Source organism: Pan paniscus, chromosome 17 (assembly GCF_029289425.2).
Source record: "Pan paniscus chromosome 17, NHGRI_mPanPan1-v2.0_pri, whole genome shotgun sequence".
In the NCBI taxonomy this organism is placed as follows: Eukaryota; Metazoa; Chordata; class Mammalia; order Primates; family Hominidae; genus Pan; species Pan paniscus.
The window spans coordinates 94,160,074-94,232,162 of record NC_073266.2 but is presented as its reverse complement, the minus strand read 5'-3'; the positions used below and the strand labels follow the sequence as shown (position 1 = coordinate 94,232,162).

The 72,089-nt window shown below is 45.0% G+C and overlaps 1 long non-coding RNA gene across 1 annotated transcript; it reads right to left on the bottom strand.

Moving 5' to 3' along the window:
* Positions 1-49,459: 49,459 nt before the first annotated feature.
* LOC117976868 (uncharacterized) lies at positions 49,460-70,548 on the bottom strand. Its single transcript, XR_010110176.1, has 3 exons — positions 67,794-70,548; positions 61,019-66,229; positions 49,460-51,112 (listed from the first exon to the last, which is right to left on the bottom strand). It is a non-coding gene; the product is annotated as an uncharacterized LOC117976868 (long non-coding RNA).
* Between the last annotated feature and the right edge of the window lie 1,541 nt (positions 70,549-72,089).

Genomic DNA, 72,089 nt, shown 5'->3' with positions numbered 1-72,089 from the left:
CACTTCCTCACGACTGCTGGTGTTACAGTCTGTGTACAGGCGGTTGAAATTTTTAAAAAATCACTCAGGAAATATGCTTTGTGTTCTATCATGTCTTGATATCATCAGTGTAGGTAAAAGTACGCTTTTGAGCTGGGCACAGTGACATGCATCTATGTCTCAGCTAGTCTGGAGGCTGAGGCAGGAGGATTGCTTGAGCCCAGGAGTTCAAGTCCAGCCTGGGCAACACGAGACACCGTCTCAAAAAAAAAAAAAAAAAAAAGAGTACGCGTTTGAAGAAGTCAAATTGTTAGCATAAGTGAGAAAATTACTCTTGCTGAGAAGTCTGTGCCCAGGGCTGTGACGACTGATTGAACGTAGCTGCTTATGAGGCTGTGGCTGACCTAAGGAATGAGTAGATACGCTAAGCCCAGATCAGGTTAGAAGTAAACGACACAAGGTCATCTTTTGAGGGCAAACTGCTGAAAATAACTTGTCAATCAAATGTTTAAAATTGAAGCACTGGTTCCAGTCATTCAGGGCCAGCAGTAGGGCTGGCAAGACGTACTACTTCCCAATGTTTTGTTATTTGTGCCACAGCATCAGGGGCCCTTCATTCAGGAAACGTCTCTTGTGTGTTACATGCACAGAGTGAAGAAAGAATGACAAAAGCTCTGAGCTCCTGGAGTCAGGAAACTAGTGGAACAGGCCAACTTCACCCGGTGCAAATAATCCCACAAATCCGTGTCTCGCTGGAATGTGTGATGGGCACCATGACGGAAAAGCCAAGGATGCTATAGAAGAGTAGGACAAGGGCACCCACGTCCAACTGGGTGAGGGGAGCCAGGGAGGCCGCCCTGAGTCAGGAGCACCCCAGACATCACACTCTACCTGCCCATCCTTTCTTACTAGAGGTAACATCTGGTTCACTTGACGGCTGTCATCAAACAGGTGAAGTTTCCCCTGGAGTTAAACCTGCAGATCAGAGCACTGCCCAGGTGTAACTGGAGTGGAGGCAGCCAATGATTAAAGACAGAAATGAGAGACGAGATATTCCATTTGCGTTGTTCATGTATTCCAACACCTCGTACAACGGGCTGATCACAGAGAGCGCTGTTGACATTAGGGACAAACAGTGTCACAGGCTGTGTTTTACTTGCTCTGAACAGAAATTCACTCATGGAAGAAAAACCTACTAAGGCCAACTTACATGAGCGGAGTGTCCTTGCGGTGCCTGAGCTGTGCTCAACTGAAGGTGTCCACGACGTACTGAAGGAGCTCTCGTTGGTTTCTAAGGAAATGGAATTCAGAGCACCCTCCTTCCATCCCTTTGTTTTATTTTCTGCTTTTTCCAACCTCTGTTTCCACCAAGCTTCGAGTGATCCAGTGTGGATATTCCAGGTAGCGGCAGCAGGTGGTGCTTTATGTGAATGAGCAGCTTTATCCAGCGTTTGGTCTGATGCATCCGAAGCTGCAGTTAAGTCATCGTTTCCATCTGCATTCAGAGAGCATCCCATCAGGGTGGTGGTTGGGTAATTCCAACTTCTACCTTGAGAACTCCTGCTTAGCAGCTAGTTTTTGGAAGAGATTTGAGAGTCATTTTAACACACCCTTTCAAAATATTCCACTTTAAAGGTAGATTTTGTGGCACTAAACATGAATCAGCACTTTTGCATAATGACAGGATAAAAGTATGACTTCTGCAAGAAATACAAAACATTGACTTCCAGATTTAGCTGTTTATAACAAAACAGGCTCTTTGCTGTATGTCTTAGCTCCACTGCCGTTCCCACTTCTTCACAGGTGCCCATGTTCAATCCAGATTTCCTGAATTAGGTATTAGCACATTGCTAGATGCCCTCGGGTACAACATGCAGATCAGTGAAATAACACAGGGATTCCTAGATAGAACACGTTTCCTTTTCATGCGTGTTACTGCGAAGTGTGTTCTGGTTGAGATACATTTGGAATGCAATTCATCTCATTAGCATAAATCATAGCAGTTTTCGTTTCCTCAACTAGGTCTTTGTGCAATGTGAGCAAATGTGAAAATGACACGTGCACCTTAAAAAGTCTTTCAAAGATGAGCCCTTGGGGAGTGGCTTCACGTGAGGAGGAGGCAACCTGGAGAGGGTGGGCACGAAGGCATTATTCAGCGTGTCAGTGGCGAGGGCTAATCTCCACACTGGGAAAACCATGAGGAGAGAGGGTTGGGTGGTGAGGAGCTCCGGAGTGCACACACATGAATGGACAAGGCACCCAGGGAAGGGAACTATACCCTTGCTCATCATACCAGCCTGGGGCCCCAGCTGTCTCTGCTCACAGGGGCTAAGAGGTGGAACGGAGAGAAAGGAAGCAGACAGACAGGGACAGGAGCCTCAAGAAACCTTGACACCTTTGATTCCCAAATACGCCAGCCTCTCTCATTCACCCTCCGACCCACAGGCTTCACTCTCAGTCTCTTTTGGGAATTGTATTCCTCCCAGACATTGACCCCCTCCCTGAATATGGCTTCCCCTGGGCTTTGACAGGACCTTGCTGAATCTTTATGAAATGTCGGGTTTTCCATGCCATCCCTGCTGCAGGTGGACGGGTGCGGGGAGGTGGGGAGGAGTTGGGGCTCAGCAGCACCCCCGGCTGCTTCTGCTCCTCCTGCTGCCATGAGTGCAGCAGACACACTGGGAGGATGGCATTCTGGTTTTGGGGTGAGGGGAAGGCAGACAGACATTTCTATTCCCTGCTCTCTGTGAATGCAAACACAACACTGCATGGTTTTTCTCTCAGACCTCTAGGAGCTCAGGGAGCAGAATCCCCTCAGTAATGCCCCTTAAAACAGGGACTCAAGTAGATTATTCTCCCGGGGCTGCGGGACACTCCCACTCTTCACTTGACAAGAACACCAGCATTGGGCTGTGCCATGTGAGTCTTCCCTGAGAAATGTGCTGGACAGCTGGGGACTTCCAGTCCAGTCCTTCTTCACGCCCATCAGCTCCTTCCTGCTTTGTTCAGCCATGGCTGCCCCAATTGAGTGCAGTGGCAGGCAGTATTTTCCTCCTGGGAATTGGCCAGTTCCCTTCTTAGGTAGCTGGTCTCTGGCACCTTCTAACCACTGAAAAGTCAGGAACGAAAGAGTTTCCGGACCTTGGTCATTTAGATAATGGTATGCTGTGCCCTCGGACAGGTCAGGGTACTGCTCATGATAAATCCCACCATGCTCACCCTGTCACCTGCTGGGCTGCTTTTTTTTGAGACAGGGTCTTGCTCTGTTGCCCAGGCTAGAGTGCAGTGGCACGATCTTGGCTCACTGCAGCCTCAACCTCCCGGGCTCAGGTGATCCTCCCACCTTAGCCTCCCAAGCAGCTGAGACTACAGGCACACATCCCCACACCTGGCTAATTTTTGTATTTTTTATAGAGACGGTGTTTTGCTATGTTGCCCAGGCTCAGGTCTTCCGCCCCCCATGGCCTCCCAAAGTGCTGGGATTACAGGCGTGAGCCACCGCGCCCGGCCTGTTGGGCCGTTTGTGTAATGCCATCCGTGCCTCCTCCTGTGTGTCATGCAGGAACACCAATCATATTTTCTGATTGTATCTCTGAGCAGACATGGTATCAATGGCCAATAAAATAGGGCCTCCTGGAGACAGCCCCGGAGAGCTGTGCGAAGACAGCCAGCCACGCACCACGGTGGATGGAAGCTAATTAAAAATGACTTATTAAACACTGCAGACACCACAGCCCAAGGCTGCAGATGAACAAACACTCATGTTTCAACACTGGCTTTTCACAGGGAAGGCAGCCATGCTGTCGTTCTGGTAAGTCATTATTTACCTCCCTGAAACTCACCAAAGGGTCTTCAGTCCTCCCCCAGGCCCCACCCCCTGCCCCTTCTGTGTGCCTCTTACAAACCCTGATATTGAAGTCATTCTGCTTCCCTTAAACTGAGGTGTTTAGAAAGGCAACAGATTGTACAATTTGATGTCAAGGACTTATTCTCAGAAAAATGACTCATCTTTATTTAAAGGGTCTATTCAAGTGAGAAATGAATCATTCTCACCTGATGGCCCTCACTGGGTGGGAGAGGGGGCGGAGGTTCCGGGAGAACCAAGTCTCTGGGCACTCTTTGCTGACTCTCCAGCTTAGAATCTCAAGCTTTGGGGCCTGAAAGGAAAGCTGTTTTTTAAGGCATTTGACCTAAACCAAGTTTTAAAAGTATCTTTAAGTATTTCCTTTTTTTTTTTTTTTTTTAGGATAATGAAACCATAGTTGCAACACCCAGAGCTTGGGCTTAGAAGCAACTTTGACAGGATCTGTAGCTGTGAAATTTGCATCCCTGTAACACAATAACTTATCATGACAAAGATCTGTTGACGTCAATTCCTTTATTACTCTTATTTGTAGGCCAAGGGAGGGACCCAGGGCCCTGATATTGTTGCCTTGGTGCTGTAAGGATTGGGTCTGGGTCACTCTGACCTACAAAATTGATACATGGCCCTGGAATAACCTGCACATTTTGAAGAGGAAGAAACAAAACAATCGGTTACTAAAGGCTTGGCTGACTCCAGATCGTGCAATTTCACGGGCTCCCAGGAGATGGCAGCCACTTTTTGGAAAACAGTCTTTAAAGGTACACAGAGCAACAGCATGCTCACCCCTGGGGCCAGCCGTGGAAAAGTAGGAAGGGCCGGGTGCAGTGGCTCATGCGTGGAATCCCAGCACTTTGGGTGGCTGGGGCAGGAGGATCGCCTGAGGCCAGGCGTTTGAGACCAGCCTTGGTAATATAGCAAGACCCTGTCTCTACAAAAAAATACAATTAACCGGCTGCGGCGGTGTGCGCCTGTGGTCCCAGCTACTGGAAGGCTGAGGTGGGAAGATCACTCGAGGCTCCAGCCTGGGTGCAGAGCAACACCCTCTCTCAAAAAAAAATAAATGAAAGAAAGAAAGAAAAAGAAGAAAGAAAAGTAGGAAGAAGGCAACACTTTGATTAATCTTCGTCTTTTTTTTTTTTGACAACAGAGCATTGCTGGGTGACCGGTCGAGGGGCAGGACACGCAGGATGATAGTCGCCTGCTGAAAAGGCACTTCTGACAGGCCAGGGTGCAGCACAGAGTCTGCCCAGAGAACCACGTGTGAGTCCTTAAAATGGTCATAAATATGTGTAGGGATCATCACCTTATTTTTAGGGATTGCATCCATCTTAGGGGACCATCTGAACTCTGGAGATCATAGCCAATGCTTGCTTGACATCCCAAAAGCAAAACAAAACCCAGCAACCCCAAGGACCAGATTCCAAAACTAAAAGCAAAAGGACAACAGCGGGATGGCTGAGAGGCCTGTGCAGCACTGGTGGCCACGCCTGCGGGGGCAGAGGGAAGGAAGGGCCACACATTCCCCAGCACCTTGAGCCTGGGTGCCGGCGGGCAGTGTGGATGAGGACTGTGTCCCTGGAGTGGTCCCCATTCACAGGCAGAGAAACCAAGCCTCACACAGTTTGTCTGCTGCGGGTGGAGGGGGTGAGTGGAGCTGGGTAGGGACCCCCCTGGCTCTTGGACACCAGCCCTCTGACAGGTGCCCCAAGCGCCTCCACCAGTCTGCATGGGGACTCCCAGAGAGCAAGGGCACGGCTGTGCCCGTTTCTCCTTAAAGGTGATGCAGGTGTGCTCTTCTTCGCTGGCAAGAAAGCTCCATTTTGCTGTTTGCTGTCTCAGCACAAACATTTTCAAAATGAGATTGAAATCTCATTTTCTCCAGTTTTATTTTAAATACAGAAAATGACCCCATGATGAATTTCAAAGCCATAGTTGGGCTTGTCGGGCTCTCAGACTCATACAGGGGGTCTAACCCTGGAAAACCAAGGGTGCGCCACCGTTTGCAACTCTCCCACAGGGGCCTGGAGCCACTGCCTTCCTGGGAATGCTGATGCCTGGAAGGTCAAAGGCAGCACAGTCAGGCGATCTCAGCGTGGTGCTTTGTGGATACAGATCTGGAGAGGGGATATGGGGACTTGAGTGATGGGGGTGGGGTCTGTAAATGCAGGGCTAAGGGATGTGTTCATTTATTCCAAACTGATGGGATGTCCTGGCAGAAAACCACAAACTCATAGAAAAAGAAAAGCTGGCCGGGCGCGGTGGCTCACGCCTGTAATCCCAGCACTTTGGGAGGCCGAGGCAGGCGGATCATGAGGTCAGGAGATTGAGACCATCCTGACTAGCACAGTGAAATCCCGTCTCTACTAAAAATACACACACACGAAAAAAATTGGCTGGGCATGGTGGTGGGCACCTGTAGTCCCAGCTACTCGGGAGGCTGAGGCAGAAGAATTGCTTGAACCCGGGAGGCAGAGGTTGCAGTGAGCCAAGATCGTGCCACTGCACTCCAGCCTGGGCGACAGAGCGATACTCCATCTCAAAATAAATAAATAAATAAATAAATAATAAAAAAGAAAAAGAAAAGCCTACCAGTTTGGCACACTTTCATGATTTGCTCACCTGTAGATTATTTTTAAAAGGACGACACCAGGAGGAATGATGAATACAGGACTCTGCCAATCACTGCTGAGTTGATGCAGCACAAATGCCTTGTGTTGATATAAGTGGTTCAACAACATGCTGGGACTTGGCACTGATGGGGTCAAGGCTTTCTGTGAATTAATACGCAGATGTGTAGCCTCCTCTCCCTCCTAACCTCTGTAAGGTTGAGTTGCTGGGCTGTGAATGACAACACAGCCAAGTGCAGAGAGAAGGGGAGCTTGGAGGATCCACACATTCAGGGCCCCTCTTGAACCACTAGAAACATTTGAAGCTTCATTTAAAGCACTCCTTATCTATCTCCCAGGTGTTAGGAAGAGTGATGTCCAACCTTGGCAGCTGCTGTGTTCCCAGGAGTAAAACAGAGATTGTTGGCATCATCCTCAAAAGGACCCATGGAGATCGCTGCACGAAGTCAATCACCTGACAAGTGCACCAGGAATGCCCTGTGCCTGGAACTGGCTGCCGTGGAACCCACAGACGCGCAGCACGGGGGCCCTGCCAGGAGGAGCCGTGGGGCTGCCCAGCTCATCCCCACCCTCCAAGAGCCCACAGACGCGCAGCACGGGGGCCCTGCCAGGAGGAGCCGTGGGGCTGCCCAGCTCATCCCCACCCTCCAAGAGCCCACAGACGCGCAGCACGGGGGCCCTGCCAGGAGGAGCCGTGGGGCTGCCCAGCTCATCCCCACCCTCCAGGAGCCCACAGACGCGCAGCACGGGGGCCCTGCCAGGAGGAGCCGTGCGGCTGCCCAGCTCATCCCCACCCTCCAAGAGCCCACATGCCTCTGCGCATCAGCCACAGTCTGAGCTGGGCACAGAATCGACTCGTGGCCTCTTCAGTTTCCTCGGTGGCTCTTTCTCGACCCCGCTTCTTAGAGCCAGGGTGGCAATTGAGAGCAATGGCGAAACAGGTGATAATGGGGAGAAAGGGCAGCCAGCGCTGAGATCCACACCCACTGGGAGCCTCCCCTGCTCTCCAGGTCCTGATAATTCAGATCACAAAGCACTCAGCCAGTCAGCTCTAATCCTGTAGCTGCACTGACTCTCTGTTTGTGACTTTAAAATGAAAGCGATCCTGTGTGTATTGATAACACCAGTGAGCCACTTTCAGATTCTGAATCAAAATTGTCAGCTGTTTCTCATCAGACTGTCGATGGCACCTGCCGGTGATGACACTGGTCGGGGGCAGCCGCAACCTGGGTGAGAACAAGCTCCTGGGGGATCCTCACGTGCAGCCCGGGATGGGGACCACTACCATACGGGAAAACAAAGCTCGATTAGTGCATATTCGACTTTACTTACATTTTGATTTATTGTATTTATAATTATAGAGACAGTTATCTGCTCCTTGGGAAGTAGATTGAAGGAGAAAGAAGTAGAAAAATAGTTACGCACAATCTCATTACCCAGATATGCCCACTGTTGATATTTTGTCATATTTCCTCCTGTGTTTTTATTACTGGTTTTTTTAAAAGCATAATTGAAATCATACAGTATATATGATTTTGGAAACTTGAAAAAATTTAACAACATAAAAATTTCCTCATGCATTAAACAATTTTGTAAACACAAAATGTAAACACCATTTTAAATAGCTGCATAAAACTGAAATATAGGCATGGACCACACTTTGAATTTTTTCCTCTTAAATTATGATGTTAATAATATTAATATTGGCTCCTTCTTACTGAGCCCTTGCTAACTGTAGACACTGTGTTTAAGCACCATACATAAATTATCTGGTTTTAGCTCTCAAATCAATGCTATGCAGTAGATACTGTTATTTTTCCAACGTTATAAATGAGGAAACCAGGGCTCACTAGGGGCTCCTTTTCCTGATTAAGGTGCCAGGGCAAAGGACCTGCACCGTGATCTGTGTGAAAAGCCACTGGATTTTTCTCAGTATGTCTCCTTGGTCAAACGGAAACACTGAGGCCTCTCGCAACTATCCTTGAGAATTGTGAGAATTAAAAACGAGGCCGGGTGCGGTGGCTCAGGCCTGTAATCCCAGCACTTTGGGAGGCCAAGACAGGCGGATCGCTTGAGTCCAGGAGTTCAAGACCAGCCTGGGAAACATGATGAAACCCCATCTCTACTAAAAATAGAAAAAGAAAAATTAGTCGGGAGTGCTGGTGCCCGCCTGTAGTCCTAGCTACTTGGGAGGCTGAGGTGGGAGGATCGCTTGAGCCTAGGAGGTTGAGGCTGCAGTGAGCCAAGATCTAGACAGGACACTCCAGCCTGGGCGACAGAAGGAGATCCTGTCTCAAAAAAATGGGCTGGGTGCAGTGGCTCAAGCCTGTAATCCCAACACTTTGGGAGGCTGAGGCAGGCGGATCACTTGAGGTCAGGAGTTCAAGACCAGCCTGCCCAACATAGCAAAACCCCATCTCTACTAAAAATACAAAAGTTAGCTGGGTATGGTGGTGTGTGCCTGTAATCCCAGCTATTAGAGTGGCTGAGGCATAAGAATTGCTTGAATCTGGGAGGCGGTGGTTGCAGTGAGCTGAGATCACGCCACTGCACTCCACACTCCAGCCTGGGTGACAGAGTGAGACTGTCTCAAAAAAAAAAAAACAAAAAACAAAGGCACCCAGGTGCTTCTTCCCTCTCCATACCCTGTGCGGTAGCCTGGCAGCTGCTCCCAGGTATGGAGAAGGAGAAGTAGGGAATGGGAGCAGCAGTTGAGGCCAGCTCTGTGCAGGGCTGGGACACAGGGCTTCAGGGTCATGGCCAGCAGCAGTAGCCCTGTCCTCAGTGGTTTGCACACTTTGCTGTGTAAAAAAAACCTGAACGATGGCATCAAATTCAGCCTTGAAAGGAAGGAAATTTTGCTCCATGCTATGACACGGATGCACTGGAGGACACTGTGTTAAGTGCAGTGAGCCAGTCTCAGAGGGACACGTGCTGCTGAGCCACACAGGTGAGGAACATGGAGGAGTCAGGGCCAAGGAGATGGAAAGTGGAAGGGGCGCCAGGGGCTGGGGGAGGAGGAGTGAGGCCTCTGTGTTTCGTGGGGACAGGGTTTAAGTCTGGGAAGATGGAAAAGTTCTGGAGCTGGAGAGTGGTGATGGCTGCACAGCAGTGTGAACGTGTGTAGTGCCACAGAACTGCACACTTAAAAATGATGAAATGGCCGGGCACGGTGGTTCACACCCGTAATCCCAGCACTTTGGGAGGCTGGGAGAATTGCGTGAGTCCAGGGGTTCAAGACTAGCCTGGGCAAGATTGTGAGACCCCCATCTCTACAGAAAAAAAAATAGTGGGGCATGGTGGTGCACACCTATAGTCCTAGTTCCCCAGGCGGCTGATGGGGAAGGGTCGCATGAGCCCGGGAGGTCAAGGGTGCAGTTACCTGTGTTCACGACGCTGCACTCCAGCCTGGGTGGCAGAAGGAGACCCTGTCTCAAAAAACAAAACAAAACAAAACAAAAACGGTTAAAGGATAAATTTTACGTTATGTGTTTTACCACATTAAAAAAAATAAAAGCAGCAAAGTTACTCCCTATTGACTTGGGCTGTAGACCCTCCTTTGAAGAACTTGAAGCCGGGCCTCATTGCTAACCTGTCACAGCAGGTGGAGACTTAGATGGCTGCTCAGCCGGACGCAGTGGCTCACGCCTGTAATTTCAGCACTTTGGGAGGCTGAGGCAGGTGGATCACGAGGTCAGGAGATCGAGACCATCCTGGCTAACACGGTGAACCCCCGTCTCTATTAAAAATACAAAAAAGGCCAGGCGCGGTGGCTCACACCTGTAATCCCAGCACTTTGGGAGGCTGAGGTGGGCGGATCACGAGGTCAGGAGATCAAGACCAGCCTGGCTAACACGGTGAAACCCCATCTCTACTAAAAAGTACAAAAACTTAGCCGGGCGTGGTGGCAGGCGCCTGTAGTCCCAGCTACTCGGGAGGCTGAGGCAGGAGAATGGCGTGAACCCGGGAGGCGGAACTTGCAGTGAGCCGAGACTGTGCCACCGCACTCCAGCCTGGGCGACAGAGCAAGACTCCAGCTCAAAAACATAAAAAAATAGATGCCTGCTCAAGGAGAGGAAATGGGGGAAAGGGGGGGGGGGCAAGACAAGACCCGGGATCAATAAAAAATCACTTGGGAGTAACATGACCTCTTTCACAGGCCAAGCAGCAGAAGGTAGGCACTGCCACCTCAGGTGTATTCTCAACATGTGGGCTGACCCCCGGAATCTGCCTCCTGCACTGGGCAGGTGCAGAGCCTGGGCTGCCCCCGCCTCTGTGACTCTGTGAGCCAGACCCTTAAGGACCTTTGAAGACCAGCAGCTGGCACAGCTCATGCTCCACCCTCCGGCTTCATCTCAATACGGGATTCCAGAAATTTATGCTGATTGAAAACCACCGGCCCAAAGGAACCTGCAGAATGCCAGGGAGACCCTTGGGAAAGGTGTGCAAGCTCTCACCCAGGCTTAGCTCCCTAGCGGGAGGGAAGAGTGGAGGGGAAGGCTGTGAGCTCCATGGCCCCAGAGCAGCTGGGGTGTGAGAGGTGAAACCAACCCAGCAGTCCCATAGACAGTTTTTTGGGATAAACATAGAAATTGACCCTTTTTGTCTTAAAGCTTGAAGCTTTCCCAGCAGTCCCATCGACAGTTGTTGTTTTTTTGGGGGAGGCGGGGATACACATAGAAATTGACCCTTTTTGTCTGAAAGCTTGAAACTTACATTTGTTTTATCTAAGTTCCTTCCTGGGAAAGGACTCCCCGAGGCCTCTGAAAAAGTATCAAAGAATTGAAACTCACCAGATCACTGCATCCACACAGTGAGAAGCCAGGCCCCTCATGCATCATGCTTGCTTCCTTACCCCTCCCGAGTTCCTGTTTTCCCATACATTGTTACATTTCTTCCTTGCGATACAAACCCCTAAATTTAGTCGGCCAGCAAGATGGCTTTGAGACTGATCTCCTGTCTCATCCACTGCAGCCGCCGCCCGATGAAAACCTTCTTCCTTGGCAAGCCTCATTGTCTCAGTCACTGGCTTTCTTTGCAGTGAACAGCAGGACTTAAACTGAACCCCTGGTGTTTCCATAACAGAGGAAGGGCTGAGCTTCAGCACTTCACAGCCTCTGCAGCTGGGGCTGGAGTCAGGAATCAGCCCAGGCAGGTGCAGGGACAGCTCTCTGCACCAGGGGCAACAGGACCCAGAATCAGGAAGCAAATTCTAAAGACCTCTGAAGAGTCCATTTAAATATTAGAAAGTTCAGGTACTAAATCTTAACGCCTGTTGCTGATAATAGAGCCCTCAGGCTGTCACTTCCAACCTACTTACACCCAAAGACAATTCACACAAGCTTGGTTACATGAATTTTCAGCTTACAGTGTATTAGAAAGAGTATCTGGGGGAGGAACTGAGGGTGCTGCCCCAGCCAGGCAGGTGGAGAGGGCTCCGAGTCCCTCCCTGACTACAGAGCACCAGGTTTTATTTCTGCAAGGAGGAAAATATCAGCTCTGTGGCCTCAGCCATTCACAGAGGATAAACAATGTCAAGTACTGGGAATGGGGGCTCCAAGAGGAAATTTCAGGCCCCATGGTGGAATAAATTTTCTTTGTTATTAGAACCATTGTGACAATAGGTTAAGGACATTTGTTGCTGTGGGGAGCATTCCAGCAGAGCTGTGCCTTCCCTGGAAGGCGGTGGAGGGCGCCTGAGCACTGAGAGGTAGCGAGCTTGCAGCCCTCGGCTGTCACTGTCTGCTGGGAGCCCATGTGGCTGCTTCTCCACTTGCGAGTGTCATGGGACTACCAGAACAAGTTACACAAACTAGAGGGCTGAAAGCAACAGGATTTGATTCTCCCACAGTTCTAGAGGCCAGAAGTCTGACATCAACGTGTGGGAAGGCTGTGCTCCCTCTGAAATCTTTAGGGGAGGGTCATTCCCTGTTTCCTCCAGCTCCTGGTGGCTCCCACAACCTCGGCGCTCCTCGGTTGGTGGATGTATCACTCCACTCTCCCCATGGTGTTCTCTCGTCTCCACATTTCCCTCTTCTTTTAAGGCCACCAGCCGTCAGATTCAGGGCCCACTCTAATCCAGTGTGACCGCCTCTTAACTTGATTATGTCTGCAAAGACCCTATTCCAAATAAGGTCACAGTCTCAGATGTTAGTGAGGTGGCCATGAACTGGGGTGGATGTTATTGAACCCAGCGCACTCATTCTTACCCCTTTCCACTCCCTTCCCACCTTCTCCAGCATTCTCCTGGCTTCTGAGACTTGATGTGGTTCAGCCAGCCAGAGCCCAGCCACTGCGGGAAGGAACGTTCCCTGTCCTGGGCTGAGGATGAGGAGCAGGCAACACCGTGGAAGCCAGCCTGAGGACGGCAGGCACTGGTGGGAACAGAGCCACTGGGCTCCCAGAAACACCCTCAGAGCTGCCTTCAGTTTGTACCCGGCACCCATGTTATTGCTGCATTTATTGACGTAGCCAAAAAAAGTCCCCTTCCCTGTGTTAGCTGGTCTGATTGGGATACCCCTTACAACCCAAAGTGTCTCGAGGGATGTCTCCCCAGGCACACTGCGGAGAAGCTGCCCCCTTTTTTTTTCCCAAATGAGACAAAAGGAACTTTTCTGCTTTGGGAAAAAGTAACTGAAAAGGGACTTGGTTTTGTGGCCGGTCTATCTGCCATTGGTCCCCTCGCTCCATGGCACAGGGCCAACTCTGGAACCGAGGACCTTTTGGACAATTGAGGAGCTGTAGCCCCACGCAGTGAACTGAAAGCAGTATTGGTCATAAACCAATTCTGGCGGGGACGGGAGACATGTGACACCTCTTGGCAGGTCCCAGTCCTGGAGTCTTGGAATAGACACCAAAATGAGAAGAATCCAAATAAGGTCTGATGTAGACAGAGGAGACATTGCTAACTTGGGCAGATCCTAAAGCAAGTCTTCAGTAGTTCCTGTGATCGTGTGTGGAAATCACATGGTAATAGACATTAGCAATTGTAACAAATCGTTAGAAATCACTAGAGGTAATGTGCCTCTCGAAGACAAATGTCTATTTGTCATTTTAATGAAAAAATGGTAAATATTTTAAAAGATGAAGACTTCAACTACCTGATAAACGTATTCTTAGGACACTCTTGACTATGTCAGATAAAATATAAGTCTCTCTGTGGCACTGCTATAAATGCATACATTTGCTCAGAGCGAGGAAGGACCCATTTGTGCTGTTTATAATAAAGGAAAACACATGAACTGAGATCTTTATTCAATACTTGCTGGGCACGGTGCCTCACGCCTGTAATCCCGGCACTTTGGGAGGCTGAGGCAGGCAGATCACTTGAGGTCAGGAGTTTGACAACAGCCTGGTCAACATGGTGAAACCCTGTCTCTACTTAAAAAAAAAAAAAAAAAAAAAAAATTAGCCAGGCATGGTGGTAGACACCTGTAATGCCAGCTACTTGGAGGCTGAGGCAGGAGAATCGCTTGAGCCCAGGAAGCGGAGCTTGCAGTGAGCCGAGATGGTGTCACTGCACTCCAGCCTGGGTGTCGCTGCGAGACTCTGACTCAAAAGCAAACACACAAAAAACTCAAGTGCCAATTTATTTTTCTCCTTTTATAAAGAATCAAGAATTATATGAAAAATGAAATGTCACTTACTGCTAATATGCAAGTTTGCATGGCTGATTAGATGAAGATTTTTCTCAGTAAATATAAATCTTTACTGCTAGGTATATATGCAAGAAAAATGAAAACACGTTTCCACAAAAACCTGTACATGAATGTTCATAACAGGATTAATCAAAATAGCCAAAATGTAGAAACAACCCAACTGTCAACTGATGAAGAGATAAACATAATTGTGGTATATTTGTAAAATGGAATATTACCCAGCAATAAAAAGGAATGAGGTACTGACATGCTGCAACATGGATGAACTCTGAAATACTGAGCCACATGAGAGGAGCCAGTCACAAGCCACCACATGCTGCATGAGCCCATTCACCCAGAAGGCACAGAACAGGCAAATCCATAGCGGCAGAAAGTGGAGTGGTGGGGATGGGGGTGGGTTAGGGACTGCAGCATGGCTGCTAATGTGTACAGGATTTCTTTTAGGAGGTCAAAAATGTTCTTTTTAAAATGGTTTGTTCTTATTTATTTATTTATTTATTTATTCATTTATTTATTGAGATGGAGTCTCGCTCTGTCGCCCAGGCTGGAGTGCAGTGGCCCGATCTCGGCTCACTGCAAGCTCCGCCTCCCAGGTTTATGCCATTGTCCTGCCTCAGCCTCCCAAATAGCTGGGACTACAGGCGCCCGCCACCACGCCTGGCTAATTTTTTCGTATTTTTAGTAGAGATGGGGTTTCACTGTGTTAGCCAGGATGGTCTCAATCTCCTGACCTCATGATCCGCCTGCCTCAGCCTCCCAAAGTGCTGGGATTACAGGCGTGAGCCACCGTGCCTGGCCGACAATTTAGGATTTGTTTTTCGTTTTTGACAAATTTGGACAGCAACTTCTGCTGTTAAATTGAAAAACAATCTTGCTTAATGTCTTCTTGAGATATGAAACCTTAAATGGCAGCTTGCTTCATTCTCTTTCACTTCTTTCTCCAGATTTCTAATCCCTACCCACAGTTACAAAAATTATGCTACTACACGGACAACTCTTTTTTTTTTTTTTTTTTTTTGAGTTGGAGTCTTGCTCTTGTTGCCCAGGCTGGAGTGCAATGGCGCGATCTTGGCTCACTGCAACCTCTGCCTCCCAGGTTCAAGCAATTCTCCTGCCTCAGCTTCCAGAGTAGCTGTGCCACCACGCCCGGCTAATTTTGTTTTTTTTTTTTTTTTAGTAGAGATGGGGCTTCTTCACGTTGGTCAGGCTGGTCTTGAACTCTTGACCTCAGGTGATCCGCCTTCCTCGACCTCCCAAAGTGCTGGGATTACAGGTGTGAGCCACTGCGCCCAGCCAACAACTCTTTTTAAAAATCTCCCATGTTAGGAAAATTACGTATGGCACTGCGGGAGTATGATGTTGACATTGTTAAATGGATGTTGATGGGTAGGTGAAGATGGGAATTGTGAAAAGTTTAGATGTCAGGTTAGAAACCCTTTGCTTTTAAACTTCATAAATGCAAAATTTGCTTTATCTTTGAGCAATTTGGACACTAATTATAAAAATAAGGGTGGAAAATATCTCCATTATGTTGAAAGTCACCTTACCACATCAGGACAATTGCTTCTTTGAACTATTTATGGGGGAAAAAAAATCCCACATTTTGTTGCATTGAACGCAGAAATGAGCTGTCCAAGAAGACAAAAGTATAGGGTGCCCAGTTCCGGTCACAGAGCTCTCGGGCACAAGAGTCAAACGCTTGTTTCAGAGCAACCCCTGCAATCTCCACCGCCACACCCAGAGACGAGGCAGCCTGCTTTACGGGGCCGTTTAGAGAAATAAGGGAGCTAATATCCGTGAGTGGCTCAGGACAGTGGGTGGGACCCAAAAACACTTAGTATACACCAGCTATCACTGTTGCTGTTGTCATGAGGACTGTCACCTGCTCGGGGTAGCTCTTAGCAGCGTCCTGGGACTGAGCTTCCGGGGCTGTAACTGGCTTGGCCTGCATGGGAAAGGAATCGTCTCCTTTGCTAGCTGGGGTTCCATGCCCCACTGGAGCCTGGGGAGCCAGTTGTACAGGGGCCAGGAGGCAGAGTGGGGAAGATATGGCCCCAGGTGGAGCGGGACAGTGATCAGGATTGGGCAAATGATGCTGGAGGGTCCATTCAAAGAACACCTGCAGGATGGGCGTAGGGGCAGCAGTGTGGGGCGGGGGCTGGCACTGGGACACTGTATCCCGGGAGAGCAGGCCCGAGGCAGCACAGGCTGGGAGCTGAGTGTCACATGGCAGCTGGGATGATGGAGCAGAAGACGTTGCTGCGTGGGCTGCTCTGCCGGTCCTGTCTGAGGCCATCTCTGCGTGCCCTGAGCCCTCCTGCATTCAGACACCTTTCCAGGCTCTGGGGACACTGTGGGGAATCCCACGAGGCTCTGCTTTTATTAGGCAAGAAACCAACAGGGAAGCTGTGTAGACTTCCCAGGAAGGAAAGACATCCAGGAAAGGAAGCAGACAAGGCTGGGGAGTGAGGAAGGGAGGGCCTTTAGACAGAGTGGTTGGGGGCTCATGAAGGAGAACATTGGAGCTGAGACCTGAAGCAGGAGATGAAGACAGCCCTGAGCAGTTCTCATGGGAAAGAGTTCCAGACAGTGACACTCAGGGTCAAAGATCCTAAGACAGGACCAGGAGCAACCTCATTAGGGAAAACAGAGACCAGTGGGGGACACACGTGCTGTGAGAGGCTCAGGTCCACAGGTACGGGGTCCCAGCGACCTTGAGAGCCTGTGGCTCCTCCTGCCTGGAGCCCCAGGAGGGACCCTGTGATGGCCTCCTGCAGGGGTCCTGCACCCAGGGCCCACTTCCCCTCCAGCCTGCAGATGCAGCCAGCAGGGATTCAGACCTGGTGTGGGGACCCGCGACCCTGCTCTCAGCACTCCCTTCCTTTTCGCCCCAGGAAGAAATGCTGTTCCTCCCAAGCCGTTTACACCCTGGTCGGGTGGGGTCATTTGTGATAGAAGGAAAGTCACAAGTTGGTTGCTTGGGAGCTGTATTAGTCCGTTTTCACACTGCTATAAGGAACTGCCAAAGACCGGGTAATTTATAAAGGAAAGAGGTTTAATTGACTCACAGTTCACCATGGCTGGGGAGGTCTCAGGAAACTTACACCATGGTTGAAGGGGAAGCAAGGCATCTTCTTCACAAGGCAGCAGTAAGGAAAACGAACGCAGGAGAAACAACCAAACACTTAAAAACCATCAGATCTCGTGAGAACTCGCTCACTGTCATGAGAACAGCGTGGGGGAAACCGCCCCTATGATTCAATTACCTGCACCTGGTCTCTCCCTTGACCCATGTGGATTATGGGGACTACAAGACGAGATTTTGGGTGGGGATACAGCCAAATCACATCAGGAGTGAACTGGGGCTTCTCAGCTTCTCCTTTAGGTTCACAAAAGCGGGGTCCGTTGTGAAGTGGGGAACTTGGCATCTCTCACACTACTCAGAAGGCAACCCTTAAGGAAAACGCAGCTGTAAATCCATCACCCAATTACATTTCAATCAGTTACATTTTTTTTCTGGTGTCCTTAGGCTCTCACGGTGCCCTTTAGCCCTTGGCAATTTGCTTTGCCTGGTCTGCCTGGTTTTCTGTAATAAATGAGCTGAGAACACACAACACTTCCTCTCTTGGTGCAAGGACGGTTGCCACCAGCAAGTCAAGCCGTGTGATGATACATGGGGCGGGCAGTGACCGGGGTGGGTGGTGACTGGGGCGGGCTTCCTTTGGATTTGCTTTCTGCTTTAGGAAAGTCTGATGGATCTTTCGGGAGCCTCCTGTTAGCTTCTGACAAATGGCTGCCCGCCCATCACCTCCACACTGAGGCGACTACAGGACACTATTGTGGGGTGAGTGGGATCCCCCCAAAAGACACATTTAAGTCTTAACCCCTGACCCTGTGAATGTGACCATATTTGGAAATAGAGTGTCTGCAAACGAAATCGAGTTAAGATGAGGCTGTCCTACAGTAGGAGGCCCTGACCCAGGGACATACAGGGAGGACAGCACGTGACGCCAGCAGCAGAGAGCATGATGACAAGTTCACAGCCAGGGAACGTGAACACCGAGGATTTCTGGGGCCACCAGACCCAGAAGGATCCTCCCCGGAACCTTCAGAAGGAGCATGGGCCTGCTGACACCTTGACTTCAGACTGGCAGCCTCCAAAACTGGAAGGGAATACATTTCTGTCATTCTCGGCCACCCAGTGTGTGGTGATTTTTTATGGTAACCTGGGAAATGAATACAGGCAGCGTTGACGGTTGTTCCTCCAACTCATCATGGTGAGACTGTAAAATATTGATGCATCTGCACAGATTAGACAATAAAATGCAAAACGGTAAGAAAAACTTCTAGATTTGTAGAATTATTAATGCTCTTAAACTTGTCTTTTCAGTAAATGTTTATACATTGTCATAAAATTTAAAAAGAAAAGCAGCTACTAATCAGAAAGTAGAGTCACAGTTGGGGTAAAAACCCACATAGGAAGGCTGAGCAGCACCAGGTTATGGTAAGATTAGGGAGCAGGGGTGATGCCCATGTTATGGTTTTCTGGATAAGTGAGTTGCATATCTCTTGCTAGAAGAGGGAGTCTTGCTCCATTTTCTGCTGCTGAAACAGAATACCACAGACTGGGTCACCTATAGAAAAAAATTAGTTTATTTGCTCATGGTTCTGGAGGCTGGGAAGTCTGAGATCCAGAGGCCACATCTGGTGAGGGCCTTCATGCTGCGTCAGCACATGGTGGAAGGACTAGTGAGCACGGTGAGATAAAGAGAGGCACGTGGCCCAGTGTATCCTCTTATGCTGGCATTTGCCCATGCACAAGGACACAGCCCTGTGGCCTGATCGCCTGCTAAAGGCCTCACCTCTAATACTCTTACAATGGCAATTACATTTCAACATGAGTTTGGGGAGGGACATTTAAATAACAACAAGGGGACAGAACTTGATTTCAAGTTCAACAGATTCTGAGGTCATAACTTGCTTAAAAGTAACTCACCGCCATATTGTTACAGGAAAGGGGTCCCAATCCAGACCCCAAGAGAGGGTTCTTGGATCTGGCGCAAGAAAGAATTCAGGGCAAGTCCATACAGTAAAGTGAAAGCAAGTTTATTAAGAAAGTAAAGGAATAAAAGACAAAAAAAGATACACACACAAAAAAAAAGACAGGGAGAGGTGGGACCCCTTAGGTGCAGGTAACCCTTTTTTTTGTCCTTTATCTCCATAGACAAAGGAGACCCAAGGGCTTCTAGTTGCCAATTGTTATGATTATTTCTGGATGACATGCTAAACAAGGGTTGGATTATTCATGCCTTCCCCTTTTAGACCATATCGGGGAACTTCCTGATGCTGCCATGGCATTCGTAAACTGTCATGGCATGGGAGTGTAGCAGTGAGGACGATGACCAGCGGTCCCTCTCGTCGCCATCTTGGTTTCGTGGGTTTTAGCTTCTTTACTGCAAACTGTTTTTATCAGTAAGGTCTTTATGACCTGTATCTTGTGCTGACCTCCTATCTCATCCTGTGACTTAGAATGCCTTAACCATCTGGGAATGCCGCCCAGTAGGGCTCAGCCTCATTTTACCCAGCTCCTATTCAAGATGGAGTTGCTCTGGTTCACACACCTCTGACAATATGAGGATTCGAGACAAGACAGGAACAGCCCAGAGAGACGCATCTGAAAAGACCTGGGTTCTGCGTTCCCTGAGCCCGAGCCCGGGCAGATCTCTTGCCCTGAGCTTCAGCTCTTCCTGTCCTCAGTGGAGCTCTTTGTAGCACTTTGCCAACCTCCCAGGACTGTTGCAATGGGGAGTGAAATGAAGTATGGAGATTCTTTGAAGACCAAAAAAGACAACTCAAAAAATTCACATGTCATTTACAACATTAACAAGGAGGGGAGCCACAGGACATGAGAAACTTATTTACCTTAAAACAGTAAAAACAAAGAAAAGTGCTTTTTAGGATTTATAATTAGTGTGGTTTTACTATCTGTCTTGCAGCACACATTTTAATTGAATCTAAGTGTGTCATCAGCTGTTTGAAACCTACAGACTCTCCAAGTATGGATACATCCTACACAGGATCACAGTTTCACCTGTTCTGGCATTCAATTGTAAATTTAATCACAAACCGAGAACGGGACGACCAGGGCCTGTTTTTGGACTGATCATCCCTGTAGCACATATGGTTAATTGTAGTCATCGGTAGGAGGATTGTTTTTCTTTCAACTTGGATTACTTGGATCTTTAAAATTTAAGTACATATGTTTTCAAAGTTAACAAAAAGATTTTACATTTCAGTTGAGAGCTTAGTGATACCAAGAGCAGGTCCAAGCTGAAGGGAATTTCAATGAGATGTTCCCTCCCCTCCCTGGGGGGTAGGATGGGAAGGAAACTGTGGAAACCCCATCTCAGCTCCAGAACCACTCCAAGTCATGAGGAGAGGCCAAGGAATCCGAGGGAATTTTGGCAAAACGAGTGGGAAACATTCCTTTGAACACACAGCCTTTCCAAAGAGTGTGGTTTCCTCCCTGTTGCCACCCGCTCTGCTTTTGGCATTAACCTTTTTGTAATTGGAAATTCTGATAATGAACAACACTTATAATGACATTCAAAGGCTAGAAAAATTTATCATTCAGATGAAGCCATGGACAGATAAATTATAATGCCTCTCCGTGTTTCCTAATTGCGTTTCATCAAAGTTTAGACAAGAGGGCCTCAGAGAAAACATCAAAAGAAGATTGTTTTGTCTGGAGAGGACAGCGGCTTAGGAAATGACCGCTATTTTCTAGAATGTGAAGCGCTATTATTAGGGCAGAGGCCGTCTATGATTTCCTCATCTATCCCATGGGCAGAACAGGAGAGCAGTTGTTTGGGCTGGTTTCTGGTTACCTGCCCCTAAGGGGTCCCACCTCTCCCTGTCTCTTTTTTTTTTTTTGAGACAGGATCTTGCTCTGTAGCCCAGGCTAGAGTGCAGTAGCAAGATCTCACCTCAGTGTAGCCTCCACCTCCCAGGTTTAAGCGAGTCTCCTGCCTCAGCCTCCTTAGTAACTGGGATTACAGGCACCTGCCACCACGCCCAGCTAATTTTTGTATTTTTAGTAGAGATGGGGTTTCACCACGTTGGCCAGGATGGTCTTAATCTCCTGACCTCATGATCCGCCCACCTCGGTCTCCCAAAGTGTTGGGATTACAGGTGTGAGCCACCGCACCCGGCCCCTGAGGGAATTTTAAAAGTTATATAATCATTTTTGCATGGTATGTCATGAAGAAGTAATTTTTTAAAGAGGTGTTTTTTGGTCAGTAAGTCATTGAAGATTGTACTATACCTTCCATCTTAACACAAACACTGATAATTTGTATAATCTATAGAGACACATTTTGACTTTTCCCATGGAAACAGTGATGTTCTCCATTTAATTATTTTTTATTGTTCTACTTATTTTAAAATTATGTGATAAAAGCATGAATTGTTGACAAATAATGTTTTAATGTAAGATACTGCTTGGTTTTGACACATTACCTACACTAAAATGTGGCAGGACATTTAGCTTCACGCAGTGTTAAAAGCAGGCAAAAGTGTGGTTATAGTCTATTTGGAGTTCTTGCATTTTGTTCTTTAAAAGCCAACAGACTTGTGTTTGTATTTCTATATGACCATAAGTGTTGCGTATGTTTAGTTAATATCGCTCGTCTAAAATTTAGAAAAACTCTGTCTTAAATTAATGATTTAAATCATATCTAACTTTTATGAAAAATGAGATGTTATCACTTTAACAATATGAACGCCCTTGAATACTTTTTTTTTTTTAAATAGAGTCTTGCTCTGTCACCCAGGACGGAGTGCAGTGCTGCGATCTCAGCTCACTGTAACCTCTGCCTCCTGGATTCAAGCAATTCTTGTGCCTCAGCCTCCTGAGTAGCTGAGATTACAGGCATGCACTACCATGCCTGGCTGATTTTTGTATTTTTAGTAGAGATGGGGTTTCACCATATTTCCCAGGCTGGTCTTGAACTCCTGGCCTTAAGTGATCCACCTGTCCCGGCCCCTCAACGTGCTAGCATTACGGGCGTGAGCCACCATCTTGGCCTTGAATACTTTCATATTCTGATGAATTGCTAAGCCATAGGAAACTACAACTAAAAAGGATCTCGGGATATTACCAGGACTAGCTTCTTGTCCTTAGGTAAATTTCTAGCTTGTACGGAACAAAAAATAGTATATTATTTGTGTTTAAAGATTTCTCAGGAGCAGAAATTCCACATCTGTCCTCATTAGTCACGCCAAAGCTGTATTTCTTCATACAGCTTTGGAAAGCTACATCCAAATCATTGGCAGGAATCCTCTCTCATGAAGACCACTTTTTAGGATGTCCAGGCTCTGCCCTCTTCTGGGCACTGGAAAAAATAAAATCAATAAAGACAAAGTGTGAGGATGAATTGAGAAAAGGGCTAAAATAAACGTCAGAAATTCAATACAAAACACAAAATTTACTTTAACAAAATACGAAACTTAGCCTTGAGTCCTTTGGCAACTATGGCAAAAAGGGAAACATGATGATTGACAAAAGTAATATGCCAATTGTAGGAGGCTTTTCTCAACAACACCCTCATGATTGAGTTAGCACAGGGATATCATTCTGTGAGCACCAGCAGCACTCACGGAAGCATGTTCTGTGAAGACCCTGTGGCTCAGTGCCTCTATTCCTCCCCTGGAATCTCTTTCACTCCCCTGAAGTTAGAGCTGGCTTTCCCCAGCTTTGTTCAAATATCTTGACTCCTTCTCAGGTTGCAGGGCTGCCTAGTGGCCTTCTCAATGGCATTGCATTTCTCGTTTCCTCAGTCATGCTCCTGAAGGACCCACGGTTGCAGTGGAACTTGCTTCCAGCGGGACGTCCTGTGTTTCTTGGTGGGAAGTCCATCTCTCTCTCTGCACACCTGTTCCAGCCTTAATGGGTCAGAATTGCTCACCAGAGCAGAAAAAAAGTTCAGGAAGAGGCAGCTTAGAGGAAGTGCAGGCAGTGACCACGCTCGGCTCGGGGAGGAGGTTGGAGGCTCCTTGGCTGAGAGGTTTGTGGCCCAAGGACACAGCAAATCCAGCAGTCCTCCTTCTCATCAGTGAGAGCGCCTTGTTCCCAGAGCAGGTGGAAACATGGTGATGTCTACCAGAGTACTGTATTTATTGATTGATTGAGACAGAGTCTTGCTCTGTCACCCAGGCTGGAGTGCAGTGGCACAATCATGACTCACTGCAACCTCCGCCTCCCAGGTACAAGAGATTCTTCTGCCCCAGCCTCTGGAGTACTGGGACTACAGGTACGTGTCACCACACCTGGCTAATTTTTTGTATTTTTTAGTAGAGGCGGGGTTTCACCATGTTACCCAGGATGGTCTCGATCTCCTGACCTAGTGATCTGCCTGCCTCAGCCTCCCAAAGTGCTGGAATTACAGGTGTGGGCCACTGTGCCCGGCCTATTTGTTATATATACATATATGTGTATATACAAATATAGACATAGATATGTATGTACACATGTGCGTGTGAGCGGGCACACACACACACAGCCCCAAATACCCTTCCCCATCCTACCACATGCATCAGCAAATGCTTTCACCGAGAGCCTGTGAAGCCCCGGGAGCAGTGAAGCAGCTTTAGGGCCGCTGAGCTGAGGGCGTTTCCCACTCTCTGCGTGAAGTCCAGCACCACAGGGGTTATTGTGACCACTCGGCACAGACACAACAGGAGGCAGGGAGTTTGATCAGTCTGGGCACTGTCTTGGCGGCAGCGTGAGGAGGAGCTGTCTTAGAAGCCAGATAGATGGTGGCTGGAGCCAGCTGACCCGGAGTAAACCCGGAGCACTTCCTTAGAGACGCTGAGAAGTCTTTGGGAGGAAACTTCAGGTGAATTGCTGGCCATGCTGGGTGGGCAAATGTGGGTGAACCCGGGACCGTCAAGTTAATGACTTCATTGAATATACAAGCAGGCGATTCCTGGTCATGTCTGAGTTGCATAAAAGTTATGGAACAGTCTGGGTGCGGTGGCTCACACCTGTAATCCCAGCACTTTGGGAGGCCAAGGAGGGCAGATCACGACGTCAGGAGTTTGAGACCAGCCTAGCCAACATGGTGAAACACCGTCTCTACTAAAAATACAAAAATTAGCCGGGCGTGGTGGTGCACACCTGTAGTCCCAGCTACTCAGGAGGCTGAGGCAGGAGAATTGCTTGAACCCAGGAGGCAGAGGTTGCAGTGAGCTGAGATTGTGCCATTGCACTCCAGCCTAGGCAACAAGAGTGAGAGTCCGTCTCAAAAAAATAAAAAGTTATGGAACTGCAGAGTATTGCATAATATTGTGCAAGATTCTAAAGTTAAATGAGAATTTTATGAAAGTACCTTGATATGGTTAGGCTTTTTGTCCCCACCCAAAGCTTATCTTGAATTCTAACCCCTAGGTGTTGGGAGAGAGACCTGGTGTGAGGTGATTGGATCATGGGGGCAGTCTCTCCCATGCTGTTCTCGTGATACTGAGTGAGTTCTCATGAGATCTGATGGTTTTAAAAGTGTTCGGAAGTTCCTCCTTTGTTCACTAGTCTCTCTCCTGCCACCTTGGAAAAAGATGCCTGCTTCCCCTTCCGCCATGATTGTAAGTTTCCCAAGACCTTCTCAGCCATGCAGGACTGTGAGCCAATTAAACCTCTTTCCTTTATAAATTACCCAGTCTTGGGAAGTTCTTTATAGCAGTGTGAGAACGGTGCTATACATACCTCTTAAAGCTCTTGCTTTAATTGTTTATTACTACAGATGCATGAAAACTAATCAGTACTCCTTTTTATAAATTCATCTTTAATTTGAAGAAGCAATCAAGCATTCTCTGTCATCTTATTATTAAATTCCCCCTTAATTTATTTAGCCTTCTTATACCACTTATTAATTATTTTTTATCTTAGACTAATAGAGCAACATCTTTTTAAAAGTATAAAATCAAAAGCTGTACACATTTTTAACAAAAGTCTGAGTAATGCCAAAGAAAGAAACAAGCATCGTTCTTCATGCTGTGCCTGTCGGACTCTCTGAAGACCGTTGCTGGGTCATGGCAGGTTTTCCAGGGCTGAGCTCGATTGCTGGCTGCGTTCAGCTCAGTCAGTTACTCTTTCTATGCTAAATCAGTATGTCTTTTATACTCAGCCAGGACAGCTTAATCTTGTCAGAATATTTACTTTTTTCTTTACTTTGTACTTTTTCCTGGTAAGACTTCTACTGTTTAATTTTAACTTTTTATTTTGAAATATAGATTCACAGGAAGTTGCAAAGACAATACAGAGACATCTCACATAACCTTCACCCAGTTTCTCCCAATGGTTACATCTATAGTACAATATCAGAACCAAGAATCTGGCATTGCTACAGTGTATGTGTATAGTTCCATCCCATTTTAAGACAGGCATGGATTTGTGTAACCTCCACCATATTCAAGATACAGAGCTGTTCCATCAACTCAAAGACCTCCCCTTTGGTACTCTTTTACAGTGAAACCCACTTCCCTCCCTATCCCCACCATCCCTAACCCCTGACAACCAGTAATTTTTTTTTCTTTTTTTGAGATGGAGTCTTGTTCTCTCGCCCAGGCTGGAGTGCAGTGGCGTGATCTCAGCTCATTGTAATCTCCGCCTCTTGGGTTCAAGGGATTCTCCTACCTCAGCCTCCGGAGTAGCTGGAATTACAGGTGCCTGCCACCACACCTGGCTAATTTTTGTACTTTTAGTAGAGATGGGGTTTTGCCATGTTGGCCAGGCTGGTCTCAAACTCCTGACCTCGGGGGATCCACTCGCCTCGGCCTCCCAAAGTGCTGGCATTACAGGCGTGAGCCACTGTGCCTAGCCATAACCCATTTAAATTTAATGTAATTATGAATATGTTAGGGCTTATGCCTGTCATTTTATTTAGTTATTTTTTGTTGTTTTCTGTTTGTTTCCTATTTTTCTTTTCCTTCATTTTTTTCCCCCTGCCTTCCTATGGGTTACTTGAATATTGTATAGATTTCCATTTTAATTGATCTATAAATTTTTGAGTACACCTCTTTGTTTCCATTGTTTTTTGGTTGCTGTATGTATTACATGACATATACGTAACTCAGCGCCGTCTTCCGGTGCAAATGTCCGCACAGTTTGAGTGAAGTGTAGAAATCGTCACTTTTTAAAGTCCCTTTATCCTCCCTTAATTGACTTAAATATTCCTTCTACTTGCATTAAGAACCACATCAGACAGTGATAATGTTTTGCTTCAACTGTTAAATGTAATTTAGAAAACTCAAGAGGAGGAAACGCTGTTGTCTTTTTTTTTTTTTTGAGTTGGAGCCTCACTCTGTGGCCCAGGCTGGAGTGCAGTGGCGCGATGTGAAGGACCTCTTCAAGGAGAACTACAAACCACTGCTCAAGGAAATAAGAGAAGACACAAACAAATGAGAAGACATTCCATGCTCATGGATAGGAAGAATCAATATCATGAAAATGGCCATACTGCCCAAAGTAATTTATAGATTCAATGCTATCCCCATCAAGCTACCATTGACTTTCTTCACAGAATTAGAAAAAATTACTTTAAATTTTATATGGAACCAAAAAAGAGTCCATAAAGCCAAGACAATCCTGAGCAAAAAGAACAAAGCTGGAGGCATCATGCTACCTGACTTAAAACTATACTACAAGGCTACAGTAACCAAAAGAGCATGGTACTGGTACCAAAACAGATATATAGACCATGGAACAGAATAGAGTCCTCAGAAATAATGCCACACATCTACAACCATCTGATCTTTGACAAACCTGACAAAAACAAGCAATGGGGAAAGGATTCCCTATTTAATAAAAGTGTTGGAAAAACTGGCTAGCCATATGCAGAAAACTGAAACTGGACCCCTTCCTTACACCTTATACAAAAATTAACTCAAGGCTGGGTGCAGTGGCTCATGCCTGTAATCCCAGCACTTCAGGAGGCTGAGGTGGGCAGATTACGAGGTCAGGAAATCAAGACCATCCGGGCTAACATGGTGAAACCCCGTCTCTACTAAAAATACAAAAAATTAGCCAGGCATGGTGGTGGACGCCTGTAGTCCCAGCTACTCGGGAGGCTGAGGCAGGAGAATGGCATGAACCCGGGAGGCAGAGCTTGCAGTGAGCCGAGATTGTGCCACTGCACTCCAGCCTGGGCAACAGAGTGAGACTCCGTCTCAAAAATAAATAAATAAATAAAGTCAAGATGGATCAAAGGCTTAAATGTAAGACCTAACACCATAAAAACCCTAGAAGAAAACCTAGGCAATACCATTCAGGACATAGGCATGGGCAAAGACTTCATGACTAAAACACAAAAAGGAATGGCAACCAAAGCCAAGATTACCAAATAGGATTTAATTAAACTAAAGAGCTTCTGCACGGCAAAAGAGACTCTCATCAGAGTGAACAGGCAACCTACAGAACGGGTGAAAATTTTTGCAATCTATTCATCTGACAAAGGGCTAATATCCAGAATCTACAAGCAACTTAAACAAATTTACAAGAAAAAAGCAAACAACCCCATCAAAAAGTAGGTGAAGGATATGAACAAACACTTCTCAAAAGAAGACATTTATGCAGCCAACAAACATATGAAAAAAAGCTCATCATCACTGGTTATCAGAGAAATGCAAATCAAAACCACAATGAGAAACCATCTCATGCCAGTCAGAATGGAGATCATTAAAAAGTCAGGAAACAACAGATGCTGGAGAGGGTGTGGAGAAATAGGAACTCTTTTACACTGTTGGTGGGAGTGTAAATTAGTTCAATCATTGTGGAAGACAGTGTGGCGATTCCTCAAGGATCTAGAACCAGAAATACCATTTGACCCAGCCATCCCATTACTGGGTATATACCCAAAGGATTATAAATCATTCTACTATAAAGACACATGCACTCATATGTTTATTGCAGCACTGTTCACAACAGCAAAGACTTGGAACCAACCCAAATGCCCATCAATGATAGACTGGATAAAGAAAATGTGGCACATATACACCATGGAATACTATGCAGCCATAAAAAAGGATGAGTTCATGGCCTTTGCAGGGACATGGATGAAGCTGGAAACCATCAACCTCAGCAAACTAACACAGGAACAGAAAACCAAACACTGCATGTTCTCACTCATAAGTGGGAGTTGAACAATGAGAACACATGGACACAGGGAGGGGAACATCACACACAGAGGCCTGTCAGGGGGTGGGGGTTAGGGGAGGGATAACATTAGGAGAAATACCTAATGTAGATGACGGGTTGATGGGTGCAGCAAACCACCATGGCACATGTATACCTGTGTAACAAACCTGCACATTCTGCACATGTATCCCAGGACTTAAAGTATAATAAAAAAAATTAAAAAATGCTTTTTAATTTTCTCTAATACCTGTTGCTTTTTATACTTGAAATGAGTAAAAGCAAATGTACTATTTGATCTAGCACAAAATGTTACATTTAATTATATTTAGCGGGATATCTTTATCAGTTCATCATGCCATGTGAGTGAGTTTGAGGAACATTAAAGCATGAAAGTTTCCTTGTGTTCTTTGGTTTTGGCGAACTATGTTGTTTTCTCTTCTGAGCTGTGTGGTCTTGGACGAGCTGCTCTACTTCTCAGGGCCCCAGCTGGATCATTTGTAAAACGGAGATAATAAGAGTTCACCTTCAGAGGGTTGTTATACTGATTATGTGGGTTAAAAGATTAAAGTGCTTAGGACATTTTTTGGCAGATTAGCAAGCTCAAATAACGTTAGCCCTTGTTTTTGTTGTGACTGTTATTAAACAGAATAATACAAATGCTAGGAGTCATTCTTCTCCGGCATTCACTTTGCAACTTGCCTTCCCTTCTCTTGGTTGATATGGTTGGATTAGTATTTGCAAACCTCTCTGGAATTGGGTGAGGAACAGATAGTTTTATGTCAGGAAACTGGTTACCCCTGTGTGGCCCTCGAATTCTTTGCTCTAGCTGCTCAGGTGCAGTCTTGCTAGGGTTTTGCTCTTCAGCCCTTATACCCTATTGTATATGTGTTACATTCTATCTTTCATGTTTAGAAAGATTTGTATCTAAATACACTATTTATAGGTGCTTAAGAGATGTATCACAATACCCTACAATACTTCTTACCTTAGCAAGTTTGTTGGCAACTGCAGTGCTCGACCTCCAGGGGTCCTTGGCACCCTGTATTCTTTTTTGCTTTGTTTTGTTTTTTGATACAGGGTCTTACTCTGTTGCCCAGGCTGGAGTGCAGTGGGACCATCATAGTTCACCGCAGCCTCAAATTCCTGGGCTTAAGTGATCCTCCTATCTCAGCCTCCCAAAGTGCTGGGACCACAGGGGCACACCACCATTCCTGGCTAATTAAAAGAAATTGTAAAGATGGGATCTGGCTGTTTCCCAGACTGGTCTTGAACTACTGGGCTCAAGGGATCCTCCTACCTCAGCCTCCCAAAGTGCTGGGATCACAGGGGCACACCACCATTCCTGGCTAATTAAAAAAAAAAAATTGTAAAGATGGGATCTGGCTGTTTCACAGACTGGTCTTGAACTACTGGGCTCAAGGGATCCTCCTACCTCTGCCTCCCTAAGTGCTGAGATTACAGGTTTGAGCCACGGCCTCTGGTTCCCTGTGTTCTTAAGCTTTGAAGTGGGGCCTTGGGTTACACGACTCCATTTGCCCTTCAGGAACATTTGCCGGTTCCCTCCTAGCATCTTCCACCCTTCTAGTTGATGGCCAATTGAGTATCTGATTATTTGTTCCAGGATCTTTCCAAGTATTGATTCAAAGGTGAACAGTCTGTAACTGGGTACTAGGTCATCTCTTTTAAACAATGGCCACAGTGCCTCCTTTGAAAATCCTCCGGAGACTCTCTTTGTCCTCTGGGACTTCTCCTGTGACTGCCTGTGTCCCACAGTGACTGATGTGTGCCAATGTATAAAATGGCCAGGAGTGTAAAACATCAGACTTCCCCAGAGCAAACACACCCTTTGCAAAGTGATTATTTGGTTATTCGTCTTCCTCTATTAATTTGCTTTTCCACCCGTGCATCTATATGGAGGTTATGCAAGTTTGATGTTCACAGAAGCATTCTTCAGCAAAGATAATTAATTCAAACATTAAAAATATATACATTCTGTTGTTTTGCTTTCCTCTTTCGGAAAGGGAGTTTTAAAAACTTTTTTCCTTCACCTAGTAGACCTGGCAGTATATGAATGTTTGTTATTTCTCCTGTGCTGTGGAGTCCTCATAAGCTTTGCCACCTTACAGCTGCACCACTCACGAAGACCCTGTTTTTGTGATCTAGCTGAATTGTGACTTCAGGAAGATGAAGTTTGGATGTTGCCGTTCTTGTGGCAAACACAGGTGACACACCAATACAGGGGGCTGGATGCTGGTCCCCCCTGGGCATGGCGTGAATTCTTCAGAGTATGGATGTACGCAGTGTACGCGTGAGGGGTGTCCCTGTTCGTGTCCCTAAAGAGGTAAGCTGACTCCAGATGGCCTGTTCCAACTCTGTCCCCAGCCCCTCCAGGGCGGGGCCCCACCTGCCTGAGGCTGTTCACCCCCAGCCTCTTGCTGCGACAAGCCCCTCGTGCTGCCAGGCCTTCTTGGAAGAGGCACCAACCATTCCTGGCTACTTCCCAAGGAGCCCATCTGGTGAAGGAAAATGAACCATCCTCACAGTGGAGACAGTGATGGCAGCTGGTACAGACATCCTCTGCCTGCTCCTCCTCCCCATTCTGGTCTCTCCCTCCAAATACACCTGGATTGGCTGGGCCAGCACCTCCCTGGGGAATGGGACCCCTCTGTCCTATGAAAACAGCTCTAATCACTGTGAGTCCCCATTTGGTGTGCACCCCATGAACTTGGTTTTGGGAGAGACACCTGATTGGGAGCCATAGCTGTGTCTACTGCACCAAGGACCCACAGCCCCATCCCTTTGCCTTATCTTCGCCCCTCTTTGTGTTCTTGTAGACAGATGGGAAGGGAGATGGGGCGGGGGGCAGATGGAGTGTTTGGAGGGGCAGATCAGCCTGGACTGATCGCTCCCTGGACCTGATGAGCAGCTGAAGTCACTCCTGGACCCTCCCACTGTTACTGTTATCTGTGGGACCCTGTTTCCCAGGGTTGGGGCCTTCCTCTTCTCCTTCAGAAGGTAGGCATCCTTCAGTATCATCCTAAGAAGGGTGCAGAGGGGCACGGTTCTGAGGGCCTGGCAGGACTACATGTCTTTATTTTACCTTCATGTTTTATGGTTTGATATAAAACTACAGTTTTACTATAGCTTTCCACTTAGCATTTCCCTAGTTTATTTACTTTTTATTTTTATCAAAGAAAATGTCCAATAGAGCCAGACCCTACTACTCCAGGCCGTTCTTTTGGTGTTGACCACTGACCCAATCCATTTAAGTCATCTGTGTGTACCGGCAACGCTGGCTTCATTCACTTTCTCCTATTGTTGCCTTGTTGTTTTTGGCTGGTTTTCACAGTAGGTCCTAAAATTTCTATTTTTGAAACTCTAAACATATATAAAAAAAAGAGAGAGTAGCATAACGGACCCCTGTGAACACGCACCATGCAGCCTCAACAAAGATCAACTCCTGGGCAGCTGTGTCTCCCAGGCTGCAATACAGGCCACAGTGACCATATTGAAGGCACTGCGGCATCTTCCAACCTCCCTGCGACTGAGCAACTCACTTCCATTCTAATGCCTTTTCACCTGGGAGCTGCTTGTTTGTTGTTCCCATTTTAAAGCCCTCAAGATCATCTATTGAATGATGGCGTCTTGGAATTCCATGACGACAGACCTGTGATCATGTCTCCTTTCATTCTGCTGGTCCTTGGCAGGTCTCTTACATTTGGGCACTTGTTAGTTCTATGAACTTTTACTTGACTTCATCCTTCAGACCTTCTACAGAATTTTTTTTTTTGAGACGGAGTCTCACTCTGTCGCCATGCTGGAGTGCTGTGTCGCGATCTCAGCTCACTGCAACCTCTGCCCCCCGGGTTCAAGCTATTCTCCTGTCTCAGCCTCCTGAGTAGCTGGGACTACAGGTGCCCGCCACCACGCCCAGCTAATTTTTGTATTTTTAGTAGAGATGGGGTTTCACCATGTTGGCCAGGATGATCTCGATCTCTTGACTTCGTAATCCACCCGCCTCAGCCTCCCAAAGTGCTGGGATTACAGGCGTGAGCCACTGCGCCTGGCCAGAAATGTTGTTTTATTTTAGTTGTCATTCCTACAAATTCCAGGAGCTGTAATTTAGTCTCTGTCTGTGTGCACGTGTGCGTTCATCTTGCTGTTTTATGAATGCAGCATTTGCCTAAGGATGTTAATATAGATTTTTTAAAAGTTTTTTTCTGCTCTCTTTATAGACTGCTTCCTCTATGTTAATTTTTGTAACTTTCATTATTTTTTTTAAATCAAATTTCTTGTGGTGCTGGACTGTCCTTTCACATTGACGACCGAGGTACTAAAAACCAGACTGAGTCACAGCAGGGCCTGTGGGCTAGGGGCGTCATTCATTTCCCCTGTCGGGGGAAGGCCGCCCACCCATGGCTTCTGATTGTCTGGGAGCAGGTGGTCAGGGGCTCCTGCACTGAGAAAACTTCTCCTGGGCCCCCTGCATGGAGCGCCCCCACCCCTGTGAGATGGAGAAGGAGGGCGAGAGCTCCCCCTGTGGCCCAGCTATGGAAGGAGACCCTTTTTGTTGGGCTCCTTGTGGTAAACGACCTCTTCCTGTCCACATCTTCAGCTGTAGACACGTTCCCTGTACTTTACCACCTCTCATCTGTTCCTGCCTTCTGTACCTTGTTGAAATATCTCACTGGCTGCTGTTTTTCCTCTCATTTTCTTTGTTATTATGAATAATATCTTTAAAACTATTATGCAGAGCTTTAGGTAAAAGAGAAGATAAAATCCATCTGGTCAATCCACTGTGTTAAATAGAACATATATTTCTGAAAGTTCTTTTTCTTTCTTTTTCTGATTTCAGTTTTCTTCCCTTTATATATTGTGTCTTTTTTTTTTTGCCACTCATTCCTCTAATCCATCTACCTCCAAGAGACCGATTTCTAAATCTCTCACGATCTCTTCCCTGTTAGAGATCAGATGAGCAACAGACCTTGTTCTGTTTGATTCCTCCAACGTTCTAAGGGAGGAAGTTCTCTCCAGCGTAGACCAAAAATCGACGTGGTGGTCTGTGGTCAGCTGAATTGTTTTTCCAGAATGTAACAGTTTCATGCCCCATCATAACCAGATGTAGCTGAAAGCTTTGGTGAGTTGACCAGAAAAGGTTTCCTCGAGCTCTTCATCATGTGGGCATCTATAAATAGACTCTACTGCGATGTCGCCCTCGATCTTAATCCGCCTTGCACAGTCTAGTGAGTGGCTTCATGTTTCCTGAGAGATTTTATTCAGCGGATCGTGGTGTCTATCCACACGGATGCAGTGTTCCCTGCCGTGATGATACAATGTGAGAATGTGAGAGATTTTTTGCCCTGCAAGGAAAGAACTGAATTTCTCATTAAGTTGAAGAAATTTTTATGATCATTGAATTATTAAGGTCTGGTCTTTTCAGAAAGCTACCAAGGGAAGGGAAGGAAAAAAATAAATAATAAATGGTGTTTTTTGTGCAAAGTTTACATTTTTTTTTTCCAGGGAACAAGAAGGACGCTGATAAAACTCCAGATGCTTTGCTCATCCACGTCTACTCCACACATTTCTCCTAGACGGCGGCACCTCCTTTCCATCCTGACTTGGAGGGGCTTCATTTCAGACGGGCCGTGATTCACATTTTCTTACAGTACTTTGAGCTCTTGAAAGCCCTGGTAGAGATCATTATCATTTCCTGCTTTAGCCTGGCTCCCGAGCTGTGGTGGCTGCATTTCTTTGGTCCTGTTTTTTTATGAGCCTCACCCTTTGAGTACCAATAAAGGCTGCAGTAAAGGGACTGATCCAGACCCAGATAACTGCATGGCCAGAACAAAGTGCCCCAGCCTGAGCACCATGACAATAAATGGAGCTACATTGAAGCAAAAAGTTCCAGAGAAATGGGAAGAGAGGTGCCACAAGAGAGAGCAGGACTCTTAATCTTTTGGAACTAAAAGTTAACTGTTACTTCCACTACTTCAATTTGGAGCCTATTTGAAGGAGCCGTTGACATATGCTTTTATACAAATTTGTTGATCTGTATTTTCCTATATTTACTTTATGCACTCCTCAGTCATAACACTGCTAGAATGTCCTTTGTATAATTTAAAAAGTGACAATGGAATTTTTTGAAGTATGCAGGGGGAGAAGTGAAAAGAAGATGTCCACAGAGCAGGATGCTCCTTATCCTGGCCCCCATCTGTCATCAGGGGCACTGGGAACAGTCTCTGTTTTTCCTAGGAGCAGCGATCACTTAAACTAATTTACAAAGTAAGCTGATTTCTGCCTCCTAACAGTTACTGAGTGCTTAACATTATAGGAAATACAGTCTAGGTCTAAATTACTTACAAGGGATGTTTCAAAAAGTAGTCCTAAAAATTATTCAATCACCAAGAAATTATCCTTCATATAAATGTGTCAGGAGCAGTATGCATTGACATTTTGAGTAAATATTTCAGTTTTATGTCGAATGTATATTCAGTTGCTTCTGAAAAATAGATTGTAAGCAAGCAGATGGGGAAAATATTTCAAAATGGAATTTAAGAGGATCAATCGTATTTAGAATCAGCTGTATTAGAAATGCAGCATAATAAGAGGTATCTTTCTCGGAGCTGTAGGTATTGTTATAACCTGGGATTTGTTTCCTGTACATCTGGATATAGATCATTATGTAAATAAAAGAAATGCCTTTTCAATATTCAAAAGTGTTTTTTTCTTTTTGAAGCACAGCTAGTTATGTTTTGTTAATAAGGGAACATTAAATCTTTAATTTATTCCAAATTTTACTCACGATACTCAAACTGCTCTCACTCATTTTAGGTTGAGACTTTTCCAAGCCAGGATTGGGCTGATGCAGGGGACGTCCTCCGAGCAAGAGGGTGCATGCCATGGATGACAAAGGCAGGAGCTGCTCAGTCCAAACCTGGGTCCCCCAACCACCGTCTAGCGGACGTGTAACATCGGGCAAGTGACGCAGCTTTCCTCTCGCATTTTCCTATAAAATGGAGCTAAATATAGTCCCTACCTTATAGGGTTCTTATGAGGATTAAGTGAGTTAATGTGGAAAAATCACTCACGACAGCAATTGGTTATTGGTATCATATAAGGGGAAACATGGACTTCCTCAGATAATGCCAACGATTGACCCTTTCCTGCTGGGTATGTCCAGACAGTAAAACTCCTCTGTGCTTCAAAAAGTAAAGAACTGGTTCCATAGATGTGGGACATGAGCAGGGGTGGTGCTGTTGGAAATTTTGCTTTTTTGTTTAATGTGAACAATACCATTTGTTCTTGAGTGGTTTTGCCCAGGTATTATAGGCAAGGGGTCTTTGAAAAATGAATTTATGGCCAGAAGTGGCTGTATCTTCTCAAGCAAAGCCCTTGGTGTTTACTGATACCATCAGTAACTGAAGGCTCTTCTGGTTAGGGCTGAAATTCTTTTCCTTTTACAGAAGTTGGAGACACCAGATGAAAGACACTAAAAAGTTATAAAGTAGATTTAGTGTTGAGTACGTTCCAGCATTCTCCATTAATTGTGTGGTTTCAAATAGCAAAGGGCTACCTCCTCTTGAAGACAACTCATGAGAGGACAATGGGGAGGACATGGGTCCTGGAGGACCAGGAGCAGGGAGACACAGCCATTTGTGGGAAGAGCCCGTGGAAAGGGCATCCAGCCAGACTCCAGATCCGTCGTGTTTCCTTTGGCCAACTTCATTGCATCAACTTGTAGTTGATGTACTACTAGCAAATTGTAACAGTGTGTAAACTACTTAATAGGCGATCAAGTGGACCAAGAGGAAAAGTGGGACCTTCCTGGGGCACACATGCAGGTAACATGGAAACTATAGTCACTTCCTGGTGCTACCTCTTAGCCAGGCAGTGTCCTTAGTGATATTGCTTATGCCTTATTCTCGCCCTGTGTGGTTACGATCCTCCACTGCACAGGTAATGAACATGAGGCACTGAAGGTAACCTGCCCAGTGTCCCACAAGGCTGTGGTGTGAATGTTTACATCACCCAAAGCATTGAAATCCTAACTCCCAAGGTGGTGGTATTTGGAGATTGGGCATTTGGGAGCAGATAAGGTCATGAGGCTGAAGCTCTCATAGATGGAATTAGTGCCTTTATAAAAGAGGCCCCAAGAGAGACTGCTTGTCTGTCCCTTCCACTGCGTGAGAACACAGCAATAAGGTACCATCTACGAACCAGAAAATGGGTCTTCAACAGACCCCAAATCTGCCTTGACTGTGGACTTGCCAGCCTCTAGAACTGTGAGAAATACAGTTTTGTTGCTTATGAGCCACCCAGCCTATGGTAATTTGCTATAACAGCCCAAACAGACTGAGACACAGTGAGTGGACCCTGTGACGCCAGAGTCTGTCCCTTGGCCACCACTGTTGAAGGCCAAAAGGGTGAGGGTCGTGATCAACTCAGTGCACCACTGGAGGCTATATGGGTAAAGAGCAAACTGTTCTCATGAAAGCAGGATGTTGGCAAACTGACAAACTGCATCTGCAGCCCAGAAGGAATGCTGAGGGCAGTCACGACCCAGGCACAAGTGTTGCTTGGGATTAGACGCATCTGGAGCCTGTTAGCAATAATGTGAACCTGTGATCAATTAAGCAGCTGACCAGTCGTCACCTCCTGCTCCCTGTTCTTTCTACCCAATAAATACAAAGGGCTGGAGAAGCTCAGGGCTGCTGCCTTTGCTCACTAGAAGCGGGGAGCTCTCTTCTTCCCCTGGCCCTTTCCTTTAAAACAGTTTCTTTTGTCTTAAGTTTTCATTTCTATGTTCATCCCCCTTCATTCAGTCTCATAATGACGGTCTCAAGTAGTAACAGTAGTAATTGTCATAATGATGGTCTCAAGTAGTAAGAGTAGCAATTGTCGTAATGATGGTCTCAAGTAGTTAACAGTAGTAACTGTGGTAATGACAGTCTCAAGTGGTAACCGTGGCAGTCTGTCACACACCACCTGTCTTTCTTCCTAACTGCTCAGTACCTGGCTCCCTGGTGCACTCATGAGACCTGCTCTTCCCTTCTTTCTCACCCCTTCCACTCAGTCTGGAAGTTCTCAAGCACCACTGCTGAATCAGCAAAAAGTGAATGTGACAGACACAGTCACTGCCTTTTGAGAAAATTCATTCCCAGACAGACAACACTGCTATGGGCAGAATGTATAAAGGATCCCTCAAATAAGACACAAATGCTACACCTCACCTTCAGGAACTGTTGTGGTTTGGATATAGTTTGTTTGGCTCTGCCAAGTCACCTGTTGAAGTTGGTTCCCTAGTGTTGGAGATGGGGCCTGGTGGGAGGTGTTTAGGTCTTGGGGACAGATCCCTCATAAATGGCTTGGTGACAGTCTCACTTGTGAGAATTGTCACTCTTAGTTTGCATGAGAACTGATGGTAATAAAAAGCCTGGTGGCCAGGTGCGGTGGCTTATGTCTGTAATCCCAGCGCTTTGGGAGGCCGAGGAGGTGGAGTCTGCAGTGAGCCGAGATCACGCCACTGCACTCCAGCCTGGTGACACAGCAAGACTCTGTCTCAAAAAAACAAAACAGAAATAAAGATAATAAAGATCAGAGCAGAAAGAAATGAAACTTAAATGAAAACAGTACAATCAATGAAATCAAAAGTTGTTTTTTTGAAAAGGTCAACAAAATAGACAAATTTTGCCAGACTCAATAAGAAAAAAATGAGAGAACACCCAAATAAATAAAATCAGAGATGAAAAAGGAGGCGTTATAACTGATGCCACAGAAATTCAAACAATTATTAAAGGCTACCATGGGCAACCATATGGCAAGAAATTGGAAAACCTAGAAGAAATGGATAAATTCCTAGACACATACAGCCTACCCAGGTTGCACCTTGAAGAAATCCAAAATAACAAATAACAACATTGAAGCCATAATAAAAAGTCTCCCAGCAAAGAAAAGCCCCAGACCGAATGGTTTTACTGCCTAATTTTACTAAACATTTAAAGAAGAACTAACACCAATTCTACTCAAACAATTCTGAAAAATAGAGTACAAACTCATTCTATAAGGCCAGTATTACCCTGATACCTACACCAACAAATATAAATCTAAAAAAGAAAACTACAGGCCAATATCCCTAATAAACATTGACTAAAAAAATCCTGATGAATATTGATGCAAAAATACTAGCAAACCAAAGTCAATAATACATTAGAAAGATCATTCATCATGACCAAGTTGGATTTATCCTAGGGATGAAAGGATGGTTCAACATATGCAAATCAAATCAATCAATGCGATACATCTTCTCAACAGAATGAAGAACAAAAATCATATGTTCGTTTCAGTTTACACAGAAAAAGCATTTGAAAAAATTCAACATCGCTTTGTAACTTAAAACCCTCAAAAAAAAAAAAAAAACTGGGTATAGAAGGGACATACCTCAACATAATAAAAGCCCCATATGACAGACCCACAGCTAGTATCATACTGAATGGGAAATAACTGAAATCCTTTTCTCTAAGATCTGGAACAAGACAAGGATGCCAACTTTCATCACTATGTTATTCAATCAGCACTATGTTATTCAACACAGTCCTTGAAAGTCCTAGCTAAAGCAATCAGACAAGAGAAAGAAATAAAGGACATCCAAATCACAAAGGAGAAAGTCAAATTATCCTCATTTGTGAATGACATGAACTTATATTTGGAAAAGCCTGAAGAGTCCACCAAAAAATGATTAGAACTGATAAACAAATTTAGTAAAGTTGCAGGATAAAAAATCAACAAATAATCGTAGCACTTCTATATACCAACAGTGAAAAATCTGAAAAAAAGATCACATCTATAATATTAATAACTACAACTAAAATTAAATACCTAGAAATTAACCAAAGGAGTAAAAGATCTCTACAATGAAAACTATAAAACATTGATGAAGGAAATTGAAGGGGATACTGTTGGGAATCCTATTTATAGATAGCAAACTCACTCTTTCACCCCAAATTCTGCATCAATAATAATTATTAAGATAAATGTTGGGATTTTTATTTGCATCATCCTAGTGATTTTTTTTGGAGACAGAGTCTCCCTCTGTCACCAGGTTGGAGTGCAGTGGCACGATCTCGGCTCAGTGCAACCTCCTCCTCCCAGGTTCAAGCGATTCTCCTGCCTCAGCCTCCTGAGTAGCTGGGACTACAGGTGCCTGCCACCACGCCCAGCCATTTTTTTTTCTTTTGCATTTTTAGCAGAGACGGGGTTTCACCATGTTGGCCAGGATGGTCTTGATCTCTCGACCTCGTGATCTGCTCACCTCAGCCTCCCAAAGTGCTGGGATTACAGGCATGGGCACCGCGCCCAGCCTGCTGGCCAACTTTCTATTTTTCCTTCTTTGCTAATAGAATCTTGATTTATTCAGGTCTTGAGAACCCAGTAAGTGGATGCTGGTTATTGTAAGTCAATCTTGGCAATTCTACTTCCCTTGCTACTGATTGTTTTATGTGTGGTTAGTCAATGCAATGCTGTCTCATAATGTTTAAGAAGAAGTTGGTTGAAGGTTTTATTAGAGGGGTTCACCCCTAATAAAAAGGGGTCCAATGTGGACTTCAAGTCCAGGCTCTTATGGGAAGGATGCTGTTTTCCCTGCTTCTTCTACTAAGTAAAACTATAGACCCTGAACATAATACAAGAGACAACCAAAGGAGACCGCTAGAAGATGGAAAGAAGAAGGCAAGCTGGTTAGAGGTCCCAGGACTGGAGAAACAAAATAATAGCAGGGCACCTTACAACCCACCATCCAGCAGAGAAAGAAAATCCACTCTGACCCACAACCTAGCCACAGAAGGTGGCTCAGGTAGCTTCATTCCTCCCCCAGATTTGTGGAATCCCACCACCAACACCAGGTTAGCCCAGCAGCACCAAGAAGAAGGATCACTCCGAAGCCCCACTAGTAAGTGACCAGAGGAATCACTTCCCCGAGGACCTGAGCCTCCCCTCCCCTAACCAGGGTCATGGGAGACACAGGCAAGAAGGACTAACTGCAACAAGCACCTAGCCTAGGAAGTTTTTTCATCCCCACTGTCTGCAGACTCCTTTCCCCAACCTGTGGGCACCAGGGACCTAGCATGGGGAAAGTATCTGCCTATTTAGGCAGCACCAGTAGGGACCATTGGGAGATCAAGCAGTACAAAAAAAATGAGCCGCCCAAAATAACTCCACAAAAGCTCTGAAGATTAAATTGTCGTTGGAACCACAGCATACGAAAAAAGGCGAAGATCTGTGTGCCTAAACCTAATCAGGATGGCTACCTGCTAAAACAAAAGAATTAAATAGGGCCCATAGTTCCCTAACATAATAGTTAAAATGTCCAAGATACAGTGTAAGATCACCTGTCATACCAACACTCTGGAAAACCACGACTTGAATAAGAAATTACAGTCACCTGACATTGACATGGAGCTGAATCAGAGGTTAAATTGCCTGAAAAGAATTTTCAAACAGCCATCGTCAAACTGCTTCAACAAGCATTACAGGCTCTCTTAAAACAAATAAAAAATTAGAAAATCTGATCCAGAAAATAAAAGTTATAAAAAAGAACAAAATGGAAATTACAGAAGTTAAAAAATAGTAACAAGCTTTGCTCACTAGTAGAGTTAAGATGGCAGAAGATAAAATAGAGCAAACTTGAGGATTGAGCAAAACAACGTGCCCAAAATAAACAACAGAAAATAGAGTGAAAAAGATGAACAGAGTTGCAGGCACTCGTGGGAGAATAACAAAAGATGCAACATTTGTATTATTAGATTTCAAGAAGGAAAGAAGAAAGAGAAGACAAAAGGATGTTGAAGAAAATTATGGGTGAAAACTTCCAAATTTTGATGAAAGACATAAACCAACAGATTAAAGAGGCTGAGAAAACCCCAAAGGGAATAAATCCAAATAAATTCATGCCAGGGAACCATATATGCCTGAAAACTAAAGACAAGGAAAAAAATCTTGAAAAGTTCCAGGAAGAAATAACACATTCACAGTAAGTGAGCACCATTTTGAATGACAGCAGATTTCTCATCAGAAACCATAGAGACCAGAAAGAAGTGGCACAACACTTTTCCAGAGATGAAAGAAAAAAACTGTCTGCTGCTAATTCTATATGTGGTGAAACCATCCTTCAGGAATAAAGGGGAAATAAAGACATCCTCAGATGAAGGAAAACTAAAAGAATTTGTCACCAGATATTTACCTTTAACCCTTTTCCCATTTGCCCCAAGAATACTCGCCAGCAGTGCTTGCAGCTGCAGCGTTTACCCCGATATAATTTTGCCACGAGTTATCTTTTTTTTTTTTTTGAGACATAGTCTCGCTGTGCCGCCCAGGCTGGAGTGCAGTGGCGCGATCTCTGCTCACTACAAGCTCTGCCTCCCGGGTTCACACCATTCTCCTGCCTCAGCCTCCGGAGTAGCTGGGACTACAGGCACCAGCCACCGCACCTGGCTAACTTTTTGTATTTTTAGTAGAGACGGGGTTTCACCGTGTTAGCCAGGATGGTCTCGATCTCCTGACCTCATGATCTGCCCACCTTGGCCTCCCAAAGTGCTGGGATTACAGGCGTGAGCCACCGTGCCCGGCTGAAATATTTTGCTTTTATTATTATTTTTGCATCACTGTAGTATACTAACTTTGGAAACAAAAGACATCATTCTATTTAGGGCATTCTGGATTTAGTTAGTGGTATTCCCATTTACAAAATATAGTAATTTTCAACTGCTGAAAAGGTCAAATCCTAGAAAACGTAGCATTCCTACAGGTGATGTTAACATCATTCCCAAAGAAGATTCTTTTGATGAATCCTATTTTTCCGAAATACATGAATCTGATGATTCAGGCAATTCTGAAGTTAGTTCTGTTTAGAAACAACTCCAACAACAGCATTTATATTTTATTTTCACATTGAAAGTCAGTCAGATTTGGCCGGGCACGGTGGCCCAGCACTTTGGGAGGCTGAGGCGGGCAGATCACGAGGTCAGGAGTGCGAGACCAGCCTGGCCAACATGGTGAAACCCCGTCTCTACTAAAAATACAAAAATTAGCTGGGCATGGTGGTGCATGCCTGTAATCCCAGCTACTGGGGCAGCTGAGCCAGGAGAATGGCTTGAACCCAGGAGGCGGAGGTTGCAGTGAGCCAAGATCGAGCCACTGCACTCCAACCTGGGTGACAGAGCAAGATTCTGTCTCAAAAAGAAAGAAAGAAAGAAAGAAAGTCAGTCAGATTTGCTTCAGACTCCAAGAGCGTGTTTATGTAAAACTAAATGAGACCTGGAAGTGAACTGCACTTTTTTTGGTTTTCTAAATGGGAAAAGGGTTAAGAATGACTAAAGGAAGTTTTTCAAACAGAAAGAAAATGATAAAAGTAAAAACCTTGGTGCATCAGGAAGTAAGAAAGGACAATTGAAAGAGTAGAAATGTATGCATCCCAAAGATTATCCTTCCCCTCCTGTGTTGCATAAATCATGTTGATTATTTTTTAAGTGACGAAGGTAACACAAACTAATGGGAGGGAGATATCCACACTTCACTTGAAGTAATAAAATGTTAACACCAATATCTGGGGAGATGGGCCAAGATGACTGGCTAGAAGCAGCTAGTGTGCGTGGCTGTCACAGAGAGGAACAGAAGGGGCGAGTAAATACAACTCCTGCAGCTGAAACATTCAGGTCCTTGCATTGGGATTCATCAAGGAAACAACTTGACCCTACAGAGAATGAAGAGAAGGAAGACTGGACAACGGCCCCCCGGGGAGCAACATGGAGCCAGGACATCCTCCCTCGCCCAGGGAAGCAGGGAGTGAATGAGCCGCCCGGGAAACCAAGCTTCTCCCACAGATCTTTGCAACCCTTGGCTCAGGAGATCTCCTTGTGAACCCACTCACCAGGGCCTTGGGTCTTCAGTCTGACACAGAGCTGCCTGGAGTCTGGGCAGAGCAGCTGCTCAGGCATGCATGGAGACCCTGGAGCCTTAGATCCTTGGGCTTTCTGGCAAAAGTAGCTGCAGCTCTGGCAAAGAGGGAGATTAGACTCCCATACATACCCCTAGGAAAGAGGCTGAATCCAGAGGGCTGAGCAGCAGCAGCCTGCAGACCCCACTTCCACAGCACCCCACAAGATAAAGGCCCCCCGGCTTGGAATTCCAGCCAGCTACCAGCACTGCCCTGCACCTCCCTAAGAAGGAGCTCCCGGGGTGAGGGGTGGGCCACCGTCTTTGCTGTTCAGGTGATTTAGCCCTTCCAGCCTCCAGGCTCTGGAGAGTCTGAGCTAACCTGGGGCGGAAGAGATCCCTTAGCACAGCACAGCTGCCCTACCAAAACACGGCCAGACTGCTGCTTAGCAGGTGCCTGACGCCGTTGCTGCTCACTGGGCCAGACCTCCCAGCCAGGGCCTCTAGCCACCCCTGCCGGAGATCTCCAGCTGACAGGGATCTGAAGTCCCCCTCGGATGGCGTGCCCAGATGGACAGGCGGGCCGCCAGCTCCTTGCTTTTTGGGTGACTTTGCCGTTCCAGCCTTTGGACTAGGGAGTATCCGAGGCGACAGGGGGCTGAAGTGGACCCCAGCACAGCACAGGTGCTCTACCAGAACGTGGCCAGACTCTGCTTTTTTAAGCGGGTCCTGATCCCGTTCCTTTCCGCTGGGCCGGGCTTCTCAACCGGGGTCTCCAGCCACTTCCTACAGATGCCTTTCACCAGGCAACAAGTCCGTTCCTCCCTGGGACAAAGCTCCCAGAGGGAGGGACAGGCTGTCATCTTTGCTGTTTCTCAGCCTTCCCTAGTGACACGCCCAGGTTCTGGAAAATCCGAGGTGACTAGAGACTGAAGCGGGCCCCAGGCATAGCACGGCAGCCCTGCAGAAAAGTGGCCAGATTGTTATGTGGGTGCCCGTTCCCATATCTCCTCACTGGGCAGGTCCTCCAGGCCTGGGCCTCCAGCCACCGCCCGCCAGAGCTATTGAGCCAGCACCAACTCAGCATCTCCCTGGACAGCCTCCAGGGGCAACTGAAAGTCTCTCTGTCACGGGGCAAAGACCCGAAGTGCCTGATCCACATCCCCAACAAGCGGCAGCCAACCCTAGGAGAGGAGGCCAGTCCATTCCCCACGGGTCTCAAACACCTCCTCCTTGAATTAAAAGAGGACTGCCCAGGGCTGGGTCGCATCCATTAAGATGTGCTGTGAGAGGACGTGATGCTGGAGCTGCATCTGACCCGCGATGGAGACTGAGAACACTGTAGGAGGGACGACCAGGAACGTGTTTAACCAGCAGGGGAACCACCCTCTTCTCAATGTCTGATTCTGTGGGAAAATGCCAATTACTCATCGGTTATGAGATGTGTAATCTGTTATTTGCAACCAAAATACTCTACTTGATCTAGGCTTGAAAACTCAAGCTACCTCCAATAGAAGAATTATTGGAATAGTTTCCAGACAAAATATAAAACATCCAGTTACATTTAAATTTCAGATAAACAGTGAATACATTTTTATTTTATTTTTATTTATTTATGTTTTTAATTTTATTATTATTATACTCTAAGTTTTAGGGTACATGTGCACAACGTGCAGGTTTGTTACATATGTATACATGTGCCATGTTGGTGTGCTGCACCCATTAACTCTCCATTTAACATTAGGTATATCTCCTAATGCTATCCCTCCCCCCTCCCCCCACCCCACAACAGGCCCCGGTGTGTGATGTTCCCCTTCCTGTGTCCAAGTGTTCTCATTGTTCAATTCCCACCTATGAGTGAGAACATGCAGTGTTTGGTTTTTTGTCCTTTCGATAGTTTGCTGAGAATGATGGTTTCCAGCTTCATCCGTGTCCCTACAAAGGACATGAACTCATCATTTTTTATGGCTGCATAGTATAGTGAATACATTTTTAGTATAAGTATGCCCCATATATGGGAGAGGATTGAGTCTTATAAAAAATTACTTGTTTATTTGGTATTCAAATGTAACTACATTTCTCACATTTTTATTTGCTAAATCTTGTAACCCAGTATTGGAATAGGTATGGATGTATATGGTAACTGAAAATTAGTATTTGTACAGGCTGCATTAGATTCGACTCCCAATACGTGAGTGAAACTGAGGATCTGTCATTTCAGATTTGTCATTTTGAGAGTAATAATGTCATATTTGTTTTACACATATAAGTATTAAAAATGGGATTTTTCTTTTTGGCTATGACCACAAAAGCACAGACAACAAAAGCAAAAGTAGACAAAGGGGAGTGCATCAAACTCAGAATGCTTCTCCACAACAAGAAAACAATCAGCAGATCAAAGAGACAACCTACAAAACAGGGGAAAATATTTGAAAATTATACATCTAATAAGAGGTTAATATCCAAACTATATAAGAAACTCAAGGTCGGGCACGGGAACTCACGCCTGCAATCCCAGCACTTTGGGAGGCCAAGGCGGGTGGATCATGAGGTCAGGAGATCGAGACCATCCTGGCTAACACAATGAAACCCCATCTCTACTAAAAATACAAAAAATTAGCCGGGCGTGGTGGCGGGCACCTGTAGTCCCAGCTACTCGGGAGGCTGAGGCAGGAGAATGGCGTGAACCCAGGAGGCAGAGCTTGCAGTGAGCCAAGATTGCGCCACTGCACTCCAGCCTGGGCAACAGAGCAAGACTCCATCTCAAAATAATAATAATAATAATAATAATAATAATAATAATAATAAAATAAACTCAAACAAGTCCACTCCCGGAAAACAAATAACCAGATTTTAATATGAGCTAGGGACCTGAATAGACATTTCTCAAAAGAAGACATACAAATGGCCAACAGGTATATGAAAAAAATGTTCAGCCTCACTAATCAGTCGGGAAATGCAAATGAAAACCACAATGAAGTATCATCTCACACCTGTCAGAATGGCTATTAGGAAAAAAAAAAAAAGATAACTGTTGGTCAGGATGTGGAGAAAAGGGAACCCCTGTACACTGTTGATGGGAAGGTAAGTTAGTATTGCCATTATAGAAAACAGATGAAGTTTCCTCAAAAAATAAAAATAGCCCGGTGTGGTGGCTCACGCCTGTAATCTCAGCACTTTGGGAGGCCAAGGTGGGAGGATTGCTTGAGACCAGGAGTCTGAGGCCAGGTTGGGCAATATAGTGAGAACTTGTCTTTACAAAATAAAAAAATTAGCTGGGTATGGTGGCACACACCTGTAGTCCTAGCTACCTGAGAGGCTGAGGCAGGATTGCTTGAGCCCAGGAGGTTGTGGCTGCAGTGAGCCATGATCATGCCATTGCACTCCAGCCTGGGTGGAAAAAAAACAAACCTAAACTAAATAGGACTACCATTATGGCCCAGCAATCCCAGTTCTGGGTGTATATGTAAAGAAAATGAAATCAGTATGTCGAAGAGATGTCACACCCGTGTTCATTGTGGCAATCTTCACAACAGCCAAGACTTGTAACTCACCTAAGAGTCCATCTAGAATAAAAGGATAAAGAAAATGTGGTATTGCCAGACGCGGTGGCTAATGCCTATAATCCCAGAACTTTGGGAGGCCAAGGAGGATAGCTTGAGTCCAGGAGTTTGAGACCAACCTGGGAAATATGGTGAGGGCTGGTCTCCACAAAATATTTTTAAAAATTAGCCAAGCGTGGTGCTGCATGCCTGCAGTCCCAGCTACTGGGGAGGCTGAGGTGGGAGGATCGCTTGAGCCTGGGAGAAGGAGGTTGCAGTGAGCCGAGATTGAGCCACTGTACTCCAGCCTGGGTGACAGAGTGAGACCCTGTCTCAAAAACAAACAAACAAACAAACCAGAAAACGTGGTATGTATGTGTATATATAGACTTATATATACACATATACAATGCAACACTATTCGGCCTTAAAAAAATAAGAACATCCTATCATTTGTGATAATATGGAAAAACCTGGAAGCCATTATGCTGAGTGAAAGAAGCCAGGCACAGAAAGACAAGTACTGCAGGATCTCACTTAAGTGTAGAAACTAAAATAGTGGAACTCATAGCAGAGGGTAGAATGGTGAGGGCTGGCTGGGTGGAGAGATGCTGGTAAAAGGGCACAAACTTTCATTAGGCAGTTTGGGAGCTCTGTAGCACACAGCACAGTGACCACAGATAATAGTAATGTATTATGTACTGGAGCATTGCTAAGAGAGTGGATCTTCAATGTTTTCATCTGTGTGTGTGTGTGTGTGTGTGTGTGTATGGTGATATATACATGTGTGTGTGTATATATATATATGGTGTTATATGAGTTAATTAGCTTCATTGAGCCCTTTCACAGTGCATACATATGTCACAGCATCATACTGTACACCATAAATATATACAATTTTTATTTTTCAATGATATCTTAATGAAGCTGGAGGTTGGAGAATGGGATTCTTTTTCTCCCAGTTTCAGCCCAGGCCTCAAGATAATGAGTGTCAGCTACAACCACATTCCACGCAAGGTGCAGGGCCTATGAGGGACTTTTAAAGGAAGTGGTAAAAAATCAATTCCATGACTCTTGCCCCTCCATCAACCTTCTTAGCAAAAGCTACAAATTCAAATATACCCTTAGGCCAGCATAAACTGGGGGAAGAGAAACATGCGATGAAGTTTAGTACTTTCTCATGTGGGACTAGGCATGTTAATCTCTGAAATAAGGTCATTACCACTTCAAGAAGTGACCAGAGGACTTTGTACCATTCAGGAGTGATTGTGAAAATTATGAGGACCAGCAGAAGATTTCATCCAAGGTGGCAGGAGAGAAACAGCTCACAGAGCAGACTGAGAGGTGTGTCTGTATCACAGGGTGTGCAACTCATCCCATGTGGTGGAGTCTGTTCCTTAAATAGCAGGCACTGGTCTAAGCCCTTTAGAAATCTGAGTGCACTTAATCCTCTTACCAGTGCAGTGAGATTTATATTATTATTTCCATTTTACTGATAAGGAAACCTATGCAAGTATAATAAACTTTGAGGAGGTTACCTAAGATTACACATCTAGGGTGAGATAATGACAAGATTTGAATTCATACACTCTGGCTTGAGGGCCACTTGTAATCACATGCTAAACAGCCTCTTGCATGAAGTGGAGCAAATGCAACCACATTTACATGAAAGGCTCTAGACTTTTAATTTAATTTAATTTAATTTAATTTTAGACAGACTATCACTCTGTTGCCCAGGCTGGAGTGCAGTGGCGCAGTCTCGGCTCACTGTAACCTCCACCTCCCAGATTCAAGCAATTCTCCTGCCTCAGCCTCCCAAGTAGCTGGGATTACAGGTGCCCGCCAACACACCCAGCTAATTTTTGTATTTTTAGTACAGAGGGAGTTTCATCATGTTGGCCAGGCTGGCCTGGAACTCCTGACCTCAGTTGATCCACCCACCTCGGCCTCCCGAAGTGCTGGGATTACAGGTGTGAGCCACCACGCCTGGCTAGACTCTTTAATACATCCATCATCATTATCATCATCACCACCATCTAAATTCATTCGAGGATTCTTTATCTCCACTGAACATGTCCTATACTTCGCACTGTTTTGTATCATGGGAGTGGATGGTGTTTTGAAACAATAGGGCAAAATAGCAATGATCACTTCCTGAGTGCAAAATATATACTTGTATTAAATCCTTCACTTATTTAATCCTCTCAACAAAGCCATGAGTTACCTCTTTCACAGATAAGGGAACTATTAATACAGTTAAGAGAGAATAAATTATCCACATCTAGTAAGAAAAAGATTTATGTGGCCAGGCGCCGTGGCTCACGCCTGTAATCCCAGCACTTTGGGAGGCCCAGGTGAGCAGATCATCTGAGGTCAGGAATTCCAGACCAGCCTGGCCAACATGGCAAAACTCTGTCTCTACGAAAAGTACAAAAATTAGCCGGGCATGGTGGCACACACGCCTGTAATCCCAGCTACTCAGGAGACTGAGGCAGGAAAATAACTTGAACCCAGGAGGCAGAGGCTGCAGTGAGCCGAGATGGCGCCACTGCACTCCAGCCTGGGTGACAAGAGTGAGACTTCGTCTAAGAAAAAGAAAAAGATTTACGTCCAGATCTCTCAGATCTGCTGCCTGGCCCTTGACTACCGTGGCATTCAGCTCCCCCGACAGCTTCCTTTCTCCAAGGAGGGAGCTGGACTCATGGAGTCAGCCTGGGCAAGAGCAAACTCCTTGGGCCACTGCAGCGACTGCGCTCACTCTTTCGAGTTCCCGCCTTTTCCCTTGAAATTCCCATTTATTGGGGGATTAGACATAAATATTTGTAATTTATAGTGCAAATAGTCTTTACTTTGCTTCCTACAAAATACTTAAATCAAAATGAGATTGTCAGGGAGTGCACAAAACAGGTGTGGTCAACCACCTTTCTAATGTTTGGATAATGTTAAAGAGGTCTGTGAATTCAGGAAATGATCTCGTGGTTACCAGGCAGCCAGCGTACCCCTCCTGATGGATTGTGGGTCGGGAAGAGCACAAGTGTTTTGTAACTATGGAAACAAACTGAGTTTGTCAAGCCAGAGAGCAACCCTCCAGCATCCAGATTACCCTTCGAAGACGGCAAAGAAAAAGAGAGCTCTGAAATCACTCAACGCATAGGAGCTGGTTCTATAATTTTTAGACTTTAATTAAATCAATTATTAAAGCCTTTCTTAATGCCTTGCTGAGATATTCAGGCTCGGGCTGCCTCAGGAGAGAGGAAGTGGTTGAATGCACAGAGGTGGCTAATAAGGTTGGTCACTGGCCCCTGAGGGACGCTAGGCAATAAGGAAGGTTCTCCCTCCCACACCCTTTCCAGTCTCGCCCTCACTCCTTGTGTCTCTTCCAGAGGGGACACAACATTCCAGAATCCCGCAGGAAAGATTCTACCATCTCCACAGCTGCCCTTGCCGCAGTCCTCCCTACCGTTGGAGAAGATGCCCCCAATAACTGGGGTGTCTCGAGCTAGTGGACACATCATGGAGCTGGGTGAGGCCAGAGGACCTTCCTAGAAAAGGGAATATTTCTCTCTCTCTCTTAGTGATCTGCCTGGGTCAGGAGTTTGGGATCACTGGCAAGTTGAACAGGTCCTGTGGATCTTTTCTAGCCTCTGTGTGCCCTAGAGAAGGAGGGCTGGCTCACATCTCCCTGCGGCCGTATTCAGAAATAACTGGGGAATAGAACACAGTGTATTGGCTCGTACAGAGTCCACGGTGAGGGGCCGTGGCCATACCTGCTGCCTTGTTGACCTTGGTTTGCAGAGTGGACTGTGTCATTAAGATCCTCCCATGGCCTCGTCCTGTGCTGGCCATCGCTATGCATCCAGTAAGGTAAGGAGTTTGCTGCAACAGGCAGTTTCTTCAGAGCACAATTTTATCGGGTGACTTGGATGAACTGGCTTGGGTGTGGGGTGTCCAGAATGACAATGTCTCTGTCAAGGGCCCTGGTTCCATGCTGAGGACGTCTCTGCAAACACGTGGGAGGGAAACAGAGAGGATGGGGCAGGACAGCACACACCCACCTTTCCTCCAGGCACCTGTCTGGCTCCGCACGTCTTCCTCATGGGTGATGGCAGCCAGAGCTGACCTGGGCTCCTCTGAAGACGCAGCAGAGCTTTGATTGCATGAGTGCAGCTGGGGAAAGAGCCCATAATGCAGCAATTATTGTTCATTTGTTGCTATGGTATTTCTGTGGCCTGTTTGGATCCATGAATGTCTTGATTATTTTCAATACCCATTTATAGAACATTCTGTTCATCTCAAAGTACTTTGAGACCATCTTCGTAGGATACTCTCTGTAACAGACACAAGTTAGTAACGGCATTGCTATTTTACAAATGAGCACATTGAAGTGGGGTGTTGTTTTAATAACTAAAATCAGGGAAAGTGAAAGAAAAGACATATGATAAATGACATTATCATTCTAATAAAGGAAACTTAGCTTTAGGTTAAATTATATTTGACATAAATTGATGTTTTGACATCAACGGATATCACTGAGGCTTTGACATCTAGTTGGTGTCACAATTGGGAGAAATATTATTTGAGGAACAGGTTACCGGGAAAGGCAGGCCTAATGAAGCAGAAAGAGGAGATCAGCAATAACTCTGGCTTTCAAATCTTTGGTTTCCAAAGAAACTATGTAGAAAATTAATGAGTTCACAGCTCAATCTTCTACGTATTGGAGCCTATATTCACAGAATGTTTACAACTTTTGGGTAATAGGGTATGATAATTGTTATGTATGTATAATATTAAGATAATATAATTGTGTAATTAAAAGAAAAAAACCCCTATGAGTAAATACATCATGGGATATTCATGCAATGGAATTCTATAGGATAGTGAAAATGAATGACATTCAGCTGAAAATGTCAACACCCGTGGATGACTTCCCAAACATAAACTTGAACCAAAGACTGGGTTATCTACAATATAATGCCACTTATCTTAAATAGAAACTTCAAATATATGCAAGATTTAGCAACATATACTTTAAGGATACATGGTTATATAGGAAAATGAGGAAGGAAATTAAGTCAATTATGAACACAACATTAGACGATGGTGGCTCTGGGAGGAAGGAGAAGGAATGGCGTCGGGAAGGCCCAGTCCTTAGAGTCTTCAGCGATACTGACACAGCTCTAAGGCCTAAGCTGAGTGGCTGACTTGGGCCTGCTTGTAATAGTATTCTTTGTATCTCATGTGTACTTTTTAATATTTTCTTTTGTGTTTACAAGCCATAGGAACAGTCACTGGCTTGCTTTTAGTGGTTCTCCAACTGCAAACCTTGATTTGTTTCTATGGATCACGTGGAGAGCTGTCCTAAGCACTGGCATCTGCTCAGCAGGGATTTAATTAGGGCTGTCCACGACTTTCATTTTCACAGAAAATAATTCATGTAGGTCAGAGGACATGTTCGCCACAGTTTTGTGTTATGGGATTATAAGTGATTTCAAACCCCAAAGATTATCCTAGAATAATAATGAGTATAAATAAGCCCAGTGGCTGAATTCTCAAATATGTGTCTTAAAAAAGCAAATGTGAACCAGAATGATGACGTTTTAAAAAAAATTTCAACAGATGTGTTGGTAAAATCATACGAAATAAAATAGATTATCTACTTTCACTTCCGCCTTCATACGACTTTCCTAGAACACGAGATCATATTAGGAGAGAATCCTACAATTTCCCTTCTCCTCTGGTTTACAGAAAGGAACTGAGGCAGCGGGAGGTAAGGAGACTTCTTTAAAATCAGAAGACACTTAGTGCCAACAGAGTCTAAGCCTCTCAACTCACAAGAAAATGGCCGGCCCACCCTACTACCCCTGCTCTGCCCTCTCCTCTCCTTCGATACACACTATTGAGAGTGCATACACCAAGTCTAGAGATCCATTCCAGTACAAGAAGCACTGACTGGAGGGGCAAGAGATCGATGTTTTGGTTCTAAATCTATTATCTACAATCTAAGCCACTTACTATATAAGAACCTTAGCCAGGGTAACATGGCAAGACCTCATTTATACAAAAAATGAAAAAAAAAATTGCCAGGTGTGGTGGTGTGCACCTATAATTCCAGCTACTTGGGAGGCTGAGGTGGGAGGATTGCTGGAGCCCAGGAGGTGAAGACTGCAGTGAGCTGTGTTTGCACCACTGCACTCCAGCCTGGGCAACAGAGCAAGACCCTGTTTCAAAGAAAAAAAAGCAATTATCCTGCCTCAGCCTCCCAAGTAGCTGGGATTACAGGCACCTGCCACCACACCCGGCTAATTTTTGTATTTTTAGTAGAGAGGGGGTTTTGCCATGTTGGCCAGGCTGGTCTGGAACTGATGACCTCAGGTGATCTGCCTGCTTTGGCCTCCCAAAGTGCTGGGATTACAGGTGTGAGCCACCGCACCCGGCTAGACTTTTTAATACATCCATCATCATTATCATCATCACCACCACCATCTAAACTCATTCAAGGATTCTGTATCTCCACCAAACACGTCCTATACTTTGCACTGTTTTGTACCATGGGAATGAATGGTGTTTGAAACAATAGGGCAAAATCTTTACTTGTGGGACAATATGTTTTAGACATTCTGGTGAGCAGGTAAAATTCCTAAAGTAGGTTAGTGCCTATTGGCACTGTGTCTTTTATTCCTAAACAAGCATAAAGGTTTGTGTTAAAAACAAAATTTGACCCAATTTCAGCATAGAATGCAATGGCAGATGCTTGTTTGATTTTTTCTTCCAAGGTGCTCTTATTATTACCATCCTCTTTAAATTCTTCCAATATTACTTGGGTGGGGGGCACTTTATTATGTGCTAATCCTTCTATTAACACCTGACAGCTTTTTACCATCCAGGGGGTAAGGCCTGGAGTAGGTACCCACAGCAACAGAACCACAGGACACAGTCTTTGTCCATGGAAGAATCCAGGATGCTAGGGGTTAAATAGCCTATCCCAAATCTCTAAAAAGAGGTGCTTTGCATCAGGAAGGTTTTTATAGAGAACATCCTAGAAAAACATTTTCACCTCCTTCTTTGCTCCCGGTACAATGGGCCAACACCAAACTTCTTTTTGTTGTGTCTTAGGAGGTAGAACACTGGATTAGCCACAGAAAGCACACAGGCCTTTGCTGTGGATGAGTCAAAGATCCACGTGCGAGCATCCCGTAGGGTAAGGACAGGTCCAGATCCTGAGTTCAGACCACCAAGGAGCAGGGAGAGGGAGGATTTACTTGCATTTCAGCTTTGTTAGGGGAAGACCCAGCACTGCATCCACTGATACACACCTTGGGGAGTCTGCCAGAATACAAAGGAATGACAAACACCCTTTGAAATCTATTTGTCTGACTCTCTAGATTTACACACATAATATTCTTTCCTGACATTCATTTCCACCCATAACAACAGTAACAAACTTGTTCTGTTTGAGACAATGCCATTCTCCTTATTTCAAACAAAAAATATGCTCACTCCCTCACCAATGGGTGACAATAGTTACTGACCGCATCCATCCTCAATCCTGGATGTTCATTCATTCTCAAGTTCCACCTGCACTGTAGTTGCGTTATTCTGAAACCTATGAACTAAACTACAGTTAACTGTAAACAAACCGTATATATAATAGTGAGAGAGAAGAGAGAGGAATCAAACAAAAATTAATTAACTCATAAATATATACATGACACAGCAGGAAGGAGAGGATACAGTCTGGATTTCTGCAGCTGTTCATGAGGCCAAAGCTGATATTTAAGACTTCTTTTTATTATCACGTTTATTTTGCTTTCAGCCAACACCTCAAATGGTCTGAAGTCTTTATACACGAGGGCTTCCCAAATATTAATTCTTCATAAACCTGACAGCTTGTCGGTCCTGTCTGTAGAAGATGGTGTTAGTCAGAGTTCTCCAGAGAAAGAGGAACAACAGGATGTGTATATGTAGTGCACACATAAAGAGACTTATTTTAAGGAACTGGCTCATGCAGTTGTGGAAGTTGGCTACTCCAAAATCTGCAGGGTTGACTGGCAGGCTGGAGATCTAAGGAAGAGCCAAGATTGCAGTTCAAGTCTGAAGACTGTCTGCCACAGAATTCCTTTTTGCTCTGGAGAGGTTAGGCTGATTTATTCAGTCCTTCGACTGATTAGATGAGGCCCACCCACATTACAGAAGGCAATTTGCTTTACTGAAAGTCCACCAATTTAAATGCTAATCTTATCTAAAAATATCCACACAGAAACATGCAGAATAATGGCTGCATGTTAATAAGGACAGTACATCTGGAACAGCTGCTGCTGAAATCAGGACTCACAATGTCCCATGAGAGTGAGAACTTACTGCCACAAGATGGCACTAATCTGTCAATGAGGGACCCACCCCCAGACTCAAACATTTTCACTAGACTTCACCCCTCAACACTGCCATATTGGGAAGGAAATTTCAACACAAGTTTTGGTAAGAACAAACCACATCCAAATCCTAGTAGCATACAATTATTATAGTCTTATTCATTTTTTTCCTGTGAGGTTGGTAGCAATGTCCCTGCTTCCATTCCTAATTTTAGTTATTTGAATCTTCTCACCGTTTTCTTGGTCAGACTAGCTAAAGGTTTGTCAATTTTGTTGATTTTTTTTTTTCAAAGAGCCAATTTTTGGTTTCACTTCTTTTCTCGTTTTTCTATTGTCTACTTTGTTATCACTAGTCTAATCTTTATTATTTACTTCTTTTGCTTGTTTTGGGTTTCAGTTTGCTCTTCTTTTCCTTTATTTATTTATTTATTTATTTATTCATTTATTTGAGACAGAGTCTCGCTCTGTCGCCTAGGCTGGAGTGCAGTGGCGCCATCTCGGCTCACTGCAACCTCTGCCTCCTTGTGATCCGCCTGCCTCAGCCTCCTAAAGTGCTAGGATTACAGGTGTGAGCCACCATGCCCTGCCTGCTCTTCTTTTTCTAGTTCCTTAACGTATAAAGCTAGGTTATTGATTTGAGATATTTATTCTTTTCAAATGCAGAATTTTACAACTATAAATGTTTCTCTAAATACTGCTTCCCATGGTTTTGGTATTGTGTGTTTTTGCTTTCATACATCTCCAAATATTCTCTAATTTCCTTTGTGATTTCTTCTTTGATCCATTGATTGTTTAGGTGTGTTGTTTAATTTCCACATATTGTGAATTTTCCTGTTTTTCTTCTATTATTAATTTCTAGTTTTATTCCATTGGGTTGGAGAAGATACTTTGTATGACGTGAATTTATAAAGACTTATGTCATAACATATGGTCTATCCTGGAGAATGCTCCATGTATAATTGAGAAGAATGGGCATTCTGCTGTTGTTGAGTGGAGTGTCCTATAAATGTCTATTAGGTCTAGTAGGTTTATAATTTTTTCAAGTCTTCTGTTTCCGTGATGATCTTCTGTTTAGTTGTTCTATCCATTATTGAAAGGGGTATATTGAAGTCTTCAAATAAATATTATTGTTGAACTCTTTCTCTTTTCAATTATCTCATAACTTTACGTATTTTGGAGGCTCTGTTTACAGGTGCATATATGTTCCTAATTGTCATATCTTCTTAATGGAGTGACCCTTTTATCTCTTATAACAATTCTTGTCATAAAGTCTTTTTTTCCTAGTGTTAGTATAGCCCTCCAGCTCTCTTTTGGTTACTGTTTGCAAGGAATATTTTTTTCCATTCTTTGACTTTCAACCTACTTATGTCTTTGAATTGAAAGTATCTTTTGTACATGGAATCAATCCAAATGTCCATTAATGATAGACTGGATAAAGAAAACATGGTACATATACACCATGGAATACTATGCAGCCGTAAAAAGGAATGAGATAATGTCCTTTGCAGGGACATGGATGGAGCTGGAAGGCATTATCCTCAGCAAACTAATGCAGGAACAGAAAACCAAACACCGCATGTTCTTACTTATAAGCAGGAGCTGAACAATATGAACACATAGACATAGGGCGGGGAACAACACACACTAGGGCCTGTCTGGAGTTGTGGGGAGGAGGGAGAGCATCAGGAAAAATAGCTAATGCATGCTGGGCTTAATACCTAGGTGATGGATTGATAGGTGCAGCAAGTCACCATGGCACACATTTACCTACGTAACAAACCTGCACATCCTGCACATGTACCCCAGAACTTAAAAGAAAAAAAAAGAAAGTGTCTTTTGTGAAGAGCATATACTTGGATCAAGTAGTTTTTTAAATCCATGCTGCAAATCTCTGCCTTTTCATTGTAGAATTATTGTAGAATTTAATTCATTTGCATTTAATATAATTACTGATAATGAAGGATGTTTCCTTGTTTGTTTCTTTTTTTTTCTTTTTTTTTTTTTTTTTGAGATGGAGTCTCACTCTGTCACCCAGGCTGCAGTGCAGTGGCATGATCTGGGCTCAATGCAACCTCCGCCTCCCGGGTTCAAATGATTCTCCTGCCTCAGCCTCCCGAGTAGCTGGGACTACAGACACGTGCCACCATGCCCGGCTAATTTTTTTTTTCTTTTTTTTTTTTTTTGAGACAAGAGTTTTGCTCTTGTTGCCCAGGCTAAAGTGCAATGGAGTGATCTCGGCTCATTGCAACCTCTGCCTCCCGGGTTCAAGCAATTCTCCTGTCTCAGCCTCCTGAGTAGCTCAGATTACAGGCATGCACCATCATGCCTGGATAATTTTGTATTTTTAGTAGAGATGGGGTTTCTCCATGTTGGTCAGGCTGGTCTTGAACTCCTGACCTCAGGTGATCCACCCGCCTCGGCCTCCCAAATTGCTGGGATTACAGGCGTGAGCCATTGCGCCTGGCCTGTTTGTTTCTTTTACTTATATTTGTGAGTTATTTTCTAAGTAGTCGCCCTGGGGATTAAAATTAGCATCTTAATTTCTGAAAATCTAGTTTGGATTCATACCAACTTGATTTCAACTAAATATAAAAACTTTGTTTCTTTATAGCTCTGCTCTCCATGCTGCTATTGTCACAAAATATCTTTATACCTTAAGTGCCCATCAAAAATAGATTTATAAATTTTGTTTTATACAGTTGCCTTTTAAATCAGATAGAAAAAAAGAGAAGTTATTAAAAATCACATGATCACCTCAATAGATGCAGAAAAAGCATTTGACAAAATCCAGCATCCTTTATAATTAAAACCCTCAGCAAAATTGGCATAGAAGGGACATACCTTAAGGTAATAAAAGCCATTTATGACAAACCCACAGCCAACATTATATTGAACAGGGAAAAGTTGAAAGTGTTCCCTCTGAGAACTGGAATAAGACAAGGATGCCCACTTTCACCACTTCTATTCTACATAGTAATGGAAGCCCTAGCCAGGGCAATCAGACAAGAGAAAGAAATCAAGGGCATCCAAATTGGTAAAGAGGAAATCAAACTGTCACTGCTAATGATATAATTGTATACCTAGAAAACCCTAAATACTCATCCAAAAAGTTCCTAGAACTGGTAAATTAATTCAGCAAAGATTCAGGATACAAAATTAATATATACATATCAGACCAGGCACGGTGGGTCATGCCTATAATCCTAGCACTTTGCGAGGCCGAGGCGGGAGGATCACCTTAGGTCAGGAGTTCAAGACCAGCCTGGCCAATATGGTGAAACCCCATCTCTACTAAAAATACAAAAATTAGCCAGGTGTGGTGGTGCATGCCTGTAATCCCAGCTACCTGGGAGGCTGAGACAGAAGAATTACTGGAACCTGGGTGGCGGAGGCTGCAGTAAGCCAAGATTGTGCTACTGCACTCCATCCTGGGCAACAGTGAGACTCCATCTCAAACAAAAACAGAAACAAACAAACAAAAACAAAATTAATATACGCAAATCAGTAGCTCTGCTGTACACCAGCAGCGACCAAGCTGAGAATCAAATCAAGAACTCAACCCCTTTTACAATAGCTGCAAAATAATAATAATAATAATAATAATAATAATAATAATATACTTAGGAATATACCTAACCCAGGAAGTGAAAGACCTCTACAAGGAAAACTACAAAACACTGCTGAAAGAAATAATAGATGACACAAACAAATGGAAACACATTCCATGCTCACGGATGGGTAGAATCAATATTGTGAAAATGACCATACTGCCAAAAGCAATCTACAAATTCAGTGCAATTCCCATCAAGATACCACCATCATTCTTCACAAAACTAGAAAAAAAATCCTAAAATTTATATGGAACCAAAACAGAGCCCACAAAGCCAAAGCAAAACTAAGCAAAAAGAACAAATCTGGAGGCATCACATATCTGACTTCAAACTATACTATAAGGCCATAGTCACCAAAACAGCATGGTACTGGTATAAAAATAGGCATATAGAGCAATAGAATAGAATAGAAAACCCCAGAAATAAAGCCAAATACTTACAGCCAACTGATCTTTGAAAAAGCAAACAAAAACATAAAGTTGGGCAAGGACACCCTATTCAAAAAATGGTGCTGAAATACATGGCAAGCCATATGTAGAAGAATGAAACTGGATCCTCATCTCTCACCTTGTACAAAAATCAACTCAAGATAGATCAAAGACTTAAATCTAAGACCTGAAATCATAAAAATTCTAGAAGATAACATTGGAAAAACCCTTCTAGACCTTGACTTAGGCAAAGACTTCATGACCAATAACCCAAATGCAAATGCAGCAAAAGCAAAGATAAATAGATGGGACTTAATTAAACTAAAAAGCTTCTGCAACAGCAAAACAAATAATCAGCACAGTTAACAGGCAACCCACAGAATGGGAGAAAATCTTCACAATCTATATATCCGACAAAGGACAAATATCCAGAAGCTACAAAGAGCTCAAACAAATCAGCAAGAAAAAAACAATCCCATCAAAAAGTGAGATTCTCAAAGATATACAAATGGCCAACAAACATATGGAAAAATGCTTAACATCACTAATTATCAGGGAAATGCAAATCAAAACCACAATGTGGTACCACCCCACTCCTGCAAGAATGGCTATACTCAAAATTCAAAAAATAATAGATGTTGACATGGATGTGGTAGAAAGGGAACACTTTTACACCGTTGGTGGGAATATAAACTAGTACAACCATTATGGAAAACAGTGTGGTGATTCCTTAAAGAGCTAAAAGTAGACCCACTGTTTGATCCAGCAATCCCAGTACTAGGTATCTACCCAAAGGGAAAAAGTCCTTATAAGAAACTTACACATGCCATGTTTATAGCAGCACAATTTGCAATTGCAAAAATATGGAACCAGCCCACATGTCCATCCATCAACAAATGAATAAAGAAAATGTGATACACACACACACACACACACACACACACCATGGAATACTACTCAGCCATAAAAAGGAATGAAATAATGGCATTCACAACAACTTGGATAGAATTGGAGACCATTATTCTAAGTGAAGTGGCTCAGAAATGGAAAACCAAACATGGTATGTTCTCACTCATAAGTGGGAGCTAAACTATGAGGATGTAAAAGCATAAGAATAATACAATGGCACATATACACTATGGAATACTATGCAGCCATAAAAAAGAATGAGTTCATGTCCTTTGCAGGGACATGGATGAAGCTGGAAACCATCATTCTCAGCAAACTAACACAGGAACAGAAAACCAAACACCGTATGTTCTCACTCATAAGTGGGAGCTGAACAGTGAGAACACATGGACACAGGGAGGGGGCCTGTCAGGGGATGGGGGGCCTAGGAGAGGGACAACATTAGGAGAAATACCTAATGCATGTGGGGCTTAAAACCTAGATGATAGGTTGGTGGGTGCAGCAAACCACTGTGGCACATGTATACCTATGTAACAAACCTGCACATTCTGCACATGTATCCCAGAACTTAAAGTACAAATAATAATAATACAATGGACTTTGGGGACTCAGGGGAAAGGGTGGGAGGGGATGATGGATAAAACACTACACATTGGGTACAGTGTATGCTGCTTCGGTGATGGATGCATCAAAATCTCAGAAATTACCACTAATGAACTTATTCATGTAACCGAACACCACTTGTTCCCCAAAAACCTATTGAAATACAAAATAAAGAAAAAAGAGAAAAGAGAGAAGTTACAAACAAAAATTACATTAATAACTGTCTTATATGTTTACTTTTGTAGATACTTTTATCAGTGTTCTTTCATTCTTTGTGTGGATTCAATTTATTTTCTAGGATACCTTCATCTTACCCTGAAGGATTTCCTTCTGATGAGAAATGAGCTATAAATTTTATTGAGAATTGCTTATACATGAGGAGTTGCTTCTCTCTTGCTGCTTTCAAGATTCTCTCTTTGTCTTTATCTTTTGAAAGTTTCATTATGATGTGTCTTGATGTGGATCTGTTTGAGTTTATTCTACTTGGAGTTTATCAAACTTCTTGGATGTACAGATTTATGTCTTTCAACCGGTTTGGGAAGATTTTGGTCATTATTTATTCCAATATTCATTCAGCCTCTTTCTCTCTACTCCTTCTTGGATTCCCATTATGCATATATTGTTATGCTTAAAGTTGTCACACAGGTCTCTGAGGCTCCTTGTCTTTTCTTTATTCTTTTAATTTCTTTTCTTCTGGCTATGTAATCTCTATAGACATACCTTCAAATTTGCTTCTTTTGTTGCTCAAGTATGCTGTTAAGACTTTCTTTTGGCAAATTTTGTATTTCCATTACTGTACTTTTTAACTCCAGAATTTCTATTTGATTCTTCTTTATAATTTATATGTCACTTTTAATATTCTCTGTTTCTTGAAACAGCATTATCATCCCTTCCTTAGACCTTTAGACATGGTTTTCTTTAGTTCTTTGAGTCTATTTAAAATAGCTGATTCGAAGTTTTTGTTGAGTAAGCCCAATGTCTAAGCTTCCTCAGGGACAGTTCCTATCCTGTGAATGAGTAATATTTTCTTGTTTCTTTGCATGTCTCATAATTTTGTATTTAAAACTAGGTATTTTAGATAATATAATGTGACAATTCTGGAAATATTTTTCCCCTCTTGAGGATTTGTTGTTGTTTGTTATAGGTATAGCTAATTGTTTCTTTAGTGACTTTTCTGACCTAATTCTGTAAAGTCTCTATTCTTTGTCATGTATAGCCACTGAAGTCTCTCCTTAGTTAGCTTAGAAATCAGCTAATAATTAGAGATTTCCTTAACTACTTGGAACCGGTAAGTCTCCCAGGTTTTGCCAATGGACCCTGTGCAGGTTGGGACACACCTTCAATACTTAGCCAGGCAGTGGACAATATGACCTCATCTTAATTAATTACGTCTTCAAAGACTGTATTTCCAAATAAGGTCAAATTATGAGGTTCTGGGTAGACATGAATTTTGGGGCACAGAATTCAACCCAGGATAGAATTAGACAGACCTATGCTGGGGCCTTGGCCCCTTCCTAGCTGTGTGACCTCATAATTCTCATTCCCCCAGTAATGATGATGTCTAATTAAGGTGACAGTACCTCCCAGTGTGTCCCACAGTTTTGCTGTCCTGAAAGAATTTTTAATTTGTCCCCATTTACTTTCAAAAATATTTCAGTTTGAACAATACATTCATGCTATGTGCAATGTTTGTGGATTGCCTAACATACAGGAGGCCCTAAATAAATGACAGTACCATTAATAAAAGAAGCAGCATTTAGGATTGCGGTAAGGGCTTTCTGTAACACAGCATCTGAAGGCTGAGCCCACAAACAGTTAACAGCTGTAGACACTACCCAAAAAGGCCCTTCCTGTGCAGTGTGGAAAGGAACATAAGTCAGGCACTGATTGGAGTTTTCAGCAGTCCCCCGGTGAATTGCAGCACCTTCAGCAGCTGCGAATATTAACTACACAGCAACACGAAGTGTATTTATGTTATTAGTTAAAGGGAGGCACTGAACTCTGTTCACCGATTTCTCCTCCAGCTTAGCACAGTCTTGAAAATACTACCGCTTTTTTTTTTTTTTTTTTGAGACAGAGTCTCGCTCTGTCGCCCAGGCTGGAGTGCAGTGGCGCGATCTCGGCTCACTGCAAGCTCCGCCTCCCCGGTTCACGCCATTCTCCTGCCTCAGCCTCCTGAGTAGCTGGGACTACAGGCACCCGCCACCACGCCCGGCTAATTTTTTTTTTTTTTTGTATTTTTCGTACAGACAGGTTTTCACTGTGTTAGCCAGGATGGTCTCGATCTCCTGACCTCATGATCCACCCGCCTCGGCCCCCAAAGTGCTGGGATTACAGGCGTGAGCCACCAAGCCCAGCCAAAAATAGTACAGTTTTTAAAGTTTGGTGAATTCATGAAAGAATTATAAAGACCTTTCCTACATCAAAACCCATTTACTCAAGTGTGGTGACTCTGGCTTTCCTGGATGGACAAACAGATTCTAAATCAGCGATCCTTAGTGCCTGTTCCTTGAAACTTGTGCATCCAAATCAGTAAGGGGTTTGCCAAAAATGCAGTTTCCAGGGCCCCAACCCAGACCTATTGGATAGGAACATCTGGGATAGAGCCCAGGAATTGGATTTTCATATAATGCCCCCTGCCGTTCTCATACACACTTGCATGCAGGAATGGCTGGGTAAGGTGCCCTTTAGGAATGGCTGGGTAAGGTGCCCTTTAGGAATGGCTGGGTAAGGTGCCCTTTAGGAATGGCTGGGTAAGGTGCTCTTTAGGAATGGCTGGGTAAGGTGTCCTTCAGGAAGCTGTTCTCCTACAAGTAAAATTGAGGAATTCAGCTCCAACAGGTAGAAATCAGGAAGAACTTCTGGGCCCTACCACACTGTTTTTATCTATTTATCACCAAAGTGGATTTTAAAATAATCCTCAAAGACTCGACTACCATTTTTCTTATCAACTTAAATATTTAACTCTGTGAGGCATTTTTTTTTTTGAGACAGAATCTCCGTCTGTCACCAGGCTGGAGTGCAGTGGTGCAATCTTGGCTCACTGCAAGCTCCGCCTCCTGGGTTCAAGTGATTCTCCTGCCTCAGCCTCCCGAGTAGCTGGGATTACAGGTGGCTGCCACCATGCCCGGCTAATTTTTGTATTTTTAGTAGAGACGGGGTTTCACCATGTTGGCAAGAATGGTCTCGATCTCCTGACCTCGTGATCAGCCCACCTCGGCCTCCCAAAGTGCTAGGATTACAGAGGCACTGGATTTTTAAATCAACTAATGGGACAGTATTACATTTATCTGTGGTTCTAGAACTCCGCTATCCAATAAGGCAGACAATAGCCACATTTAGCTATTTAAACTTAATTAAAAGTAAATGAAATGAAAAATTCAGCTCCTCAGTTGCACTAGCCAGGGGCCAAGTGCTCAGTAGCCACAGGGCTGGCTCCCACGTTGGCCAGTGCAGATACAGACCCTTTCCATCCCACAGCAGGACCTGTTGAACAGCACCGCGAACAGCCTGCCCACCATGGCTGCACAACAGAATCACCTGTGGGCTTCCAAAACCCCCAGGTCTAGGCCACAGCCCTAGACCAACTTAATCACAGCCTCTGGGAATGGGACCCAGGACTTTTGAAAGGTTAGCTTGCACCAGAATCATCTGGAGAAAGTGTGAGCAGAGATTGCTGGGCTGTACCCAGAATTTTAGATTCAGTCTGGGTGAGAGCAACTTGCATTTTTAGCAAGCTCCCAGGTGAGGCCGAGGCCCCTGGTCCAGGGAGCACACTTTGCAGTCACCCTCTTAAGGTAAAGCTAAACCTTGAGTTCTGCCTCTGTGCCTACGGAGCACCTGATGGTCGCCTCTGGCCTTGCCCATTTCTCCTTCCCTGAAAGCTCAGCAGAGCAAGCAGGGAGTCCCCAGGCCATGCCGCCTGAGAAAAGGCCTCCAAAGGCCTGGAACTATTCAAGGCTGAGACCCAGCATCCAGTTAAAAGGAAGCTTCCCTGTTTCTTCCAGCTGTCCTTCCATCATTTTGTTCTTTTCCGTCATTCCCAAGCCCCTGCTGCTGTGGGGCCCATCACTGCTTCTCCACCTCTATTGCGAGCTCCAAGAATTACTGGGCACACACAGTTTTGCCCCTTTACAAACGCCTCCTGTGGATTATTTGAGTCCCATAGTCCATTGGGTGTTCTTGGTTTTCTTCCTGGCCCCCAAGAGAATCAAACTAATGGATTATCTGTAAAGATGGTGGCCCCAGCCTTTTGCAGCCTGCAACTTCTGGAAGCCAGAGCCCCATTCCTGCATATTTAGACCTAAAATGAGACTGGCCCAAAGGGATGCAACCAAACAGCCTGTGATAGACTGTCTAAATCTAAATCAGCTCCAAAGCTTCTCCTCACATCACTGTTGCGTCCTATTCGAAGGATTATCCTAAACAGGTGAACTCTCCCAACAGAAGGATTTCCTTCGCGGCTGCACCTCCTTCCAGTTCATCTCATTCAGTGCGTTCCCCTCTTCGCTCCAAGCACACAGAGCATGTGTGGAGTATGACCGCCCCGTCCTCACTTAGCCAGTATTTTCCAGTTTTTAAAATATGAAGGTTCTTGAACCTAGTCTCAACTTCTGTGCCTCAAGGAAATGAAGGATAATTGTTTCTCTATTTGAATTGCTTAATTTCACTAAACTCTAAATTTTAAGGGTTATTTTGAAGCAACAAATTTCACTATTTCTTAATATCTATTTTTTATTGGTGTGTTAAAGTACAAAATAAGTAAATCAAATCCTACCACAAACCAGAAAAATTAATGGAATCATTGGAAATCAAGTATTCAATTGGAGCTTAATAATCCATCAGCTTCTGAAAACACTAAGCAGTGAAGAAGCAGCTCATGGATCCTGTTCCAGCGACTTTTGTGATAATAATATCAAATAATAAAAAATTTAAAAAAGTACAAGAGGGTAACAATATAATCGTTTGGGTTTACCATCAGATATATTTGCCCATGGATTATTTCTTGAATTCTAGCCCTGAATCGAATTGATTTCATAGAATGGTATAAAATGTTTATAAAGTCTCTCCTCTGTCTTGCAGGGACTTGCGTTTCAGATCAGATGATGCTTTTCACGTATGTCCAGCAGCAAGAGAATCCTTCTCCACTGGTGAAAAATCACGGGCCTCAGAGCAGATTTTAGTTCATCTTTCATTTCAAAGCACTCCTTAGATATCTGCAAATTAAATCCCCTAATTTGGTGAGGACGCCCAGCTTCCCAAATAACAAGGCTTTTCCTTTGATTCTAACCAAGTGAGCCGGCCCTGCGAAAGCCGGGGTGCGTGTTCTGGCTCCAGGCTTCTGAGCAGCCTTTCTCCCCACGCTGCAGCTTTTCAGTTAGGAAGTCAGAGAGAAGGAAAGAGAACTATTTCCAATTCAATCACGAGCATGTCTACGCACCACTGAAGACAGACCTTTGTCCTGTTGCTTTCCAAACTTTAAATGTGAATTTTTCTTCTTATGATGACTGGTGTACTCTGTTATTCTGGAAAAAAGAAAAAGCCATAAGCACCCTGAAGTGAGGCTTTCACCTGATATTAATTTTCGTCTTCGTTATAAGGCTATTGTTTGTTTGAACAAAGAAATAGGAGCCATTGGTGGCTGTTTACATTACAGGAATGAGGGCAGCGATGGGGGAGGAGGAGGGGACCTTTTCATTAATGAGCTGGGGTCATTGATTATGGGGACACACTAAAGACTAAAAGGGACACCTATATTTCTACATTCTTTCCATGCAAGTAATATATGATCTTTATCATCTGTTAAACACCACTCACATATTTCAGGTGGCTGTAGGTTGATTGCTAACATTTAGATTAAACAAGCAGTTAGAGTCTGATGTTTAAAATAAAATAAGACAAGCCCTTGAACTCTGGGACCAGGTATGCCCCGTTATCTGGTCGTACCTGAACGAGCCTGTGTTGAGCACCCAAGGCCGCTGGGCAGGTCTGTGGATGTGGGGTCTCAGGCTCAACCCACTCGAGGAGCAGGGGGCTTTTGGGAGGTGGCAGTCTCCTATACAAAACGAGCTGCCAGTAAATATTTATAGAACAAAGAAATGCATGAATTTCTCCTGAATTAAACATGATACATTTGTACAGAGCATAGTTCACTTTCATTTCAGTGACCCGAAATCCTGCTGAAAGTGTTCTTCCGAAACCTCAGAGCAGGAATGCTTCCTGTGCTTGGAAACTCCCTGGAGACACCTCCAATCGGAGTAAGCAGCAGAATTATCTGCACACTCATAGTCTTGCAGTCGAGTATTTTTATTGAAAAAAAAAAAAAAAGCCGTCTGTTTGAATAGGAAACGATGATATCATGTGGCTGGCTTTCTCCTGCCACCCACTAATTTGACAACAGATCAGATCAGAGGAAAAGTTACTCAAGTCAGAATTTTTAAAAAAATCTTTTGGGAACAAACTCATAAATGGAAGAAAGGGGAGAGTAACAAATGCAGACTGAATACATGGCAGGTCCAGGCCTTTACTATCATTGTTTTTAGCTCACCAGGTAATCAAAGCATAAAACAAAGGGTGATTTGTCAGAGCTTATGCTGTTGTCCCTGAACCACCAAGGCGGGGGGGTTGCTGGACTAATTCGCTTCACGTGGGAATCAGTGTTTACCATGTAAGGGTCCTAATAGAAAGCGCACGATTTTCAAACTGGAAAACATAAATAATAACGCGTGTTGCCACTAAAGCAGTGGCACCTTGCCGTATTTCTCTTCTGAATGGAACAACCTACATTTCAAAGGACAGTCTCCTTCCACATGTAAATATTTATTTGCTTGCTGCTGAGGAGTGTCAGGAAGTACTAAAGAACCGTGTTTAGAGTTTCAGAAGCAAATTGCTTCTGCGCACGCCTTGAGTCACTGGATTCTGTTGAGCTCTCTGCCTCTACGTCAGGGCTTCATTAATCTTTTCTCTTTTTAAAAAAATAGAAAAGCTTTTCATTTATTGCTTCTAGGAAGCCAGGTGCATTGCAGTGGATCTCTTCGGCAGAATCACTGCTTTGTGTGAATATTTATTGTGTAATTATTGAGCACCTACCATGTGCAGGGCAAGGCGGGGGGCACCCAGGCGTCCACTCTCCTGCAGAAGTCCTGGGTCCCAGGCCCGCATCTTTGGGGCCACCTTCAACTGGGAGGGTGTTCGCTTTTCTGTGACACAGAGAGGCTTAAATCCCTCAGTGATTTAAAAATCTCGTCTGTGAGTCCAAACTGCTAGGTTGGCAGCCAGGAAGAGAAAGTTCCCAGGATTTTCAGTGGCTGAAGTTCTGGGCAAACAGCATTTGCACAAAGGAGGGGGCGAGGAAGGGGTGCAGGGAGGGCTCTCCAAGTGCCTGTTCGGCATCAGCTTACAAGTGTGCTTAGGTTGTATTTAGATGTTACGATGATTTTAAAAGTGAAATTTTGGCATTTTGCATTCAATCCTGACTAAAGCTCTTCGGTATATCGACTTAAAAGGTCTTCAGATTGCCAAGATTTTGCAGCTTGGATAATATCTTTGGAAAGGTTAAATGAGTCCATTTTCTGGAGCTTTCGTCAGCACAAGCCCATGATTCTCTGCCCTGCTGAGAAAGGAGGAGGCGAGCTGAGTTCTAGCAGATCCCCTGCTTCCGTCTCCCTCGGGCGAGCCTGTCTCTTCCGTCCCAGGAAGCCCGCTGCCGAGAAGCTGCCGCGGGTACCTGCATTTCCACCGGGGCGCTTCGTTGCGTGTGAAGAAGGCCGGACGACGTCTGTTGGTGTGGCCACAGCCTTTCAAGACATTTTAGCAACATCTGAAAGGAGAACTCCACACAGGAGCCCAGGCCTGCAGCAGGGGGCGCGCCCGGCCTCAGAGCAAACACAAAGACCAGAGGCAAACTGGTGGGGAAACGGACCTGCTCCCCAGCACGTGGGGGGCGGGTGGGGGGGAGGGAGCTCACAGGGAGCGCTGGGGAAGGGCTGGAGGTCTGCAGGCCCGGCCTCCCTCCTGAGATGGGGAGAAGGGCGTCTCCCCCACGGTGCTTTCCATTCTGTGCCTGTCGGTGGGAACACGTCCCTGAGCCCACAGACGGGTGCCCTCCCAACACCTGCGTGGCATCTGAGGGTGGCAGGCAGCCCTGGGCCCTTCCACTTCAGGCCAGCCCGCCGGAAAGCCCGCGAGCTCCTCTCCCAGCTGACCCGGGCCTTCCTTTTCATCCCACTTCCTCTCCCTCCCCGCCCCCTCCCTACACTCACAATTGGTGACCTCCTTCCAACTGCTGTGAAGTGACTTGGGTGAAACTGGAGCCAGGGGCGGAGGAACAGCCCCCTCCTGCTCCCAGGAACTCGCAGGCACAGCCCTCTTGCAGGCTGCTGGCTTTTGTTTTTAAGAAGCACCGTGTATTTTCTCTGGCGCAGGCCACGCTCAAGTTCAGGGTATTAAGAAACTGCCGAGCTGTCACCTTCACCTCAGGGCATTCTTTCTATGTAGCGCCATGTGTACGAGCGAGATCTCCCAATAGCTACGCCGGACCCACTCCTCCCACAGTATCTGTGTGCTCCTCCCAGACATTTATGTGCACACATCTGCAGACTGTCGTTCTAAGGCTGGTAGAAAATATCAGAGAGCCTTTGGTCAAATGGCTAGAACAGACCTGCTGAGCCAGAGGAGAGAACCTAATTAATCTACAGAATGTTCTCAGCTCACCAGGATGTTGGGCAACAGGAACGTCCCAGGCCCTCCAAGGCCGAGGGAGAACAAAAAAGCGGCCTGTGATTCAGTCGGGTTCACACCGTGGAAGCCAGCTTCTCTGTAACCACCGAGACACGAGTCCTCCCACACAGGCCGCACCTGAGCCAGCAGCGGCCGCTGGCAGTCTCTGAACGCCTTATCACCTGGTCATGTGGCCTGAGCGTCAGGGTATTTCATCCACATTTTTACTTTCCCAGCCATGTAATCAAATCTTTCCAAACCTTGAAAGAGTTAGGTGGGAAAAAAAAATCAAAGCCAAGTTTTGCATTACATTTCCTGTGTATTTTCAATCCATTACAACAGAAACCCAGAAGAGGAGAGGAAAAAAATTAGGGGTGGGCTTCTCTGGCATTTTTTTCCTGTGCCCCAGTGAACCCACGACTTTCCTCCTCCTTCCCACCAGGGTTGGGAAAGTTCCCAATACTGTGATTATGATATACTATATTGGATACATTTTCTTTTCTTTTTTTAAGATAAAAGTTTTATTTCAGAGAGAAGCACAAAGCCCCGACTGTTGTGAACAAGGCAGGGATTTGTGGGGACTCTGAGACCTTCAAGAGGAAACAAAATGCATCAGCTTTTGATTAAGAAGAGGACACCATGGTCCCAGCCTCGACCTCTCATCTCCCTGGCCCCAGCCCATGGGTTCTCACGACCCTGGCAGAGGGCTCCTGGAGGCTCCTCCAGCCACATTCCTGCTGCCTCCCTCTCGGGCCCTGCTACTCTTATTAAATCATCTCCAGACCCTAAGCCTCCCTCCCCCATGCTGGATCAGTTTACCTCTGGATTCCCAGTTCAGCTATTGCCACGAGGTTCTTCCTTCCTCCCTCAAGACACAGCCCCTTGACCTCCCTCCATTCTGACTTCGGTAATCACCAACTCTGAGCAACCACATTCAGACTTCATCCATTCAATGTGCATTAAATGCCTATTGTGTGCCAAGTACAGTCCCCACACTTGGGGTGCAGCAGGCAAAAGGAGAGCCACGGGTTCATTGTCACAGGTTTCTGATGGCCACTTCTCGAGTTGATCCTCAGGTGGAATTGCCAGCCTTGGTGACAGGGCTTCCTGTACATCCATGCTTCCAACTCCAGGAAGACCCACCTCAGCTGGACAAGCACCTCATTCTGCACCTGTGGATTCCACAGTCCCACTGAGACACCAGTTCACCCCAGTTCTCTCCAGAATGAGGCAGAGTTCAGGGAAACCACAAGAGTCAAGCTGACCCCCATCTTTCTGCACCCCTCTCCACCCATGACCCTCTCTAGATTGCATTTTCAATCTCCTCCCATGAATCCCTTCTCTTATTCCCACAACACAAGCTCACATCTCCATGCCTTAATCAACAAACCAACCAAGAAACAAAAAAAGAGCCCTCTGTTTTCGCTTCCTACCATCACATTGAAAATAATAGTTCCCACTCTTCTGGCCTCCTACTGACTCTTAGATCCGTATAATCTGACATCCAGCTGAAACCTTCTGCCGTTATACATAATTGCTTTTTCAAAGATTATAGGACCAAATGACCCACGTTTATTTTAAATTTGGGTTTAGTATTCAATCACCGAGTCACTATGTCCATCCTTACAACTCCTGTTCATGCCAAGGACCTTCATCTGAACTGTCACCACATTGGTAAAGGTCATGAGAGGAGATGCCTGGGGCTAGGTGTCCTAACCCGGGAGGAAATGCCAAGGACCTCCGATGGGGCAGAGGCAGAGGTAGGTTTAAATCCAAGCACAAAACCAGATTTTTAGCATCCAGGACCCCGAACCACACAAGTCCAGGCCTGCTAGTTATCCATTGTTGCCTAACACTCATCCAGCCTTTAGAGGCTTAGACAACAATCAGCACAGGTTATCTCACACAGTTTCTGCAGGCTGAGATTCAGGAGCACCTCAGCGGGGTGGTGCTGGCTCAAGGTCTCCCACAAGACCGCAGGCACGGTGTGGGTCAGGCTGAGAGCCTAAGGGTGACTTCCAGGCCGGCTCTGCCTCACCTGGGGTCTCAAAGGGCTGCCCCTCTACCCTCAGGACACAGTGCCATCTTACTCCAGAATGGGAGATCAGACCACACAGGCGGAAGCTGCAATGTCCTTAATACCATCATTCTGCATTACCTGTGGTAACACAGGTCCTCTCTGTTAGGTGTGAAATGGGGCTACACAGGTGGGAACGCTGGCATGAAGCTCCTTGGGTGCCATTTGGAGGCCACAGCAGGGTTAAATGGGACTCTGGAAGGGAGAGGGAAAATGGCTTTAGGAGAACCTGTTAGTGGTTTCCAAACATGTTTTTTTCTTTTTCTTCTTCTTATTTTTTAAACTTTATTTATTTATTTATTTATTTTAGATGGAGTCTCGCTCTATTGCCCAGGCTGGAGTGCAGTGGCACGATCTCAGCTCGTTGCAACCTCCACCTCCCAGGTTCAAGCGATTCTCCTGCCTCAGCCTCCTGAGTAGCTGGGATTACAGGCATTTGCCACCACACCCGGCTAATTTTTGTATTTTTAGTAGAGATGGGGTTTCACCATGTTGGCCAGGTTGGTCTTAAACTCCTGACCTCAGGTGATCCGCCCTCCTCGGCCTCCAAAGTGCTGGGATTACAGGAGTGAGCCACCGCACCCGGCCTA